Raw genomic sequence first — 72,089 nt, 5'->3', positions numbered from 1 at the left:
CCCCCCCCCCCCCACCCATTGTGGCCCAAACCTATCCCCGGGGTCATGATTTTCACAACTTTGTATCTACACTACCTGAGGATGCTTCCACATAAGTTTCAGCTTTCCTGGCTTATTAGTTTCTGAGAAAAAGATTTTTAAAGATTTTCTCTATATATTCCTATGTAAAAATCAATTCCCCCATTGTGACCCCACCATACCACCTGGGACTATAATTTGAACAAACTTGAATCTACACTACCTGAGGATGCTTCCACTTTAATTTGTGCTTTTCTGGCCTAATAGTTTTTGAGAAGAAGATTTTCAAAGATTTTCTCTATATATTCCTATGTAAAACTTGATTTGATTTTTAACATATTTTATTGTATACATACAAGTTCTGACAACTTACTAGGTCTTTACCATGTAAAAGCTGAAACTATGTAAAACTTGATCCCCTCTTATGGCCCCTCCCTACCCCTGGGGACCATGATTTGAACAAACTTGAATCTACACTACCTGAGGATGCCTCCACACAAGTTAAAGCTTTTCAGGCCGAATAGTTTTTGAGAAGAAGATTTTTGAAAAATACCAACAAATTTTCAATAATTCTCAATTATCTCCCCTTTAAAGAGGGCGTGGCCCTTCATTTGAACAAACTTGAATCCCCGTCACCTAGTGGTGGTGCTTAGTGCAAAATTTGGTTGAAATCTTGAAAAAAAGATGAAAATATGAAAAGTTTACAACAACAACAAATTGTGATCAGAAAAGCTCACTTGAGCCTTTGGCTCAGGTGAGCTAAAAACAAAATAAAAGAAACATAATTGCATACTTTAATTGAAAAACAAATTTTCACAGCTAACAATTGTAAATTACTTTATACAGCCATAATTTTGTTTGTTATAATTTCTTATCAAACACAAACCACAACAAGGCATGATGCTTTCTTAAAGTTGCATTACAGTAACTGTTCATGAATTATCCGATTTAATTTTTACTGGTAAATAGTCTGTAGAACACATTAAGGAATATGCATGTGGGTAGAGATGACAGGTTAACCTCAAGAGCTGAAAAGAATCAACAGGTAAAAACCATGTGGCCACCAATAGCTGAAATTAAAAAAATCAATAAGCTGTGTTAATACTTGTACCGGTACTAATAATAGCTGTGTTTACATTAACATATGCATAGTATTTCTGAAAAAAAATACACTGACCATGCAGTGTTATTAGTATGACATATCTCGATACGTGACATTAGATGGCACAGGACAGTTTTGTTGATACGTTTCATTGTAGCCTGGGGACGTGTGTCTTCGGAACCCTGTAACTAGAATTTCCTCAGTTCCCATTCAGCACAAATACCTTTAAGGTCAGACGACACGTTCCTCGAGAATCTTTTTTGTATCTCCTCGTTATAGAGAGTTCCAATAAAAAATATTGATTTTATAATTATTTTAAAAATGATTAAAATTTAATTAGATGTGGTTATGTGTCTAGATGGCCGAGTGGTCAGAACCGTGGCCGCTCACCGCCAGAAGCGTATATGTTCTAGAGGTCGTGAGTTCAAATCCCCGCTCCGGCAGAGACAGAGTTCCTATAGAGTGAATTTTGCTGTGCTGTTTATGTATTTATTTTTATATCAGCTCTTCAAGTGTATTTTCAAGAAGATTATATAGGAAATTGCATACTCTAGTATTTTGCAGAAATGCCTGGTAAGGTACCCTAATTTTTTGCAAGAAAGCTTGTCAAAATAGTAGTAAACCATCAACAAATTCCTGGAAAAAGTTATATAAAATTGAGGAACGTGTCGTCTGACCTTAATTCACTTTTTATAAGGCCAAACACCAATTTTTGAAGAAAATTACTAGTCAAAACCTGTAAAATTTTCTACATACTGGTTTTTATGAGATTTTGACCCTTCCATATTTTGCTAATTTTTCATGATTTTTCAGCTTTTTAGACCTCCCCCAGCCAATTCCCTGCAAAGGGTTGACCTTACGTACCATGTGCATGTTGCACCATCACATGGCAGAAACTTACCGGTGTATAGTTTATAATGCCCCATCCACTTACTTTTCGTGTTATTTACCCTCCCGTCTGTAACTTGCATTTTCACTGTCTAAAGTCAACACAACAGTCATAGCCGCAGGTTTCACATTTTACTTCTGAATCTCATGTACCTAACATATGGGGCCTACATATTGAATATCAATTTCAACAAGAGACATCCCTGTAAGTAATGATAATCATTAAAAATCATTTCATGAATTTTAGCAACACTCATAAGCCTTTAAGTACAGCAACTCTCAATTTTACAAAAATATTGACGGGTACTTTATCCGAAACTGTCCCTTGCTACCTTTAACTTACACTAACATTCTCTGAAAGGTCATCTTGTCTTAAACTTACAAAGCTTATGCTATTTTGAGAAAAAGTATACCTCATTTTGCCAATTCCATTAAGGATTAAGAAAAATATGGCCATTTAAGTGAACCCAGCATTTCCACTTTCTTCTATTTAACAAAGATTCATTGGGCTCTCCATAAATAAAGCATCTTTACCTCATCTTATAGAGGTCAACTATTTTTAACCTCCCTAAATAAGAAACCTTATTCAAAACTACATACATATACATGATATTATCATGACAAAAGCATCAAATCACTTAGAAATACCCTTACATGTATACCCTCCCCCTATTTTTTGATTTTCCTAAGAAGCATTAGTTTGAACACTTTAACCTTAATATTATGAAACTTGTGGCAATTCCCTTAAGTCATTTCTCACACATATTTAAAAACAACCATCACTGATATTGAAAATTGATTTTTTCTTGGTAAATGGATGAAATGTAACATTCTTATTCACAAAAAGGCATGCTGCCATACATGTGATTTCTTGTTTTCATGAAACAGTAAGCTTATAATCATATTTAGTGAATATCTTATTTATTTTTGTTTCTAGTCTCCTTTTAACTTTGCTAAAATAGTAAGACCTACCAGTGTGATGTCTGCTCTTAATTAAAATGAAATTCAAACACAACCGGGTACCTGGGGACGGATGAGAATTCCATGATAAATGTTCAAATTTTACATGTTTTCCTACATTTTTGATGCATATATACAATAAAAGGGTAAACATTTGTTGTTTCTTGATCATTTCGAGAGTAATTATTATAGCAGATGTTATTTCAAGGTCAAATGTACATTTACATATCCAACATGTAATGGTAATGGAGACAATTGGAAAGAGGGGGGGGGGGGGGGGATGGCTTTTTGAATTCTGTAAATATATCTAAAATATCACTTTTGGATAGGAAGGAGCAAAAACTTGAATTTTTTGACATATTGTATACTTTGATAACTGCATTTGTCTACATGTGAATTTTATTTGAAAGAAAAATATGCTGTTTTAAAAAAATTGAGTTATATAAGTCAGGTTGCTTAATGTTATTTCATGAAATCAGACAGCAAAATTGCTGCAAATTTATAATTTAAATAATTCAATTGATCAAAACTCTTTTACTGTGCAGTATTAATTCTTATCTCGGTAATTAACTTAAGCCTATTAATTGTCATCAGGATAGGAAATACCTACTTTCTAAGCCAATTTACTCTAGTGGTGGTCATTCTACACATTTAAAAGGCATTTACTTCCCGTGTATATTATAGCTAATAAATCATGTAATGACATATACAATGTATAACCAACAAAATCATCCATTTTCCCAAAATAGACTACTTTTGGTACAAAATCCACTCAAAATTACAGTTAAATGAGAAATCTGAAAATACCATGTAGTCTTGAAACTTACACTAACATTCTCTGAAAAGTCATCTTGTCTTAAACTTACAAAGCTTATGCTATTCTGAGAAAAAGTATACCTCATTATGCCAATTCCATTAAGGATTAAGAAAAATATGGCCATTTAAGTGAACCCAGCATTTCCACTTTCTTCTATTTAACACAAATTTATAGGGCTCTCCATAAATAAAGCATCTTTACCTAATCTTTTAGAGGTCAACTGTTGTTCAACCTCCCTAAATAAGAAACCTTATTCAAAACTACATACATATACATGATATTATCATGACAAAAGCATCACATCACTTAGAAATACCCTTACATGTATACCATCCCCCTATTTTTTGATTTTCCTAAGAAGCATTAGTTTGAACACTTTAACCAAATATTATGAAATTTAAATGCTTCTATTCTGATCAATTGAATTTTTAACCAGCGTGAAATTAAAACCATCGCAATTGATACTTTAGTAAAAATCATGAAAATTTAACACGGTGGAATTAAAACGACTTACAGTATTTCATCCGAACAGCCTCAGAGTATAATTTTCTGCTATACCATTTTTTAAAAATGAATTCTACTGGTTTTTTTTTTTTTGCAAATAAATTTAGCGAGGATTTTTTTCTCTTTTCTTATTAATGACAGGTTTTAAATACAATATTATGTTTAGTATGTATAAAATTCCATAAACAATTTTACAAAGCTTTGGATTTTAGTTGTACAATGAAAAAATGAGGGATTGCATGATAATACATGCTCATTTTGAAATTTAAAGCATTGTTGATTTCTTTTCCTAGATAGAGATATGCACAAAATGATGTTGCTCTGTGATGCTTTGCCAAGATTAAAAGCATGAGAGAGAGAGAGAGAGAGAGAGAGAGAGAGAGAGAGAGATCTGAGGCACATGTAGTAAAAATTATTACATACATTTGTCTTACTGTAAAAACTGTTTACAATGTAGATGTGTTCTGCATGTAAAGTTTACCTAAAATGAATCAATAAAATTCAATATACCGGTATATAAAAGATAAACTAATCTCAAAGAATTTACAATGTTCTGTGAAATAATCAAATCTTGAGAAGAATGTTTTATAGATATCAGGGAACATTAACCTAAAATCTGAACTTAAAGTTCTTTTCATCTTGCACTCTGATTTACATGCTCTTTCACAGGCGATAATCATATATAACGGCGAGCCAGACAAAAGTTCTAATTTTAATTAGACTGAATATTTACCATGTCAAATATATTTATTTAATTAAGCACAAGCCTGTCTGAGTTCTTTAATTCATTAATTAAGTGGAGATAATATGGTAAAGATCTGCTATTTTCAAATATTTAGGGTAAAGTTATCATCATGCAAACATGCACTCTAATTACAACATTCTACTCTTGTGTGCCTTTGGACCCCCACCTCTTTTAATTGCACTGTTTTACAGTGTGTGGTGTGTTGTTCAATACAAAATAAGACATACATATACATGTACATAATAATAAATAGAAATTCAAACGAGTAGTGTGCAAAACATACACGTGAAAATACATTGGACAAATAATATCCCGAGATTTCTCTGACTCAAATGCCCGCTTTTATATTGTTACGCACGTCAAAAGCGGAGGTTAGAGTCAGAGGAATGTCGGATTAGATTGAAAAGTGCACAAACACTTTGAAAAGAAAAAGTCAATACGACATATCCTGTATTGAAACATACCTTTATAATCTGTCATGCGTTAGTTGAGCTGAAATTTCCACTATCGCCGTCTTGCAGGCCATTCTTCTGACACACCGCTATCAGCTGTTGTTCGCAGTCAAAACATGGCGAGTTGACATGGTGAATCGTACGATAATTATTTCGATTAAAACTAATCAGACTAATAAAAACTAACAACGTAATTGTAACAGAGACACTTAATGCCTCTGCTGGGGTTTGAACCCGGGTCCTCTGGCACGCCAGTCCAGCACTCTACCGATCGAGCTAAAGGGTTAACCCACTAGCCAGAGCTAGTAGGAATGCCATATACCTTACTCTACCACATTGTCCCCCTCCAAGGAAAGAGGCGTCCCGACTCTCCTTGAGTGCCAATGCCTGTGGGGCAAAGTTCTGGAAACAATCTCTCTCACCCGCCAGAGAATACCCAGGTCCCAACGTGGGCGCCAAATGTAACAGAGACACTTAATGCCTCTGCTGGGGTTTGAACCCGGGTCCTCTGGCACGCCAGTCCAGCACTCTACCGATCGAGCTAAAGGGTTAACCCACTAGCCAGAGCTAGTAGGAATGCCATATACCTTACTCTACCACATTTTAGGGTGAAACGATTAATGCGACGTAACGCTCAGAATATATATAATATAGAACCCTACAATCGTCTTGGTGTTTTGTTTTATTCGTCCAAGAACGGTTACATAAACTTAAACACCCCTATTATAAATAATGGTATAGCCTGTTTAGGTTATTTATTTCAGTGGTTTGGATTATTCCATTTGAAGATAGGTATTTTTATATTTACGGTTTGTGATTGGTCAGTATTGGTCACTACTGATAGAGTTTGGCGGGAGATATTCTTTTGTATTCTGGTTCTGTAATTCTTTAATTGCAACCAAGACTTCAAGCCAGACAGGTGTGTTTCAGACTGAGACAAAGCATACAGACTCAGACCTGTAAGTTATTCTTTTAAAACATAATTCTTTAAATAAATACAATTCTGAACTAGATTAAAATAAATAAATAAAGTTAATATATAAGTATGAGTGTGTAGAGTGAATGTTTTGAATACAGTACAATGTAAATATCAGTGAGCAGTGTATGTCTTATATACTTAATTGTATAGTAGACAAGATCTTATATATTGTATAAATTATAAATAGGTCAAGTCATATAATGAGCCTGATCCGCTGATTGATACTACGTATATGCAGTGTCGTGCACCTAGTTCCATAAATTGGTAACTATTTGTTGAAATTCATTATTGTAAATAGTTTTCATATAATCTATATATTAGAGTGATGTTTCTAAGAGTGGGAAATATTATTTAACATAAAATTCAGATTTATCGTGTATTGCGATTAAATGTAAAGCGATATAATTGACCTATAAGTAAATGTATGTTATACATGTTTGTGATGTCTATAATGTTTGTGTTGTTATAGTGGTGTGCTTATATGTTTTATGTATTGTTTTAGGGTGAAACGATACATAAAACATATAAGCACACCACTATAACAACACAAACATTATAGACATCACAAACATGTATAACATACATTTACTTATAGGTCAATTATATCGCTTTACATTTAATCGCAATACACGATAAATCTGAATTTTATGTTAAATAATATTTCCCACTCTTAGAAACATCACTCTAATATATAGATTATATGAAAACTATTTACAATAATGAATTTCAACAAATAGTTACCAATTTATGGAACTAGGTGCACGACACTGCATATACGTAGTATCAATCAGCGGATCAGGCTCATTATATGACTTGACCTATTTATAATTTATACAATATATAAGATCTTGTCTACTATACAATTAAGTATATAAGACATACACTGCTCACTGATATTTACATTGTACTGTATTCAAAACATTCACTCTACACACTCATACTTATATATTAACTTTATTTATTTATTTTAATCTAGTTCAGAATTGTATTTATTTAAAGAATTATGTTTTAAAAGAATAACTTACAGGTCTGAGTCTGTATGCTTTGTCTCAGTCTGAAACACACCTGTCTGGCTTGAAGTCTTGGTTGCAATTAAAGAATTACAGAACCAGAATACAAAAGAATATCTCCCGCCAAACTCTATCAGTAGTGACCAATACTGACCAATCACAAACCGTAAATATAAAAATACCTATCTTCAAATGGAATAATCCAAACCACTGAAATAAATAACCTAAACAGGCTATACCATTATTTATAATAGGGGTGTTTAAGTTTACACACTTGTTAGTATTAGTGCAGCGCAAAGAGTGAAAGATGGAAAAAATGAATGAATGAATAACTTAATAATTCTAAAAATAAAACTAAGTCAAACTATCACATAATTATCGACCGAATTAACGGAATTGTTTCAATAAACACTCTGATTAACTATATAAAAAAGGAGTTCGGTTTTATGACCTGTACGAAATCTTTTCAGCAGGAGTTACTTTAGGTGTGAATTTTGCACTATTTTTTAAACCAATAACGAGGAATCAACATTTCCGGAAAAATCAATATTTAAACCCCGATATCTCCGCAATGCAGTATCCGATTTTAAAACGAATTGAAGTTTTGTATTTAGCTTTGCAAACTATACAGTATGCTTATAATTTTATGTTTTTTATAAAGTTTTATGATCAGTACGAATTGTTACAGTAGAAGTTACTTTCAGTGTGAATTTTGCACTATTTTTGAAACCAAGAACGCGGCATCAAAATTTCCGGGAAAATCAGTTTTTAAACCCCGATATCTCTGTAATGCATCCTCCAAATTTTAAACGGTTTTCAGCATTAGACTCAGCTTAAAAAGCTCTACAACATACGCATACGTTTTTTGTTTGATCAAAAAATTCATTTTTTCAAAAAATTTGATTCGCTTCCAGTTTCGCCCGCAAGTGACAGATTTTTATTATATAGCTTCATTACAGAGGTAAATTGACCAAATCATAACCATTGAAAATTTCAAGCCTCTATCCTAAAGCGTTTTTGAGAAAAGTCCCGGACAAAATGACTTTTTTAAAATTTTAAAAATGACGTCACGCCAAAACGGAAGTGACGTTGTCTTTAAAACTTTAACATCTTTGGGGGACGATAACTTGCTAAAATCTCTGGAAGTTTTATTGAAATCGGTTGAAAACTTTTTGAGTTATGAAGCAAAAAAGGAGTCAGAAAAAAAAGAAAAAGTATAATAACTAGAGCAAAGCTCGTTGCAAAGCAACGAGTGGGTCTTCCGTTAATGTCGGAAGTAAAGCTAGAAGTTCCTGTAAGAAGCAGAGCTCTAAAACCGATAACAAGAGTAACTAAAATAAAAAGATGAAAAAATCGAATTATTCCTGGTACGACTTAACAAAATACGAATGATTTTAAGTACGACTTAACAAAAACCTTTCCGATTTCAAGAACGACTTAACAGAAAAAATCCGAATGTGTTACTGTACAACTTAACAATTATTTTTGGTACGAGTTAATTTTACTTTGTACATTACGCTATTTTTTAAACCAAGGACGCGGAATCAAAATTTCCGGAAAAATCAATTTTTAAACCCCGATATCTCTGTAATGCATCGTCCGATTTTAATACGGCTTTCAGGTTTAGATTCAGATTAATAAGCTCTACAAAACACATATTCATTTTTAATTTGATCAGAAAATTCATTTTTTCGAAAATTTTGTTTCATTTCCGGTTTCGACCGAAAGTGACAGATTTTTATTTCCGGCCTTATTACAGAGGTAAATCGACCAAATCATAACCATTGAAAATTTCAAGCCTCTATCTTAAAGCGTTTTTGAGAAAAGTCCGGGACAAAATGACTTTTTGAAATTTTTAAAAATGACGTTACGTCAAAACGGAGGTGACGTTCTCTTTAAAACTTAAACATTTTTGAGGGACGCCAACTCGCAAAAATCTCTGAAAATTTCATGAAAATCGGTTTAAAACCTTTTGAGTTATGAAGCAAAAAAGGAGTCAGAAGAAAAGAAAAAGAATAATAATAATAATAACTAGAGCAAAGCTCGTTGCAAAGCAACGAGTGGGTCTTCCGTTAATGTCGGAAGTAAAGCTGGAAGTTCCTGTAAGAAGCAGAGGTATAACACCAATAACAAGAATAACTTAAATGAAAAGATGAAAAAAAATCGAATATTCCTGGTACGACTTAACAAAATACGAATGATTTTAAGTACGACTTAACAAAAACCTTTCCGATTTTAAGAACGACTTAACAAAAAAAATCCGAATGTGTTCAAGTACGACTTAGCAATTATTTTTGGTACGAGTTAATTTTACTTTAAACATTACGCTATTTTTTAAACCAAGGTCGGGGAATCAAAATTTCCGGAAAAATCAATTTTTAAACCCCGATATCTCTGCAATGCATCGTCCGATTTTAAAACGGTTTTCAGTGTTAGATTCGGCTTAATAAGCTCTATAAAACACATATAAATTTTTGATTGGATCAGAAAATTTATTTTTTCGAAAAATTTGTTTTACTTCCAGTTTCGACCGGAAGTGACAGATTTTCATTTCCAGCCTTATTACAGATGGAAATCGACCAAATCATAACCATTTAAAATTTCAAGCCTCTATCTTAAAGCGTTTTTGAGAAAAGTCCGGGACAAAATGACTTTTTGAAATTTTTAAAAATGACGTCACGTCAAAACGGAGGTGACGTTCTCTTTAAAACTTTAACATTATTGAGGGACGCCAACTTGCAAAAATCTCTGAAAATTTCATCAAAATCAGTTAAAAACCTTTTGAGTTATGAGGCAAAAAAGGAGTCAGAAGAAAAGAAAAAGAATAATAATAATAATGAAAAAGAAACCGAAGAATAACAAGAGGGTCTTCCGTTGGAAACGGAAGACCCTAATAAAAAGAAACAATAGAATAACAAGAGGGTCTTCCGTTGGAAACGGAAGACCCTAATAATAAAAAGAAACCGAAGAAAAACAAAAGGGTCTTCCGTTGGAAAACGGAAGACCCTAAAAAGTGAAAAAGAAACAATAGAATAATAGTAGGGTCTTCCGCTGAAGACGGAAGACCCTAAAAAAGACATCTTAATAAAGAGGTGCCTAAAATTACACATGTTAAGAAGGTGTAAAATTTTATGCCATTGCTTTTTTCAATTGATCGATCAATCACTGTTATCAAAAAAATATACATCTAAATGTACATGTACATAAAATCAATAGATTCAATATCAATACAAACAAATTAGCATTTCTGATACAAATATTTAAAATAGACTTATTGTTGTCATATTCCATCACATGGCAACCAAAATGAAGAAGATGTAAAATGTTTCGCAACTTTGTTTTCAGGTTACCATTGAAACAGGCTACCGCCACCATCTACACCATCCCAACTAGACATTGCACGGAGACAATTCAGTAGCACGAGAGAGTGTACAAATTCTGCCTTATCAGCGGTGACTTCCCCGAGCAGTGCTTCTAAAAGTTTCGGTTCCTCTAGTCCGTACATTTGAATAACTTTTTTGGACGGAGTGGCGTTTAATGTGCCATACTTCTCAACCATTTTCTTTACAAACTCTTCATGAACCATTTTGTTATATCCATGATCTTTTAGGATATAGAGCAACTTCTCATGGCGCTTGCGATAAAAAGATTCTTTTTGCAAATTTCTTGTTCCATCGCCTCGCAAGGTTTCCTTTGTTATCAGAGCGCCGATGTTCTGGGAGGTGTAACCATAGACTCGATTTTTGATCAATTCATCATTTGAAGCCGACGCGCGTCGTCGAAACACTGTTTCCAAGATTCTTCTGTCCAGCTGGAATGCGATTTCTCCAATTACCCTTGTGCCCAAAATCTTCAGAGCTGCCGACAACTTTTGATCAAATGCGATCCCAGAATCGCTGTCCATAGCGTCACTGCTCGACTGGCTTCGGTTCGGAACAACTGTCAATATATATACATGTATATATATTAATAATAATAATTTCAACATTCATTAGTATTTAAATTTGAGAATTCAGATTTTATTCAATATAATTTTTTTCTATAACAGAACAATATTTTGACACATAACTTTTGCCTTTTTACATCAATCATCGTTTTATGATTTTAGTTGTGTGTAAAAAATATAAAGCATTGCAGAAAATGTTATAAAGCTTACCTCTCACCTCTGTATATGCTATTGTAAAGACTTAAAACACATTCAACATTTTGAAATAAATAACACAATGTTAATATTTAATCAAACCCAATCTGAACATAAAAATTATAAACCCCTTAAGATCAAAGTTAAATCCAGCACTTTATTATATAAAACAAGACACTGTATGATTCATTTTTTTTTCAAGATCATAATTTCCTCAATGAATTGATGATTATTCTAATACAAATTCAGTCTTACCTTGATTAAGGGCATGCTCTTCGAAAGCTTTAGGTGTTGACGTAGCAATAGGCTCCATTATAAATCTTTTGTTCCTAGGAGTGGAAGTCGCAACCGGGTCTCCAATTACTCCTCGCCCTGAACTGGAAGAATCTGATCCCTGATGAATATCAGCCTCGTCCACCCGTGGTAGATCTTTTCCATCTCCATCATTCTCCAATCCAGCATCTAGGCTTTCAGATTCCATTTCCATTTTGAGAGCATGCAATTCTTGAGCATGGCCACTCTCTTCTTTTGCAATCCCAAAATTCGATTGACTTATGTGCCGATTGGTGTCGCTGTTCCTTTCCGAAAATTCTGGATTTTTGTAGGGCACCTGGTGGAACGTATCCTGAATGACCGGTTGTTCTTCAGTAACCAGCTCATTTCGAAATTGTTCGGGAAGGACTTGATCAGATTGGTCCATCCAAGCTGGTCCAGGCTGTGCGTTACGTTCATCAGGAAACTGTCCATGCACACCATAACAGTCTACCACATCTTGGGGACCATTTTTAGTTGATCTTAGGTACACGAAACCGCTTGGATCAGCATGACTGGTGTCTCTGTCGGTGCGTCCCGGCCCATTTGAGCTACTGGTTGTGGAAGTGTTTCCCCAAAACTTTGGTAAACTTGAAGAAACATCTTCAGACTTGCCTACACTCAGTGACAGCTGGTTACCCTCTCTGACGTACGTGTTGTAATTTGTTGGTGACTGATTTTCTGCTTTGCCAGTATCAATTCCAATCTTCCTGGTTTCAACTGATGGCGACGCATTTTCTTGGTTGACTGGAGATGAGTTCTGTGGTGGTACATCGTCATGCTTGAGTTGATTGTTTTGGACCACTACTTCATGTTCGTCTTGAACGTTATAATTGGTAGGCTCCTGTGCGTGCAATGAGGCTTCATTAACACTTTGAGGGTGCAACTCAAGAGAAGATGCAAATTTTGGACGCTGTTGACTGACTCCTAATTCTTCCACGTTTTCTTGTTTTAATTGTGGAGTTTGTGCGCATCTTCTTTGTTCCCCATTGCAGTTCGGTTCAGTGATGCTTGGATTATCTTCACCTTTGAAACTGTACTCCGGTTTCTGCATTTTACCGGTAGTATGATCGATTTTTGCGCCACTTTGATAACCAGCTTTTTCCTCTTTTAGAAGTTTCTCAAATATATAGTTAACTTCTTTATCCGAGTAATATCTCTCTCTTTGAAGGAGGTTATTGCGAAAAGTCATCGGAAGGGAATAGAAAACTGGTTCACTGTCCTGGTTTGTACCTTTTGGAGAACCAGGTTTGCCTGGGTTGAATTGTCCTTCATGCTTATAGGATCCTTCCATGTTGCATGAAAGACTCCTTTCTCTGTCGAAGTGAAGTTCTCTTTGTACAAGATTTTCAGCGCTGGAAGCATCAGGACAAACATCATTGGTTCTGTTTGGGGGTGTTTCTTGACCTGACGTATCCTTATTCCCCCTACGGGTGGACTCTTCCATGGTTTGTTTTGTGTCAGGTGGCTTATAACGTGCAATTTTCCGAGGCATCTTGGCAAACTTGGTCGTTACAATCTCTTCAGTGTTTTCTTGCTCTCCCCTGACTCTTTCCTTGTTTACAACAGTTTTGGACGAGGGCATGGAAACTGATGGACTGGGGACGTCTTGATTACGGGCACGAATGGGGTTTTGGGCAGGTTTCGGACTGTATTTGTTTATTTCTTCAGCATTCGCATTCGATCGCTCATCTGTTGGTTTGTTTTTCATGGCATCATGTTGAGCACGGCTTTTTTGATACAGAGGTATCTTGGAGCGAAACTCCTTGGTCTTGCCTTCCATTTGTGATTTTTGACCAGCCGTTTGTCCGTAATCGTTTTGAGTTGTGGGGGACAGATTTCCTTGTACGCTTTTTACGGTAATATCCATTCTTACTTCTGTCGACGGTGACAGATTTCTTTGAATAAGCATGGATGAATTTTGCTCGGTTTCATTAAATTCGTCTCCAATTTGCTGATCTTTGGGGGCGATTTCTGGATAATCGTGGTGGATTTCTACATACAATAATTAATATATTTATTACATTATTAGATCAATCAACACACACTCTTTATCATATACTAGTATATAAAGAAAAAGGTTCACTCTAGGCGGAAAAATAACGTTAAAGAATTTTTATACAAAATATTTTTAAAAGCGAGATGGCCTGGTGGTGGTGGCTGTTTTAAGACTGTATTTATCTCTTGTTCTGTATGATCTTGAAAAGTGTGCATATTACAAAGCCAACAGGTATGATTTTTTTTCCTTATATACTGAATGATAGTTTATAGCTAAACAAATCATATCTAAAAATAGATTAAGGTAAATCTGTCCTTCAACAAGAAGTATGGCCAACGCGAATGTCTTGTGTATGTTGTATTTTTGACTATCTTATCACTATCATGTATCGTATTTGTTGTTATTAATATCATGTTATGTTCGTCCATCCGTCCGTCGTCCGTCCGTCCGTCCGTCTGTCCATCCATCTGCACGTTCTCTTAGTTTTACTGTTCTTACATTTTACGAATTAGAATATAATTTGGGGGTGTTAAATTAATTTCGTAATTAGGCTTTAGAAGAAGATGGGGAAATAAGATGGCGCAACTGCCCATTTGGTTAAGTCGTAAAATACAATTTCAAATAGTTTTTTCAATTAGTTTTGGTTATATCGAACCCACAACATAAAAACCCAAGTTCTATACAGTTACCTAATGTCTGGTGCTCTAACCACTGAGCCATTTCATTCACAACAAAATGCGTTGTTTAAATGCTATATTAGACGTTGGCCACGAATTTAAAGACTTGTATGATTTTTTTTTATGTTCAATTCTTGGGCTACAAAATGAAATTTTTAAAGTATAGTGGGTCATCTTTCCACATTTTTGTTGATTAAAATCGGTTTCAATTCCATTAAACCGCATTCGGACTATGACAAAAATATGGAGCTCAGACCCACTATATAAAAGAAAAGGCATCGAAGTTATACAAATGACACTATTTGGAGGTTTTGACACGCAACGCAAGTTTAAATCAACCTTTACTGCAAGTATTCAAAATATTTAATGGTTCCAAACCGATGTTACTTTAAATATACATTGTTTTTAATTATTTTCTTTTTTTAAAAGTATCAGATTTAATGATATTTTAATTTTGCAGTAATCATTCCTCATAAGGGCATTTTACACGCCTTCGCATTATTCTTCTTTTATTTAAATTATGGAGGCCAATTAGTAGTTAAAAAATGACGGGTTTTGTGGGGTTTTGTGGTTGTTTTTTGTTTTTGCTTTTTTCTTCTTTTTTTTTTTTTTTTTTTTTTTTTTTTTTTTTGGAGGGGGGGGGGGGGTTATAACAAAAACCATTCTCCTAAGAACCTCTATTACCATTTACGTCGCATCCAAATCCAAATTGGAATATGATTGGGGTGCATGTCTTGTCGTTTCAAAAATTTAATTTCCATCATTAAATAAATACGGAAAATGACATGGTAATATTTTGATGGGGGCGCAAAAGACGTGGTTTGTATCAAGGGGTCAATTTTCCATGAAGAGAAGGGAGGGGTCCAGATCCCCACCCCCTCTCTAAATCTGTGCACACGATTATGTTGACATGATGTTGATTCAAAACAAAATAGTCAAATTGAACGCACCTGCGACTGTCGCGATCGGGGGCATAATTTAATATAAATTTGTTTAATAATTATCAGGGCCATTCTTTCTATCTTCTTGACCTTGAAATGATATGAGTATTGATAGATCTAAATTTATTGATATGCAAACAGTTTAACAGTTCAACCCCAAATTGACATAACTGGCCGCTCATATGTGTATTAAGGGATCTCATTTTTTAAATAGCAACGTAAATTGCATGCGGCCCTGTCTTTGATCAAAACATTTACAAGGCAGTGTTATTTATAGGCGCAAACACTTGGTGCAAGTATTATACTGTCTTATAACATCGTCTAGTAAAAATCTTGTATCTGGACTCGTACACCGTCAAGATATTTTATATATTTAAAACGTAGTAATTTGTTTGTGTGTGTTGTGGTGTACATTTTGAATTTACTGAGAGGGTGTAAATACTAAAAAAAATTACATGACAACTTACAAGTGGACCATCTATATATATAAAAGTCTTTGACAGACAGTACAAAGGCAGAGTACAAAGTCTTGCTGTATGCGCGGGTACAGAAAATTTTCAGCGGGTGGGGTGGGGGGTGTCAAAGTGCATTATTATATTGTGTTTGCTCTGGAGGAGAGAGGGGTTCGAAGCAATTTTCGGTAATTATACAATGTAAATTTAATAAGTTTAAATTTTCAGAAGGAAAGGAAAGCCTCCCCCCCCCCCCCCCCCGGACCCCTTTCTTGATCCGCCCACGTGACTGGATTGGTTATAAGATGGAAGTGTGTTAATAATTTTCTACCTCAATGAATTGTAAATATTTACCTAAATTAATAATTGACTTACCTGATTCAGAAATCAGTTCAGTCTGAGTATGAGTATGAGTCTGAGCGCGGGGCTTTATCGGACTCAGCAATTTTCGCAGAATTTCAAACTCTGTTTTTATATCCTGCCGAGCATGTTCCGAGACGTGCACGGCGTCTTTTAGCTTCTTATTCTGTTCCACGACTTCCATGAGAATTTTGCGCAAATCTCGTATGTCTTCCTCCCTTTTTTCGATCTGTTGTTTTAATGATATGGAGGAAAAGTGGGTCTGCATTTTTTCCATTTTTTGATTCATCAGGATCAATGAATTCATCAGGGCTCGTTTCTCTTCAGCGAGTCTGTGATTTTCTTCCAGGAGCCTACGATGCTCGTCTGCTATGAGGCAGGAATTTTTTACATCTTCCATCGGAGGAGCTAAATCCCCAGCATAAAGCGTGGGTATATCTTCCTCCGATGACATGGCCATATACTTACATTTACAGTCAACTATTACTATACGAATATTATTATTGAACAATAAAACCAGATAATTTAGTTCAGGTATACAAGAACTAAAGAATGCGAATCTCTCAATAAAAATTGAGGAAGTGATCTACAGAAATCACAAAACTTTACACAGTTCTATGCGAAAATTCCTTCTGAATTAACGAAGAAAACAGTGACGGCTTCCACTATGGCGGGGAATTTGTGGTCTGATTTGTTGTGACGTCACAATCAATATATAGAGAATTGTGACGTCATGGTGAATGGAAGTCACGTGACTACGGGATAAACACTGGGTAAACAAGGAACCAAACACCATATCGAAAATTACTTCTTCAGATAAATTGCTATCTGAAAACACAAAGCTGCAATGCTGCATGGAAAAAAAACCGGCACTGTATTTAAATAAACGGAATGTGCTATCGGTATGATGCAGGCCTATTATAGACACATGTTCTACATGTACGATATGATAAATACCCGTAGTCCGAAATATCTGACCTTTTTTCTGGCTTTTTTAACAACTGATATTTTCCAGGCAAATAAATATCATGATAAATCGCTTAAAAGCCAGGAAAACGTCAGATATTTCGGACTTATACCCTGTGCGTGGATCTAGAGCAGTGGGGGTCTAACCCTTTCGAAAAATCTAAATCTAATTCATTAATTTAACATTGTAAAATAAAACTTCTATTAAGGCAGGTATCCTATCACCACCACTTGCTCCACCCCGAAAATAAAATATCACCTCTCGGACACCTCCTCCTCCCCCCCCCCCCCCCCGGGAAAGTTTTTTTTTCAGAATTTGCACAGGCTGTCTCCCCTTAAAAATGAGAAAATGAAATCAAATTTACAAAGAATGCACTATAGAAATTGACACGTCGCCTCATTTTGCCATTCTTTTATTTTCATTAAATTTTTTTGGTTGTTATAAACAATTACTAGTTTACCACTTTTAATTTGTATTTTATCGAAGTCCCGTTGAATACATTGAATGCATATTTTAATTTGCATGTAGCGCACAGGCCGCATGCTGCAAGGAAACGGTGCTCCGTATAAGTCTAGTGGTTTGTGGTGGTGGTGGTAGGGGGGGGGGGGGGGTAGATAAAAGATATGCATGTGCCGGAATGAAGAAGACATAAAAGTATATATACATGTACATATATATATTCCTTAAAATTTACCCTCGGTCAGCTCTTTAAAAATTGAATGTTTCGCAAACGTTTTATCCTCAACGGCATTATCAAATTCAAAGCAATTCACATTACCAAAAACATGAAAAATCATGTAAAATTCAGCATTTAACAGATTATAATAAATTGACAGGAAAAAAAAACTGGATGACAATGGTTATTGAATTGAAACAATTCATTATTTTTATAATACAAATATTTCAAATCAATTCGTGATTTTTAGGTATAGTGTGCTGACATCATACGCAGAGGGCATTATCTTATCATTAGCTTTCTTATATGTCATGCGGTGTGTGTTTTTTTTTTAAAGAGGGTTCCTAAAATTGTCTTCATCTGTTAATTAAATGTATAAAATAACGTTGCTACGGGTTTTAAAATTAAAAAAGATATTATAATTCATGGTTGTCCTTTAAGTTTATATATTTTAGAGTTATATGCATGGGATTAAAACTCCTAATGGGATGACAGCATGAACACACTTAAAACTACAATTATTCTGGTATACATGTATATCAAGAAGTTTTTTTTGTAACTTTTGGCTTTTCTGGTTCAGTGGTTCTTTTAAAAGAGATTTTTGTGGCACCCATCCTTAAACTATTTTCTCTCTTAAATTATTAGAAACACTAAATATGTGGATATCATTTGAGGAGGGCATGCATGGCTTTTCATTTGTACAAATACTCGAAAGTTTCCACCAAAACTTTAAAAAAAATGATTCTTTGTTTCAAATTAAGATGAATATGTCCAGTGATTCATGAACACAAAATTGAATGTTTAGCTTTTTAAATGTCAACTTTAATTCAAGTAGCTATAATGATTTAATTTTACATTGTTATTTGACGTCTTCTTTATACTATTGCTGCGTAATTTGTGCGGATTATATCTCTTTAGTTAAGTTAATTAATCGAACGTAACTAAGGCTACATCGTGAGCACTTGAACGGAATGACCTCAGACTTCCACGTAGACTATAGTTACCAAGGCAACCTTTACATATTTGGAAAAGAACAATTTACATACTTTTGTTAACATTTATGGATACTGGTAATTGATTAAATGGTTCAAAAGAAGATGTAAATGTAAATATATACAATAAAATGCATTCGTGGGTGCTTCCATTCATTTGGACTATGAATAAAGCTAGCATCGCAGATTTTTTTTTTTTTTTTTTTTTTTTTTTTTTTTTTTTACATAATCCGCTAACTCTTTAAAATTAGTTAAGAAAATAAATGTATGTTAGTGAATCCTTATTTGGAAACCTGAGGATTTATCCCATTGCAAATTTATAAAAAGTAAATAGTAAAAATGTGCCTTATTTTGAGGGTGGGGCAAAATGTTTTAACAATATCTGAAATAAACGAGATATCTACATATTTGAAACCCAAGCAAGAATTGAAAAGAATATGACATTTTAAAGGATTTTTCAATAAAATATTTCCAATTTAGTGTCGATTCTCACCTAGCCGTGCCGATGCGATTTGATTAGATCATTTGCAATGACTTGAAAAAATACTCCCCGTGATAAAAGTATTTTTCGTTGATTCAAACAATTATATACCTTTTCCCAACCATATTTCGTTTAAGCTTTGAGACACCTAGCTTTTAAAACATTGCTGCATGGCATAGCCATTGACGGCTGAGTTGATTATCTACACCTCGATCATCATTGCTTCAACATGAAATTAAACATTCTGAATATTTTTTAATTGAAGTGACTGAAATGTATAGTTTATTCAAGTAGAATAATTTAATCATTATTTATACGAGTATACGAAAAAAAAACCATAAACGAAGTTGGTGAGCCATCGTGAATCATATTTCCCAGGTATGAATGGCTGGACCATCCTTAGCAGGAGGATATTCATGCGGCAGGAGTACTATATACTAGACAGGGCATTTAATATGAATGACAAACTGTTACATTTACAATATACGATTATACATTTCAAACCAACAACTGTCATTAAGACAGATATACGTATTAATTGAAAGGCGTCAAATTTCTTATTGTAAAAAATAAAAAAACAAACAAAGAAAAAAAAACAAAAGAAAAAAAAACAAACAAACAAAGAGAAAAAAAAACACTATTTTTTTTTTACCTCCCCAAGTCAAAAGTTTTTGGTCTGGACCAAAAACGCTTGGCTGGCGAGGATGCTACATGTATTTTTGTGTTATTACATTGATTTATTTCGTAAAATACCTTGTGGATAGTGCTCATCAATATTTCATACGACTCAACATTTTTTTCTCTGTCCGCGCAATCTTATTACAAAATAACCCATGTTTTTTTTAATCGCGTGCATAGCTTCAAAGTTTTAAAGAACGGAAAAATGCAATTTTGATTAGAAAGCTCAACTTGGATAAAACCCGGCTATATTTTGCTTACTAATTTTACCTACGCCGCGATAATGGAATGACTAAAGACCCTAAATGAACCAAAATATGGTTTTGTTAATCCCTTATTGTTTTGATAATATTTATCATATATATCTAATATATGACAACCTTTAATGATATAAAATGTAATTGACGTGAAATGTTTTAGATTTTTATGAATTAGATTTTCAAAAGTGTATTTGAGTTGTTTTTAAAAAATTGAAAAAAATTCTTCAATTAGTAAGATCTTTTGCAGCCGAAGCGACGCAGTGATGGCCCGGCTCTTTCCTTCATCAACTTTTATTATGGTAAGAAAGGTAACTATGTTTTATTTGCATGAAACATTGCAACATAATTAACTAACATTTATCAATTCACTAATGAATTATTCTTCCTCTCACCCCCCCCCCATCCCCACCCCCGACGGGTCGACCCCCGACAAACACACAAATGAAAAATACATTCAAACGCATAGCGATTTATTCAAATTATTGTTGAGCACTAGTCTGACTAAAGCCAGTCCCTGCTAATTTTTTCGCTTATTTGACATATGTACAGTTTATTTATCATTATATCTTTCATAATCAAATGATTTACTGTTATATGAGTTACATTTTCCAGGTGTGTTATTCCACCGCAAGCCCACTCAGCATGCTCAGTATGAAATGTTAATTTTATGCAACAACTTTTGGTTAAGAAGTTTTTCTATATGTGTATATAAAAAAGATAGTTTGTAAGATTGATCACCAAGAAGTTTTGGATATATTGAGGGATCAATCTCCGTAACAGTACGGTTCCAGAAAAAATTGTTAACCAAAAGTTGTTGCATTACACCTATTCTAATGCGGATTTGTATCAAAAATTTCAAAATCAAAAATTTTGATTTTTGGCGCCTAAAATTTATATCCCATTTGGGCTATTATATCCTAAACGGGTTATTATATCCCATTTGGCGAAATGGTCCCAACCTGTATAATACCGATGTTTTGAAGTGAGAACACCCTTGAATACAAAGCATTGAGGCTCAGTGGTAATAGATATGTAACATATGTTAGAAAATCAGTTAAAAATAAAAGTTGAACATATGGGTTTTGAATTTTGGAAAATCATTGAGACATTGGTCATAATTAAAAATTGATTGGGATGGGTACAAGTATAATTGTATTTATAGAAAAGCTATTTTATCTCAACATGCTCAATATATGTGATTATATAGAATATTATTATATGGAAAAATCAATTTAAGCAGCTGCAATGGATATTTTCAGCAAGAGTTAAATTAAGAAACTTTGATAGCATTGTCAGTTTGTTTTATATGACTTCAATCTACAAAAAAAAGAAGTCTCGATGGAACAAGATTTAAGTTTTTCTTATAAAATATTTTTAGATAGCTAGGTTTATATTTTGAATTCAAATTCCTCAATTTTTTTTCAACAAAAGAAATCAAATGACAAGTTTGCATGCAAAATTGTATGCCCTTCTTGGCATCAGGGGAATTTGAAACTATGTGGCACATGACGTAACGGGGAGTAAAGTAGGACTTTTAAATGATACGATATAATTGCGTTCTAGTTTCCATAGGGAGTAAAGTAAGACTTTTAAACGATATAACTGCGTTCTTCCATGACTATATGACAAAATGACATTTATTTAACAGAATTTCAATTTGAATTTGATTGATGAAGCAGAAAAGTTATAATTTTTAGAACTTTACTTAGCTACATTAAGCTTAAAAAGTATATTGAAAAAAAAAAAGGAAAATGAGGTAGTTTGTAAATAACGCTCCTTAAATCATGGTTTAGCTTGAAACGTACAATTTAGTTAAAAGTATTAACATTTACATGTATATATATATGTACACCTTATGTACTTTTTTTTTAAAGGGACTGGGAAAAAAATCCCAAGTTAAAATATTGAATCAAAGTCTTACTGTACAGGTAAATTAAATCTTGACCCCAATTAAAGCGATAAAGGAAAAATGCTCTCTCTCACTCTCTCTCTCTCTCTCTCTCTCTCTCTCTCTCTCTCTCTCTCTCTCTCTCTCTCTCTCTCTCTTCTCTCTCCTCTCTCTCTCTCTCTCTCTCTCTCCTCTCTCTCTCTCTCCTTCTCTCTCTCTCTCTCTCTCTCTCTCTCTCCTCTCTCTCTCTCTCTCTCTCTCTCTCTCTCTCTCTCTCTCTCTCTCTCTCTCTCTCTCTCTCTCTCTCTCTCTCTCTCTCTCTCTCTCTCTCTCTCTCTCTCTCTCTCTCTCTCTCTCTCTCTCTCTCTCCTCTCTCTCTCTCTCTCTCTCTCTCTCGTATATATTCATATTTCACCAACTTGAATGAATATTTTTACAGACCGTCAGGATTAAACTAAATCTCAACCTGTGTTCCATTTCCTGACCTTTTTAAACTCAGCCGGTACACGTTGTTTTACATGCGACACTACTGAAGCTAAATTTATAAAAAGAATTTAATTATAAAAAGAAAATTGAAAAAAGTCATGCATGGTTTGTTCTGGCCTGGTTCATGCCATGCAGGTATTGACCTAGATTAAGACCTCCATTGTGGTCACCCATGGACGAATGAACTTTTGCTCTTCCAGCCTGTTACTTAATGAGACTAAGTACATAGCTAGTATAGATATTCTTGATGTAAACAAGGAAAGCGTGTGACTGACGGATGTGTAACTCGTTCAGCATTTACTACGACTCCGCTTTTACTCTGACAACAGTGTGTTTCTTTACTTATATGTGGTGAGTTTCTATACTGTCAATAGGTAATTTTGAATCATAACATTTATTTTTTTTTTTACACCTGTGTATGTCCATTAAGTACTTATAACTAGGTCGTCTGTATATTGTTTGATCAAATGCCGGTCGCTTTCTTTTTAAAGACTTGTACGGGTTAAAGTTATGAAACTGAAGTTTATTCATCACTCAGGGGTGTTGGAGCATCTACTCGCATGCGTACATCATATGATTTGCAAGATTTCTAATAATTTTCAAAGATCACTGAGGTTTTTATAATTTATCATATATAAGTCTAAAAAAAAATCATGTGTCTTAATAAGTGGGCCCTGATTAATAAAAATGTGTTTACTTATGAATATAATGTAACACTTGGTGTTAACCCAATTGTAAATTGGAAATAATAGAATCATTTTAACAGGAGCTTAGACTTTGGGTAGTTGTGTCAAACAGTAATGTGGCATGTCTATTTCATTGCTGGCCACCAAGCTTTGGCTCTTTAAAATCAACGAGATTTGTCTGGCTTTTGAGCTAGTGTCATTTTTAACTTGTTTTGACTCAAGAAAACGATAGTAACATCCTGCTGAAAGTCCAAGGTCTTGTTTATAAAATGGTTCTAATATTTGTATGAACGTCTCTCGAATGTATGTCTATATATAAATGTAGCAATATATTTAATTACTGATGCATTTGTTTATGTTGTGTTAACTTTCCAGGAAATTGACGTATTAAATGAGAGGATATTGGATCACTCTGAACATCAATTAACGATAATGAACCCAAATAATTAAGAATGGGACTGCAGTAATTATCGTGTCTTGTCTGAGGTTAGTGACAGCAATGCCTATATACACACAAAGTATTTATTTGTCAGTTTCTAAACCAGTTTAACTGCTGGTTGTAACAAACAATTTTTTATATGTAAACAGTTGTGAATTTTACATGGACAACTTTTGATTCGATCAACTTATCTGAAGACTTTAGTGATCTTTTAATGGAAATTAGAAGACTGTTTTGGGTTAATTGGCCCAATTTTTGTAAAGAACTGAATAGCCCTAGGCCTTTTATGGTTATAATTAGTATTTCAAACTAGTACTCAAAAGTATTTGTTGCTCCAAATGGGAGTATACAAGCCTCTAAATTAGTGTAACATGCTTCTTTATTTATGATTATGTACTATCATAATTATGGTAGTTATAAATAGAGGTAAAACAGGACATGACTAGTCTGTCATTGTTTGTGTATATTAGTGTCCCGACTCGCTACACATTACTGTAAAACACTGTTATAGCAAACACGCTTTCAATGAATTAATGCTTACATTGCAAAGTGTGCTTTTCATTCCCCGTGTCTTTAATTACATGTTGTAAATTTTGACGGGTTACCGGTATAATGAATTATGCTTTTAACGAAACAAAATCAGCCGTCCCTGGCAATTCGTTAAGTATATTAAGCGTGTTTTGCCTGTATATACGTCGTTTACATTCATGTTGCAATTTAACATACATGTGTGTACATGCATGTATTAAAATATTTTTTAAAAATTTGTATAATATTGTCTCCCAACTTACTGAAAAACGTAGCATTTTCTCGTAATTCTACAATTGCTAACCAATTTTCTTTTCAATTATTTTTTAAAAATGGCTCAATCAATCAAAGCTTAGCTTTGACCCTATTTTAAATTTATTTCTAGAAGTTGAAAAGTTGACCTATTGTAAAACTCAGTGGTTGGGTGAAATCTAATACCAGCCACTGTATGAGATTAAGAGATTTATAAGCAACCGTGATAAAGGTACAATGATATGCAAGACTGATGTATTTTTAAACAGTGGCTTTCAAGGGGCTGAGGGTCATACCACCAATAAATATCAATGAATTCAAGTACCGGTATTGTTAATGATGTCCATTTCACTTTTGATTAATCATGTACATGTAGCTTTAACCATATATTTTCGAATTTTAGCATTCTATGTAAATAATGAGAGAGAGAGAGAGAGAGAGAGAGAGAGAGAGAGAGAGAGAGAGAGAGAGAGAGAGAGAGAGAGAGAGAGAGAGAGAGCTTGCTTATAAAACACTTTTGTAATGTCTTTAGTCAAGGTGACTTGTGTTGTAAGAAAATATTCCAGTAAAATTCAAATCTTAATAAGTTTTAAATGATTTTGAAATATGTCGTGCTGGTTGGTGGTAACAGTATGACTGCTATTATTTGATTAAGACCCCTTCTGAATCAATTTTTTTTTATTTTCCCAAACCACCACCTCCTCTTGTTTGCACCTGATTCAAAATCTAGAAAATAGATGTGTGTATTGGGGGTGGTATTTTATTAAAACTATTAATAGTAATAATGGTGTTTATTCTAAAATTACGTGTAAAATAGAAAGTGGAATTCAAGTGATTTAGAACCATTTTAACAAGAGCTTGGACTTTTGGTAGTTGTCTCAAACAGCAATGTGACGTAGGCCTGTCTATTTCATTGCTGGCCACTCAGCCATGGTTCTTTGAAATGAACAAGATTTGTCAAGTTTTTGAGCTAAGACTACGCAACCAGTGCATATTTCGCTTGAAACCGCATTATTTTAATTTGTTTTGACGCAAGAAATAGATAGCTAAGCCCTACTGAAAGTCCAAGGTCTTGTTAAAATAGTATTTACGGATCACTTTCAGTGGTATCAATTATGATAATATTTGTACATATAAAGACCTGAAAACACAGGAAATTCAATTGAGACATTACAATAGGGTCACAGGAAATCTTCAGGATTTTCTTTTGCTGACCTGAAAAAAAATAATAAATGTTTCTTGCATTAAGAAACCTCCTTCATTTAAATTCTGAACTAACAGCCCATATGCTATAGTCGATCAGATTTATTAATGTTTTAACAAAGTCCTTTTCATAAATTATCCATGCAGATCTTAAAAAAATAATATAGCCACTCTGTGCTTGTGTGTCTAATTCAGCTATTATAATAAAGTTCTATATTTTGACTCTGTGTTAGGACATGAATGCGGTAAGTTATTTACGTTAACAGCGGATTTCTTATAGCTTAGGACTGTGTCTTGATATACAGTGTATTTTACAACCATGCAGTGTTAATGTTCTTTTTTGCGTCTTATTGGGGTCAGGCGTTCTATATTTTGACACTGTGTAGTTATTTAATTCGTAAATCACCCTGCGTCAGCTGCGTGAATGTGGGTTGACACATTGCATTCATTCTACTTTCTCACCTCTTAAGCCAGCTGACGTGAGGCTTTGTGTCAAAATAAAGAAAAACCCCAGCTATTCTTGCTTCATTATTTTATTTTTTATACTGAGTACCCTTCAATGAATTAACTCTTTATAGATAAACCAGGTATGATCACTGGTGTTCAATTTAGTTTAACGGTACATATTTACTGTACAAAAAAAATGTGGGAAAAAAAGGCATCAAAAAAGGTATAAAATGCGATACCAGCTAGTATATGTATTTAAGCTAAGTACAAAGTCCAACTGAAAAGGTTTATACAAACAGTGAAAATTTTTTTTTTATTTTGACTTATTATAAATCAATAGAACTAACAAATCTTATGTCAGAGAGATAAAACAAGTTTCGCTTATCTGAGACTGTTACGCAATTAAAAGGCCATGCATCCTTAAAAAAATCTTTGTTGCAATTGCCGCCAGGGGGTTTCTAAACCCAGAAGGGAGGTAGAGAATTTTTTTAATTTTTCAAACTGGAAGTTCAGCTGATTAAAAATTGGTAAGAAATAAAAATCTGAGTGAACTTCTAACTTTATATGTAAACATTGTACAATGAAAAAAAGCAAAAAAAAATTAAATATTCTTGATTTTTCGCTTATAAAATGTTATCGGGGTGGGGGGTATTTCAATGAGGCGGGAGGCAATTCCAGACCAACAATAATTTTATTTTGGCCTTATTCATATATATATTAAATGAAATATTGAGCAAGCTACAATTAGTGAGTGTAGCTAAATTTTATTCTCCTAGGGTGAGAGATGGAGAGATGGAAAGATTCTGTGTCTTTATTAATATCAAAGAAAAAAACCATGCATTTAGCTTGATGATCAAATTATTTTTCAATATATTTTTTTTCTATAACATGTCAGTAAAAAAAACCAATTTGTATACATATAGCTCTGATGTGAAAATTTTCAAATCAAATTGAGATACAAATACATTCATGTACAGCACTGTATGTGCTAAGAAACAAAGTAAAATTATCCTGCCTTAAATAACTAAGTACCGGTACGCTGTCTACAAGTTTCAGTTTGTATGATTCTGATCGAGTCTGCATGTGCCAGACCACTCATGCTTTGAAGTTGACTCACAATAGTATTCGCAATGTGAAAAGGGTTTGTAAAAGGAAATAATTTTATCTGGGTCAATTAACTTTGACAAACCAATTTTAAGTTTCTATAATTACGTACATCAAATTTATATGTTAAACTTCCCTTTGATTGCTAAGAACTTGTATACTAAAATGGGTACACATGCACTATTTCATGTATTTTGTATTTATCCTCTTTTTCTGGCATTCTCATTTTTTTTATCTGTGGCTATGTAAATGAATTTTACATTCGTAATTCGAGAAATTACAAATACATGTAAATGACATAATTGTAATAGATTTTAATAGTTGATATTTGGGAGCTAGATGGGTGTCTGAAATATTCATTTACTGCATGGTTTGGGTATTTTTTAAAAAAAATGTTAAATTTCTCTTCCCTCACTCCCTAAAAAAAAGTGAGCAAAATAGATTTGCTTTTTTTTTTTTTTTTTGGTAGATTATTACGCCGCATTTTGTTTCCATTCCAGTTTCTCACCTCTGTTCTCCATGTAAAGGCCTAGGCAGGCGGTTATGATAAAATTGATGTGCATTCATGCATAAATCATGGATATATAAACATGCTTTAGCACATTAATATCGTAAATTTTCAAGAGCTGGTTTAAAATCATACTATACATATATACATGTATTAGTGACATTGTGTGAATAATAATAACTTTGTGGAAAAAATGCTGGGAAAACCGATTATTGTGAACTTTTAAAGATAAATACATGTATATGCAGCAGTGAGGAATCAAACTACCGCATGGTAATGATACAATTTATTTAATACTCTTATTAAGCTTTTTGATATAATGGGGTTTCATCGATAGTCATTCATTTAATGAAAATCAGAGTTTGGCCTACACTTTCTAGGATACATTAATTCGTGGACTATTATGAAACCATTAAATGGAGAAATATTAATGTGTTATAATAGAAATTGCACTTTGATGAACAGTGAATTCTGTGAATCAACTCATCAAGGAAAATCCACAAATAATTGGTATTTAACAAATATTGAAATCAATTACAACAGAATCTTAACTTTTTTTTAATGTAAAATCAGATATAAATTTAAAGAAATTTAAAAGAGATAGGATGAATGGGAGAATTTACCGCAAATTGGATTAAGCTTTTATATTGACAGAATAAACGGATAAATGTTAACTGATTTATTACATAGAATTGAAAAAGGGTAGAGTAGTGATGTCTCTATATATAAGAAGCCAGACCTCACATTCCTTAAGAGACCTAATACTTACTCATAAATCAAACCTTATAGATACTAAAGACCTACACGTAAGAAGATAGTCTCCCTTGTATGTTGTATGACATTTAGTTTTTTCATAAAACATTTGTAGGAATTTTAATTAAGGTAGGTTAGCCCTTTAAATAAGCTCATGCAATCTGAACGGTCGTCACTGAGTTTGAGCCTCATGAGTTGTGGCCATTCCTCCTCTTCTTTTACAAGTGCTAATATTTATAGATTCCTTTATCTATATTTTTTTTTTCACTAGACCTATATAAGGATCAGGATGATGTAATTTCTTGTTGTTTTTTTTATTTGCAGGGAAATTTTCCTAAGCACCATGAAGAGTTGGAATTTAGAACATAGTGATTCTGAATCATCAGTCTAATAGGTGGAAATTCAGCCGCAAAGTTTAAGATAATATTGAAATTAGTGTTTGTGTGCGCAATTTGCCAGCTAGTGTTAACTAAGCTATATTTTCATTATTATAGCACTTCTGACGATTAGATTAGAATTGTTACGGCAAGTTCTACATAAACACTATATGTAATTATATATACATTATTATATACAAGTGTCAAATCTGGGAGATTTTTAATTGATATTTAAAAAAAACAAAAAACAATGGAGCAACAAAATACGACACTAACAGCTAAAGACATCCAGATGGATGAGAAGATTCCGATTCAAAACGGAGAGCACGTCCACCAAAACGGAGAAAGCGGGAAACAAAATGGAGTCTCGGAAAACGGAGTGCCTGCGGAACCCAAGAAAGGCCAGGCCACGGTTACGATAAACCCGGAGGTCAAAGTGAGGACGGTGAATAAAGAGAAACAGAAGGAGAAAGTTCAACAAATCGGGTTCTTTACTCTGGTCAGTACTTGACTTTTATGATAGTAGATTTATTATCGAGTTTATTATCTAGATGCATCACTCTTATTAAGTACTAGCAGTTATATGGCATTGTTAACGTTATTTTTAACTCCTATCTGAATGTACATATTACATAGTTATATCCACGGTTATATATAAGTTTTTACACCAAGACTCATGTATTATATACATTCAAAGTTAGTTGCTCCCCATGTGAGTTTAGTTTCATATGAATTTTAGGTATCGGGCACTATTGCCTATGTATATATAGACACATGAATGCAGCAATCATTGAACTATCTAAAAAAATTGATGAAATTTACAAAAAATTTCATACGTATGTGTTTTAAATTACTATCAGTCTGTAATGTAGAATAAGTGATTAACAGATCTATAATGAAATGTCCAAAGCACATCCAAGAGAGATAACTCTGGAAAAACTGAGTAGAATGTATATTATGTATAAGCAGAAAATTTCCTGAATTTTCAAAGAGCTGTTGAATATAAATCTAAACATAAAATCTAGTAAAACAACTTAATTGGTTACAGCGAAGAACATGCAAGCTTATAACAAATTCACACTTACAACTTCAATCTTGTAAACGTATTACGATCTTATCAGATAAAACAAATTGCATTGATAACAAATCAAAATTTCCTATCCATGGTGCTTTGTTATGACCATGTTTCGTAGTACTGATGCAGATGGACAGAATATATTAAAGGGGAATAAGAGAAAAGAGACCAGCTAGGGCTCAATTTTTACAAAATAAGCCTTAAATCTTTCCGATGTCATGAATTTTATAGATATATTAATGGCCTACTATCGTGTTGTCAGAGAAAATGAAATGTCTAAAGCGCATTCAAGAGAGATAACTCTGGAAAAGTATTCCATCAGAATTTATACATTTACAAGTTTTAGGTAGCCATTGTCAAGCATTTGTAAGTTATTTGATGCAGGTCATAGCTCTTTTGTAAAATGCAGCCATGGACATAATAATTTAAGATAATGATGATCTTGGGTATTTTTCAGTTCCGATATGGGAGTCTGTTTGATAAGATTATTTTGGCCGTGGGGATATTGTGCGCCATGGGGACGGGGTGTGCCACGCCCATCAACTTCTTTGTGTACGGAGATCTGGCCAATTACTTCATTCTGTACGACATCGCCAAGGGAACGAACTTCAGGTAGGGTCAATTTATCACTGTTACAATTTACACTTATTGCTAAACTATGGTTGTTTTATAATTCAATATGGATAAAAGTACATTTGATTCAAAATCAAAATATAATAACCCTCTTTTTTTTTTAAATTTTAAAAATTTTAATATCATGAATATGGCTGTGTTGTTAATTACTGTGGGTACAGTTAAGCTGATGTGACATATATATACTGCTATTGGAGAAAAAAAGAAACTTATTTTTAAATGGCATGCATTTTCCTACAGGACTGATTTTAAAAATTCCATCATGATCATGTTAGTTGTGGCAGTTCCTTACAAACAAAAAATTAATTTTTTGGTCTTATATTTTTACTTAATGTTTTGCAGTGACACCAACTTGACCACGCTAGTGAACCGTGAAGAGCTACTGAAGAGTCTTGATATCTTAGACATTGCAAAGGAGCATGCCCTGTACTTCTGTCTGATCGCGATTGGAGCCTTCACCCTCGGTTTCACCAGCATCTTCTGTTTCACTGTGTCCGCAGAAAGACAGATCCGGGTCATCCGGAAGCTTTTCTTTCGCTCCATCATGCGCCAGGACATGGAGTGGTTTGATACACACGAAAGCAGCGAATTAAGCACACGGTTTTCAGAGTAAGAATGCATGCAGAGTTTTGTAAAAAGAAAATTTGCATTTAAACAGTAAAACAAATGTATTTAACTAAAAGACAAATATTTACTTGTAAAATATGACCAAGGGCTCTTGAAAAAATTGGAAGTGTGATAGTCAGACCACTTTCATTGCATGTGTTGAGTGTCTGATAGCTCAGTTGATATACAGGGTTGTCTCTAAAAAATTGAAGTTTAAGAAAGAAATAAAATGGTAGAGGGGGGTCTAGGACCTGTGTACAAATCCTGGTCTAGCCCATCATTATTTCTACCATCCCATCACATAAGCAACTCTTTTAACATTTTTCATGTTAATTTCTGGGTGTTTTTTTTCCAGAGATATGCATTTGATATATGACGGCATGGGAGACAAGATAGCCACATTTTTCCAGTGGACGACCACATTTGTGGTCTCTTTCGTCATCGCGTTCATCTCTGGGTGGAAGCTGGCCCTAGCTACCGTTGCATTCTGTCCCCTCATCATTTTAATCGGTGGGACATTGACCAGGGTAAGGGATGTGTACTATTCTGGTTTTTTATCATTTTAAGTTGAACGCCCATATATCAGGGTTTTTGTTGTTAAAAAGTGAGAATGTTTGACAAAGTACTTTATAAACAATAGAACAATTTGTATTGGTTGTACAATTTTCAAAAATTTGTTTATCCTTGAAACTTTGTATTACAAAATCAACAAATTTGGTGCCAACAGATATTATTTAAACTTTAGTGTAGATACATTAAAGTAAAGATAAAGCCAGTGCTTATATTATGAATTCATAATTGTTTATGCAAGTTTTATTCTCACAAGTCACAACAAAGTATTATAACTCTTTTGTTAACATTTCATCTTTCATCGCCTGTATTCTGTTGATTACAGTGGGTGCGTAATTTGTCGGGAGAGGAGTCGCAGGCCTACGCCAGTGCGGGGTCGGTAGCGGAGGAAGTGTTCTCAGCCATCAGAACGGTAACTGCCTTCAACGGGCAGGAGAAGGAGTGTAAACGGTAATTATGATTGTAAAGGAGTGTAAACAGTGATTGTAAAGAAGTGTAAATGGTAATTGTGATTGTAAAGGAGTGCAAATGGTAATTATGATTGTAAAGGAGTGTAAACGGTGATTGTAAAGAAGTGTAAATGGTAATTGTGATTGTAAAGGAGTGTAAATGGTAATTATGATTGTAAAGGAGTGTAAACGGTAATAGTGATTGCAAAGGAGTGTAAAGGGTGGTGGTTGTAAAGGAGTGTAAATGGTACTTCCTGTCTCAGAGGAGTGTAAATGGTGCAGACCTTGAAGCATTCTTCTACTCAAAATCAAAACAGTACATTAATTGTATGATAATTGAAAATAAAGTCAGTCATGTAAATGATAATTCTTGAGAATAAAAGAAAATTATATTCAGAATCTGAAAATCTAAAGTCCATTTTTTGGGAGTTGATTTTAATCAATTTTCCTATGAAGTTACTCAGGCAAACCAAAAGTGAAACAGTGTTTTGACCTAAGCACAAATAATCGCCGCTGACAAGACTTAGTTCTTGAAAATAATAGAAAAATTCGATGTAACGTATGCTGAAGCATTGTTTTCAAGGGAACTTATCTATAAACACTTTGAAAATAGTCAGATTTTAAATAATACGAACAATTTAGATATTTTTAGTAGTCTCATGTGTTCCTACGCCAGAGTGTAATAAAGTCTTGTTCAACCAGACGCTCGGCTGTCTCCGTAAATTTCCGACAAGCAGAGAGGCTCTCTTGCTTGTCAGAGATTAATGGAGAGAGCCGAGCGTCTGGTTGAACGGGGCTAGAGTTCAATATCAATAGTGCTTGTATCCATACGATTTTTAGAATTGTTTTGATTACTACTACATAGTATGAAATCTATCTTTAAATATTACACAACATGATTCATATGGGGTTTCTCGAAATTCTTGTCGGAAAAGTAAAAAATTTCATATAATAAAAAAGTGCGTAATTCAAATACAGACAAGAAACTAATTGCCATGCAAGATAATTTGATTTTTTATTCTGTTTGACATGTGCATAGTGAATTTTCACATTTTGTTTTGCTTGCTGTATAAATGATAGAGAGTAACAAAGAAAACAACTAGAAAACACAGAGAAATATACCTATAAATTGAAATCAATCATCTTTAGTCCGTCAATGTTTTGATTCTGTTCCACAGGTATAATGCCAACCTGATGCACGCCAAAAATAATGCAGCCAAAAAGGGCGTGGTGCTGGGTCTGACGGTCAGTGCCTTTTGGTTCTTGATCTTTTCTGCACTCAGTGTGGCATTTTACTACGGAGTCAAACTCATGCAAGACCCTGATGAGGATTTCGACCCAGGGGACACCCTCACTGTAAGTTTAATGTCTTGTCAGGGTTACGGGTTAACATCTTGTGATATCTACAGGTTAACATCTTTTGATGTCTACAGTTTAACATCTTTTGATATTTACAGTTTAGCATCTTGTGACATCTACAGTACAATATCTTGTGATATCTATAGTTTAGTATTTGATATATACAGGTTAACATCTTGTGATACAGTTTAGTATCTTGTGATATCTATAGTTTAACATTGTTTGATGTTGAAAGTTTAACATCTTTTGATTTCTACATTCTTCACAGCTGCTCCTAAGAGTGACAAGAAAAAACTCACTCCATTGCTGGCTTTTCTTTTACAGGTGTTCTTGGGGGTGATGATTGGTTCCATGTCTCTGGGTCACGCCTTCCCCACCCTGGAAATCATCGCTAATGCTCGCGGGGCGGCCACCAAAGTATTCTCTATCATCGAACAGAAATCCAAGATAAATTATGAGCAGGAAGGGGGCAGGAAGCTAGAGAAGATGGAGGGGAACATCAAGTTCCGAGGTGTCCATTTCCGTTATCCCGCTCGACCCAACATCCCTGTAAGTTGAAATGCCAGTTATACACCAAATTAATTTCGAAAGTGTATAAGATAATTTTGCAAGGTTTGCAATAGCCATTTGAGAGAAGAATAATCTGTGTAAAATAGTTCTTGAATGCTTTAACTGTTTGTTTAAGATTCTTTTCATGCGTCTTTCTGAAGAAATTGAATTATTACTGACAAGTTGATCAGTATTGAAAAAGAAAAATTTAAATCACAAAACATCAGATATGTATTATATTGATTTATGATCTCTTATCACAGGTTTGATTCAAATATAACATTCTTTTATTTTTCAAATTAAGTTTACTTAGAATAAGTTGTTTGGCCTGCCTTGTTTTGCCATGTTGCAGAGGATGTTTGATGCTTATTTGATGTGTTTTGCAGAAATTTAATCACTGCTGACAAGTTGATCAGTACTGAAAAAGAAAAATTTAAATCACAAAACATCAGATATAAAACTGATTTAGGTTCTCTTATCACAGGTTTAATCAAACATAGTGTTTATTTATTTTTCAAATTAAGTTTACTTAGATTATAGTTGTTTGGCCTGCCTTGTTTTGCCATGTCGCAGAGGATGTTTGAAGCTTATTTGATGTGTTTTGCCTGTTCACAGATTCTACAAGGCATCGATTTAGATGTACAGAAGGGACAAACTGTGGCATTAGTTGGATCTTCGGGCTGTGGCAAAAGTACCATTATCCAACTGTTACAGAGATTCTACGATCCAGAGGAAGGGCAGGTAACTCTAGAATGATTTGCTATTCATGACATAAATAACTGCATTGCGTTATGTTCATTTGAAATCCTTCCGTTTGTAAATTGAAATTAAGTAACTGTCTTGTAAAGTGTTATGTTCAATTTTCCAACATATTTTTCAATTATGAATAGTTAACTACTTGTTAATTTTATTGCAAATCATTAGGTCCATGATGCAAAACTTTGTACATTTTTAAGTTACATAGAATGGTTAAGTATTGATATTAGTCTACATTTTTTCATTGAACTGACAGTCATTTATGAGTTCAGCCAATCAAAAAACAGAATTTATTTCAATGTTTTATTAATAAAAAGAAAAGATATTAATGTTTTACTTTATTTTTCTTTACCAAAATTGCCTCTCATGATGTTGCACCTGCATCAACTACAGCAGTATTGCACAACTGCTTATGCGTATTGCATAATGGAAAAAATTCTTACTTGTATGTCATTTGAATAAACTATACTTTTTACCTGACAGTTGAGTGTGGACGACGTTGACGTCAAGGAGATGAACTTGACCTGGCTGCGCCAGCAGATTGGTGTGGTCAGCCAGGAACCGGTTCTGTTCGGTACCACCATCGCCGAGAACATCCGCTACGGACGAATTGATGTAACGCAGGGGGAGATAGAACAGGCCGCTAAGGAGGCCAATGCCCACACATTTATAAAGGAACTCCCACAGGTCTGAAATTATTGACATTGACCACTAAGGGTGAATGTTTGGTCACATTTTATGGTTTATTTAAAGAATCAAGAATGAATGTTGGGTCACAATTAGAATATGAATGTTTCATTGGAATTTATTTAAAATTAACCACTTAATGAATTTTTGCTTGCTTCCAAAGAGTGAATATTTTGGTCGCAATTTACCGGTATTTAAATCAACCAAAGAGTTAATGTGTTGTCACAATGATCTAAAATAAAGATGAAAGTCAGAGTGAATTTTTGCCTTTTTTGAATGTTGAAGTATGGTCATTATTTAAAATAAAGGCTAACTGAAATAGTATTGGATTGCAAATTAGATAACTGGTAAGCTATGGAATTCCTTTACAGGGCTATGAGACTTTGGTGGGGGACAGGGGAGCCCAGCTGAGTGGGGGACAGAAGCAGAGAATCGCCATCGCGCGGGCCCTGGTCAGAAACCCCAAGATCTTACTGCTGGATGAGGCAACCTCAGCACTGGATAATGAAAGCGAGGCGGTGGTGCAGAAAGCCTTGGAAAGGGTATGTCAAAAAGTTGCTCTAAAAAATGATTGATATCATATAGGCAGAAAAGTTTCTTTTGTAGGAAATTAATTAAGATTCTTCATGATATCCCAATTCAGTTTCTTTTGATTTTGCTCCTTTCAGGCAGAAGTTGGGAGGACCACCATTGTGGTGGCCCATAGACTGACAACGGTTAGAAACGCGGACGTGATATTCAGCATGGCGGACGGTCGGGTCCATGAGAGGGGCAGTCACAAAGAACTAATGGACAGGAAGGGACTCTACTACACCCTGGTCAACTTACAGGTAAGGTGTCAACTCACAGGTAAAATTAGATCAATCTACAGGTAAATTGTCAACTCAAAGATATAATCAGGTCTATATACGGGTATAACGGTGTCAACTCACAGGGAAAATCAGGTTAATCTACAGGTAAGATGTCAATTCACAGGTAAAATCAGTTTAATCAACAGGAAAGTTGTCAACTCACAGGTAAAATATGGTCTTTATGTTAAGTCACAGGTAAAATAGGGTCAGTCTACAGGTAAGATGATAACTGACAGACCAAATTGTTTGTTAAACATGTACAGTAACTGTAGATCTGAATCATTATTTTTCATTGTGGCTCAATAATGTGGGGGTTTTTTGGATACTCTTAATCCATGAATTATCATTCTTAACAAATAGTGAAATTTTTTTTCTCTTTATTATTCATAGAAATGAGAGTTATTTTTTCATTGTTATCTTTCACTGTTGTTTGATTTCATGTGTAAATAAATCAAGATATTATATTTTTTTTCTAATACTGAAGCACAAACATAAATTTCATACATCAAATGTAAGCTTTGTTTTCTGGTTATTGTAATTTTTTTTTCAATAATTGTGACACTTTTTTGTTGTAGTCCCAAACTAATGAAGAAACAGAGGAAGGTATGTACATTGTACATTTACACATTGCTGTCAATTAATTTCCACCAAACAGTCGATCGACATTTATACATATTGAATTCACTGGCTGCATCCATTGCGTAACCCCCTCTATGACATTTCTTGGAAAGGCATCTCTCAAAAATAAAACCCTCTCCCAATAGGAGAGTGCTCTAGTGGGAGTTTGTTAAATATTTTTGTAGAATTTTCATAAATTTTACATACTTTTTTTTCCCATTTCTTTATTAACTGAATTGCACATATGAATTGGTCTTGTGTCATGAAATTTGGAATATTTGTATATAAAAAAAATGATTTTTTTGTTTAAACAAGTACATTTCTTATTCACAATTTTTTTTTTTTTTGCAAGCACTACATTGTATCATGTACATGTACCTATATATATCTCATGATTATGAAATTCATATTGAGATTTTTCTCATTCATATTCATTACTATTTCATTGTACTTAGATTTAAAATAGAAAGAACAGATACCGGTAATTACCATATATTGCATTCAGAATTGTCCGTAAGACCAATGTTTTCAACATCTGTTTGAATTTTCTGATCAGCTTCATTTTCATTGGATAAAACCCCCTCACCTCAAGTCAAAGACTCGTTCTTGGCCTGGGTGAGCTCAACTCAGGGTAAGTGTGAGTATTAATGAGTCGTTACGTCTGTATTGTTGTAGCATGAGGCGATGGCATGAACTCGGGTATGAGACTAGTACAGTTGTAAAACTCAATGGTATAGGATTCCAACATGTCACAGGAAAACTGTCAGAAAAATATTCCTCTCTCATTTGAAATTTAAAAATTTTTATGATTCATGATAAATGTTCAGAGGGGGGAGGGGTGTAGATAAAATTCATTTTATCTGACTGTTTTCCCCCCGCAAAGAAAAGCACACCAAAACCTGCTTCTGTCTTTAAGCCATTATTTGAATGTAATTTAGTTATCTTGACGTTTGTTATATGCATGTTGACAATTATTGTCTGTATATTGTTTTGTTGAGATCCTTCAGCAACTGCACTGCTGGACCTCGCAAATTGTATAATTGTCTTGCATGTGAGATTGTTAAGTTGAGAAGCAGACTGAAGGATAAGAAGATTTCATGGGATGTTGAGAAGCACTGATGTAGAAAAATATTGAATGGGTCATTGCATGTGTTGTATAACAAATTTTGGTGTTGTACGTGTCACTGTTACTTGTTATAATGTCTGAGGCGTCGCAATGTTTTATGGCTTGGTACATGTAATTATCAATATACTGTTGCTTCATACTTATTGTCCGAGTAGTTGAATGTTAATGCATGGGTACATGTTGAGTGTAAAGAGCTAAAATTGCTGTTGGTATCAGCCATGGGCTCTGTAAACACTTGTTATTGAATCGAAAAGCACTCCTAGTCCCTTTTCACTGTTAAGTGTTAAACTATGTTAGAATTATAGTACACTGCAAATTACCCTTATCATTTAGAATCTGTAACCTGTAATTAATTTAATGCACATCTTTAGCTATATACCAATATTGAAATACAGTACAGTTGCATTTACATTTTACATGTAATATTTTGATATTTTGCATAATGTATTGAACCCAGGGGTTCAAAAAAATTTTGCATAATAAATCAAACCTAGGTTTAAAATGTATATTGCATAATATTATGAACTTGTGTTGGATTTTAACATTTTTGTTATGTTTAAATTAGATTTCCCTTTTCTGGTAATGCTGTAATAGTTTATTTTATTTCATTTTACTTTTTACTGACCTGATTTTGGTTATATACATGCTTGTCTGTCTGTCAGTAGAGTCAGTCAATTATCAAATTAAATGATCGTTGCATGAACTTAAACTTTGACTGATGCATTACCATGCATAATGCAAACATATTTACTTTCATATTTTTGATGATCTAGCTGACTTTCTCAAACATAAATAGAAGAAATCATTTTCTAAAAGTTAATATACATGTATATATAAGAATTCATGAGGTAATGAACTACAGTTCTTCACATCAGCATGAAATATCCTGGTATGAAGCATTGTAATTCATAGCCCCATGAATCTGCAATAAATGAAATTCATTTCTTAATTGACACATAAAAGTGTTTAAATATTTATTAACTTTTATTCACTTCAAAGTTTGTTAAAATATGTGTGTACAATGGAATGAACCTGTTACTGTACCATTAATAGTGGCTGAAGAGTTGGAACATGAACTGTTTGAGGATGAAGAGGCGGATGAAAATGCTGCCCTCATGCATAAGGTCAAAGGTCATCATGCCACGCCCATTGCTAGGCAGATGTCTGCCATGAGCAGCCATAGTAATGATGTCATTGACGGCAAAGCAGAAACTGACGAAGTAAGTCAGATTAGGTCATTGAAATTCAGATTCTTTCTCTCTCTCTCCCTCCCTCCTTCCCTCTATATCTCCTCTTTCTTTCTCTACCTCTATCTTCCTCTCTCTTTTACCACTCTCTCTCTCTCTTTGTTGACCATGTACCCTTTTAGACATATCTTTTTTCACCCCAGGAAGAGGCGGAGGCTGACATTCCCCTGGCCCCCCTCAGTAAGATCATGAAGATGAACTCACCCGAGTGGCTGTACATAACAGTGGGCAGTATCTGTTCCGTGATCGTCGGCGCAATACAACCCGCCTTTGCCTTCCTGATGGCTGAATTCTTGAAGGTATGGCACTGCCTGCATCAAGCAAAGCAATGACTGATAAAGTTTTAACTGAAGAAATTTTGGTTTTGGTTTAAATAAAGATGATTTGCTTTCATAAGTTTAACGAATCAGTTGTATGCATTGAAAGAAAGCTATAAATTTACTGGTTATATGATTTGATATTTGCATGAAAAAATGTCATGATAAAAAGGGCAGTGAGATATCATTCTCAAGTGAAATACTTGAGTTCATAGAAAAATGCAGGTGAAGTAAATTTTTCATCTTTTAAAAATTAATGAAATTCTTTTGAGGTGAATGTCGGGTGAATTTCATGCAAATTTTGTGAAATTGAAATAAAGCACAATTAACTGAGTAGTAATCTGTAGTACCATGTACATGTAAATATAAAAGAATGATGATTAATATTACAGGTGTTTTCCATGACCAAAGAGGAGCAGGACCGAGTGTCCCTAATCTTAGTGGGCATCATCATGGGAATCGCTGTCTTCAATGCATTACTTCGACTCGTGCTGGTACTTGTATAGACATATTTGTTTTCAAAGCTTTATCCTATTCATGAAGCCTTATTCACCCCCATTCTTGAATTCCTACTTGAATCTTTTTAAGGCCAGAAAAAAATTAAAGTATTGCTTCAGGCCAAAATGTACAGGATCATGTTAAAAAAGAAAATAAATCCTTTTCATTTTATATTGTTCAAGAAATTAAAGATTTTTGAAGTGAAATTTAGCATATATTTCATTGAAAAAAAAATTGCTGCTAAATTGTGGAAAATATGAATCTCTCATAAATAGATAAGTACGTGATTATTTTGCAATTTTTCACTTTCTTTCTAGGGTATTTGCTTTGTAAAGGCTGGTTCAGATTTAACATTGAGGATGAGGAAATTAGCTTTCAAGTCAATCGTCTGGCAGGTAAATAACCGTCAAAAATTAAAAAACCTTTTAATGAATTCTAAAATTAGCCATTTATGCTTTTTTAAAAATTCTTTGTTACATCACATTTACTGCATTGTGATGTCACGTTACTTACCTCTGGCTCAAGTCGGTGTACGGAAATTTACACCCAGCTTATTAGCCAATCAAATCTAGTGTTAAAAGCTACATACTAGGAAATAACAGCTGGTGTACAGTATTAATCAAAATCTGACACGTATTGTTTCTGTGTTTAGGATATAGGCTCATTTGTCACAGTGTCATTTTGATTTCCATGTTAAGGTATCTCACTCCTCACATTTTGATTTCATTGCACAGATGATCAGTATATTTTAAATGAATATGATTTTATTTGTTTCATCATCACAGATATTATTTCATAATTACACAACATTCAGAAAGAAAACAAGTTTTCGGGGGAACAAATTTTTGGTGTGGAAGGTTTTTTTTTTTAGACGAAAATGACAGTAATATGCAATTTTATGGATTTTCAATATACTTTTCTTTTTATTCTACTTTATTAAATATTTACATTTTTAACATTTGATAAGTTTGTAACATATTCTTTAGGTTCTGTGTGACATGTACAAGATTAAATCTTGAAAGAGAGATAGATGTTTACCATATATAGAAAATGTCTGAATTTTTAAAGCCAAATTTTGCGAGAATTTTACCTTTGAAGCCATATATCTTAAATTTGACATCACTGACCCCCATGTTTTATTATGTCAAAATGATACTGAATACACATCAAGGCAAACTGGATTTAACTTACAAAATTCTTGATATTCAAAAAGTTTTTATTTCAATTGTAACTGTTATAGAAATTGTCTATTTTAAGTGCAAAAAGGTCACACAAAAATTAATGCAGCTTCGTACTTTTCTCTTCGTAATCCCTCTATTCAATGTGACCATTGTGCATAATAAAAAACAATATTTGAAGAAATAAGTTTGCTTAATCAAAAATACTGATAACAAATCCTAATCAGACTAAAATTGCATTTTAGGTGCAAAAAGGTCAAATTAAATGGGTCATAACTCAAAGGGATGAAAACTGACCCCCATTATCTTAGACTTTGCAATTTTTAAGTACTACCGTATGTTTTGTCTACAGGTTTCAATGATATACTTCACAAGAAATTCTTGATACAAGAACATTGAGGAGTGGGATACCTTAAGGAAATAAGTTTCTCTGATAAAAGTTATTTCTGTGTTCAGAATTATATTTTTTCTTTGACATGTGTTGTTTCCGTATTTAGGATATTAGTTTCTTTGACAACCACGAGAATCGAGTGGGGGCTCTGACAACAAGACTGGCCAGTGATGCGGCTCTTGTACAAGGGGTAGGTCTTGAATCAGTCCTCTGTCTTTTTTCTGTGCTGTTCTTGTCAAATTTCTGTTTCCATATACAGTGGAGCCTCAGTTATCCGGATGCTCTCGTTCCCAAGGACAATCGTCCGAATATAATATGCCTGCTATAAGAAGGCAGAGAATACTGTATACAGGGAGTATTTGCCCCCATTTTATTTTCACCCTGGTTGTCAGCGGCTGAATCTAAGGCTGGGCAAATTCCAATTTCTCATAATTATTATCTCTCTTTAACACAACTGTGTCTGGGCGAATTCAAGATGTGGCGAAATTTTTTTGTGTAGAAGGTTGAAAATTACCGTGTATACAGGATATCCTTATCTTGGCTATTTCAAGTCTGGAAATATGACTATTTGCACCTGTGCTCATTGAATGAATGATCATTTCAGGCCACAGGTACAAAGATAGGACAGGTGCTCGAGTCCCTGGCGGTGCTGACCACTGCCCTCATTGTGGCGTTCATCTACAGCTGGAACCTGACCCTCGTCATACTCGCATTTATGCCCCTCATGATTGGTGTGGGTGTCGTCCAGTCTAGACTGGTGGCAGGGTTTGCCAAGGGGGACAAGAAAGCAATGGAAGAGGCGGGAAAGGTGAGTTTCTGAAACTGTTACAGTTGCTTAAAAATCACGACGAGGTTCTCTAAGATGGAAAAAGGCATGTGGGTTGATGGAAAAGTAAGAGAGCGATGCTTAATTAAAATTTCTGACACTAGTACAGTTACCTGAAATAGTAAAGTTAAGGAAAGGGAGAAAGGGGCCATAGAAAAGGTAGAAATGGTGAGAAAGCTATGCTTTATACCGTCTCAGACTCTATTGGTTAAAACAGTGATAGAGTATGCCAAAAAATGAAAGAGGCAGGAAAGAGGATGATGAAGGTTTCTGGGGGGGGGGGGGGAAGGGGACACAAATGGATATAAATCCATGGAAGAGGCAGAAAAGAATATGTAACAAAGTTAAGCTTATTACTGAAATAGAAATTGCTTAAAAACCGTAGAAGGTAACAGTTGGGTTTACCAAGAGGAAAAATGATAATACATGCATTTTGAACCCTGCGATATATTGACACCCCCCCCCCCCCCCCCCCCCCATGAAATATTGAAATATTGAACCCCAGGTTTAACATATTTTGGCCACGATGCATTGAACACTCCTCTGCATTGCTAATGGAGAGGGGGTTCAAAATATTATGGCTGCAATAAATTGAACGCCCTCCCAAATTCCAATTTCGATTGGCAAGGATAATGGCAGCAATATATTGAACCTCCCTCCTTTTTCCAATTCTCTTTGGAGAGGGGGTTCAAAATATTTTGGCCGCAATATATTGAAATCCCCTCTAGTTTTCATTGCTATTGGAGAGGGGGTTCAAAATATTATGGCCACAATATATTGAACCCCCCTCTTTATTCCAATTTCAGTTGGCAAGGGGTTTCAAAATATTATATGACACCGGTACTATGATTACAATTGAGGCACGGAAGATGAGAGAAGAGAGATAACCATGATAATTTTTGCTTTCCCATTCTCTTTCAATTTTTTTTTCATAAGAATTAGATGAGGCAATACAGGTACTTGTACTATAATTATTGATTTCTCTCTTTTTTTCCCCCAGATCTGCACAGAGGCTATAGATAACGTCAGGACTGTGGTATCCCTAACCAGGGAGAAGACTTTTGTTGACGAGTATTCCAACCATGTTGACAGTATTTACAGGTGTGTAGGCCCCCCCAAAATTAATGTTCAGCAATGCATTGTGGGAAATTTTGCTCCATTGATGAGTTTGATCGTTGCACAGTTATTAAAAGGGAATTACTTTTCCTGTTTTTATTTGCCCTCATTTTATTTTCACCCCTTTCGCCGTCGTTGTCAGTGGGTGAATTTCTGACTGGGCAAATTCCAATGGCCCCGATTTTCTCTGTTTTAACACAACTTTATTTGGACGAATTTAAGATGGGGCAAAGTGTTTGCAAGTGTGGAAGGGGGAAAATATCACAGAGCAAAAATACCCCTGTGTATCAGTTGTGGGATTATTTTACAGGTCTGGGATCAAGAGAGCTGCCCTGTATGGTGTTGTATTTGCTGTGTCTCAGTGCTTCATGTATTTCGCCTACGCTGCCTCGTTTACTTATGGTGCCTACTTAGTTACTCAGGGACTTGGATTCCAGGATGTGTTCAGGTATACACTTTGATATTATTATATTGTATTTATAAATAGAATTACTGATAACAAGCATAGATTAATCCTCAAAAACAGTCAGTGCAATATCTTGAGCATTAATAATGGTAGGTGAAATATTTTTCCCCAACTGTAGTTGTAAAGAGTACACTAAATTCATTAATTTATACGAGTACTTAATTCCACAATCATGCTGTTTTGCATCAGATTGCCAGAATATAAAATTGTGAACACTTAACTTTCTTCCTTATTTCTTATAGTTTTATACTCTAAAAAAATAATGGCGAGATTTTAAAATCTGCGAAGGATGTTTCTCATGATTTTACGCTGATATTATTTCCTTGCGTTTAATCAAGAATTTACAGTAATATAATAAGTGTAGTAATGCGCTTGATTATCTGGTTCAAGGATTATTTCTTTAATGTATATTTATATATTTTTTTTACCAATATACAAAATCTACAGAATTGCATGCACATTTATGTATTCATTTGATACAATCATATTAAATCATGCTCAAGTTTATTGTAGGAAATCTGCATAAAAAATATCTAATTGTAGTAATAAAACAACCAACCTCTGTTACTGTTGTAGAGTGTTTGGTGCAATTATATTTGGTGGAATGCATGTTGGACGCACAGGGTCCAATGCGCCAGACTTCACAAAAGGAAGACGAGCAGCTAGTAGACTGTTCTCTCTCATCGAGAGGAAACCAGCCATTGATGCCAAGACAGAGGACGGTCAGAAACTGGTATGGGAATTAGCAGCACTGAATCAGACCTGGCCCCGGGGCCATAAATAAAAATTAGACGAGCTCACTTTTGATCTAAGTCTAACTCTTCCACTATATATTCTCTTTGTTAAATTAAGACCGAGATCAAAAGTGAGCTCGTCTTAACTTTTATAGCCCCGAAGCCTGGCCCTGGAGCTGTTAAACTCTAATGAGTCAGCTCACTTTTGATTTTGATCTTTTTTTTAAAATGAACTCCAAGTGTTAAAAAGAGACTTAGAGCAAAAATGAGGTTGCCTAAGTATTATGATTTCGATGCATCTCATGATCAGGCCTAGTGACTGTTAAAATAAGATATGCTCACATCTGATTTCAGTCGAACTGCCCGCAATATATATATATGCCTTTGGTAAAAATGAGACCATTAGATCAAAAGTGAGCTTCTCTGAGTTTTATTGCCTCATGCACACCTGGCCCTGCATTTTCAGGAAATAATTTTGACTGAAGTTGTAAATCTTGTCGGTCACACAAAGTATTCATTCTTGTTCAAATTGTATACAAAATGTAAACTACAAACAATTTTATCAATTTTAGAAGTCCTCAATGAACTTGTATATTGTTGTGCACTATTTTTAGAAGTCCTTCACAGGAGCGGTAGAGTTCAAGGACGTTCGCTTCTCCTACCCATCCCGACCGGACGTTGAGGTCCTAGGGGGCCTCAGCCTCTCTGTGAGCCCGGGGGAAACACTGGCCCTGGTGGGAACCAGTGGTTGTGGTAAAAGTACCACTGTTCAGATGATAGAGCGGTTCTACGACCCAAGTGGAGGCTTGGTGGTAAGTAGGATTACTGAAGTGGAATGCCATGGAATCATTAGAATTTGTGGTGACTCAATTTTTGTGGTATTCGAGGGAAGCCTTTCCCCATGAAATTACATCCTTGACGAAAACACATTAAAAGAGTTAGTTTTCTTACTGAAACTGAAAACCGACGCATCCTTGAAATTACATTTCCACAAATAAACAAAAAACCCACAATCCACCAAATTTGGGCCCCACCAATTTAAATGATTTTCCAGTAATAAGAGGAATAGATTTTTCAATAGAATTTGCAAGAATTATTTCTCCTTGTCTGCGTAAATGGAGGTTTGAACTTGCCATTAGGTTCATTCATTATTCAACCAATTTTAAGGTATCATTCTGGGCATTTAGATGAAATCTAGGTAATCCTACCAAACCCTAATTGAAATTGGTTGCACAAAGAGGAAAATTTTCTACTTTGTCCTCCAAAATGGCAGCCACAAGGAATAACTTTGTTGGAAATTGTGTCATAATAAATCCAAAAATCAATGTAGTCACTGTATGTCCTCATATTACATGTTTTTAATTTTTAGAGGAGGGATAATGGGTAAAATCAAAATAGTTGCTTATTTTTAATGGGACAAGGGCCTTTCAAAGGATCTTTTTTTTAAATTGAGAGCCTGGAGTGTTGGGTTTTTTTTTTTTAATTTCCGATTTTAGATTCAATTTTAATGAGAACAAATGGGGGAAAATAATACACATATATATTTATTTATATATATGATATATATTATGATATTATTGTCAATATTGTAAGGCACTAAATCTTGTATATATGACCCTGACCTTGTATGTTGGAGAGGATTTATATAGGCAATGCCTGCTATCCCATCTGTTAATGTGATATATTGCATAATAAAATACTGTTTATTATAAATAAATTGGGCGGAAAAAAAAAAATGAATGTGAAAATGTTTGTTGCTAAAGATATTCCCTGAAATTTAGCCATATTCTGCTCGGATGAGAAGAATGTCATTCGATTTATTTTATTCGTATCTTCACGCATGATTTCAGATTGCTGATGGTGTTGACCTAAAATCTCTCAACCTGACCTGGTTAAGATCTCACATTGGCATTGTGTCTCAGGAACCCACCCTGTTTGACACCAGTATAGCCGAGAACATAGCATACGGGGATAACTCCCGAGAGGTTCTGATGGACGAAATAATCAGTGCAGCACGGAACGCTAACATTCATAACTTCATTGAGAGTTTACCTCATGTGAGTTTAGATTTTTAATGATTTTTTCTTTATTATTTACATGTTTATGAGGCTTGGTTTGTTGATAGGAGGTCGAACTAAAACTAATCAATTTGACAGTTCGATTCAGTAAAATGCACTTGCTGTTATGAAATTTCTTTCCACCTCATGTTTACCATATACTTGTTAAAAATAAGTAGAATTTAGTTGGTTCGATATATGAGATGGAAAAATATTTTTTGAAACTACTTGACATTGTAGTCTTATTAAATGAATCAGATTTATTTAGAGTTCTTCGCACTGAGGATTTTTGAAAAATTTACAATTAAAAGAAAAGATCTTAATCAGAAATTTGCTACTGATATGACATGGCCATCATTTTCCACCTAAATATAAAATATGATAGTTATGTTAAAAATTTCAAGGGAAACCTAATCATTAAGTCGGAATATACCATTATCTCTTTTGTTGAGATTTGACACTAATGTCAAAGAAAAAGGCATGCAACTCTCTGACTATGTTATTTTCCATTGAAATAAGATATTTTAACAGGTTCATGAGACACTTGATCATTATATTGGAATGTACGTTTGATGATCTGTTTTGTTTTAAGGGATATGAGACAAATGTCGGAGAAAAGGGCACACAACTCTCTGGAGGACAGAAGCAGAGGATAGCGATCGCGCGAGCACTGGTCCGGAATCCCAGAGTTTTGCTGCTGGACGAAGCCACGTCAGCCTTAGATACAGAAAGTGAAAGGGTAAATACTGTTACAAAGACCATTTATCAGAACATTAAACATATGGGTGAAAAAGGAGGAGGGGTGGGGTTTGATGATTATTTTTTGCCTCCTATTAAAATCCTCTGGTGTTTAAGTTTTTCAGAGGGAAGAAAGTCTTATGTCTATTTCATATATTAAGTTCACAAGTTTACTTTCTATGTAAATTCAATAACTTTGAAAATTTTAGAAAAGGGGGGGGGGGGGTTCAGTCAATCAGATTTATCTGTTACAACTTCAGTGAACTGAATGGTTTCTTTGTATGTTACACAGATTGTTCAGGATGCTTTGGACAACGCCCGACAGGGTCGTACGTGTGTGGTGATAGCTCACCGACTGTCCACCATTCAGAATGCGGATAGAATAGCCATCATACACAAGGGCCACGTAGTAGAACTAGGGACTCACTCGGAACTGTTGGCAAAGAAAGGCGTCTACTGGAAGTTATCTCAGCATAACGTCAAAAAGAGCTGAAAATCAACAGTGTCTTAAAATATGTATCAGTTTGCATAATCTTTCAGCACCCATTCTCTTTATTATGTGTTGACTCCAAAATTGTCATTATCTTACTATGTGTCAGAAAGAGCTGAATATCAACAGAGTCTGACAATATGTATTAGTTAATTTGCATAATCTCTCAGCACCCATTCTCAAAAATGTGTGATGTTGACTTCAAAATTGTCAGAATCAGACTATTTCTATGTAAGTTTGTATAATTATTATCTTTCTCATCATCCATCCATTAATTATAATGTTCGATGACTCCAGCACTCCAAAGCATCACACATTTGATGACTGTTCAGACTTTTTATTTTATTAAGATAACTTTGAAAATTAATGTATTTGAAGAAGTCCAGGTTGTATCATTTGATTTATTTGTGCAAATGTTAACAGAACAAGATATTGACACAGATATAAATGTTAGTTGATATCTTCTTCAATTCAATGTCCATTCCTCTTCTCATTCAGCTGTTACACCATCTACTTTCCCATCATGCAAATCAATTTTATTTCCCTGATTGGTTTGTTACTTTGTGAGTGGAAGCCACAGGGACAAAATTTCACTCCTTTTTAAAAAAAAAACATTATTTGTTATCTACCACAGACATTTGAAATTAGGGAACTGACAACCTCATGTAAATCTTTTACACGTGACGGACCAGTATTTTTTATTAGATTGTATTACATGTATTTTGTTTTTGATTATACTACAGTTAGGACCATATTTACGTTTTTGAATTGGAAGCATGTACTCTTTTTATACATTTGTTAAGTCATATTACTGGAAACAAATTTTCTATGTTATGTCTATTTTGTGTACATTTAATATGTATAAACTGACATATCATGTTTTAATAACTGTTCATCACTGGGTTATTTCTCCACATCATATCATTTTCCACTTCTCCACTATCCACTTTATTCATAAGTTACTCGGGGTCTCTAGAATTTACTCAAAGAATTTGGTTTCTACAGAATTGTCATTTTTGATGTATTCACAATTTGAAAAAAAAATGAAAATTCCATACAAGTAAGGAAATTTTGATTTTAAATTTTAAATTTCAAATTTTGATTTTGAGGTAATGCTCTCACACTTTTCATTCAAAATTGGCAGGAAAATAATTAGAATTGCCGAAAAAAAATTTGACTTGTAGTTAAGAATCTTTCATGATTGTTTCTGACCAAGAAATTGGTATTTATATGTTAGCAGCTCAGGGATTCTGTTCTGTTTTTGTTATAGGCATACATAGACTTGTGCAAGACCTCTATGTCCAAACAATCTAACATGTAGCAATATCCGCTGTGCCTTTATGTTCATTCTTTGCAATAGTTACTGTTGTACATCTGTTTGTTGTTCCTTGTTTTAGGATCATGATTAATATTGAAGTTGATAGAAATGTTGTAAGTGAATATAGCTGTTAGTAAAAGTAAAATGACAGTTGTGAGTTTTGAGTCTGATATGCTGAGTTTTGAGTCTGTAATGCTGAGTTTTGAGTCTGATGTGCTGAGTCTGATGTGCTGAGTTTTGAGTCTGATATGCTGAGTTTTGAGTCTGATATGCTGAGTTTTGAGTCTGTAATGCTGAGTTTTGAGTCTGATGTGCTGAGTCTGATATGCTGAGTTTTGAGTCTGATATGCTGAGTTTTGAGTCTGATATGCTGAGTTTTGAGTCTGATGTGCTGAGTTTTGAGTCTGATACGCTGAGTTTTGAGTCTGTAATGCTGAGTTTTGAGTCTGATGTGCTGAGTCTGATGTGCTGAGTTTTGAGTCTGATATGCTAAGTTTTGAGTCTGTAATGCTGAGTTTAGAGTCTGATGTGCTGAGTCTGATGTGCTGAGTTTTGAGTCTGATGTGCTGAGTTTTGAGTCTGATATGCTAAGTTTTGAGTCTGTAATGCTGAGTTTAGAGTCTGATGTGCTGAGTCTGATGTGCTGAGCTTTAAGTCTGATATGCTGAGGTTTGAGTCTGATCTGTAATGCTGAATTTTTTGGAATCTGGGTCTGCAAGTCTTAGTGTTTTTGGGCATTATTTAACAATTTAATACTTTAGGATTGTGCAAGTCTTTAGATGCAGTGCAACCTGCAGATTGTGCTGGTGACTTATTTTTTAAAGATTGTAACAGTTACTGTAAAATTCTGCCTAATTTGACCTTCAGTATTTACAAGTTTTAAAGAATATGTATTTAAATATATAAGTTTCAGAATTTTTTCTGTATAGTATCTTGAATGATTGTTTTTTAAATGGTGTTTATAACTTTAGAGTGTGTTTGCTATATTATGAATGGTGTCCAACTTGCATGCAAGTAACGTACTTTTGATCAGAATACAAGTTTTCTTCAGAAACAGCATTGAACAGATTCGATGGTCAGGGATTTGTTGTTGTTAGTCTTAGTTTGTTTTGATGTTGATATTAAGTTCTGCATTCCTATCTATGTTTCTGAACATTCTGCCTTTTTTTTTTCTCCATTGTTTTTTATTGACATTTTTTAAGCTGATAATTAGCAAAAAAACTTGCCATCATTCACTGAATCATTCTTGACTTCTTGTATGGATGGTTTTCTGGTACACATTTATATATATACCATTGGTGTGACTGGTTCAATCTCTTTTTTGTTTCATTGAATGACTCCATGAGTCTTCTGTATTGTGCATTACAGCCACCTAATATTCAGACGGCTTTCCGCTAAAAAACAGCTAAATGTATCATATTTACAGTATTCTTTTTATCGTTCTTACTTAGTTGAAAATAAGCAAGTTTTATGCTGAATTATATGCAGTTTTTAATATCTTGGATCCTCAAATACTGTAAACTGACTTTTATTCGGGAGCAAAAAAAAACCGATGAGAGATTTATACAATGTTTAATGAATTCATTGTAGATTTATTAAATTGCAAATGTTTTTTGTTTTATTATTGGCTCTATTAAAATGCCTCTTGTCTCAACTGCTATGCAGTATGATAGCAAACCTTCAAATTTTTCTAGAAACATTTCAATGTTAACTTAATATTCCTGCCAGGTTTTATATTACTGGTATATATTTGTTTTTTTTTCTTTTATCTATATATTTCTTCAGGGGTTATACAACACAACTTGCCATTTCAAATTATTTACTGTTTATAACCTTACATATTTTCTGTGATATATCTCTATATTGGAGTCTCTTATCAGTAAATATATTGGATAAATACTGGTCCCTCCCAAGGGAATAAATGGCTTGCTCTATATATATACATGTACAGTGAAACACGCTTATAACAAAGTGCCAGGGATGGACAATTTTGCTTCGAATTCGTTGTAAGCATAATTTGTTATATCAGTCAAGTTTACAACAAGTAATAAAGTCATGGAACCCCCACCCTTTTAAATGAAAATTACTTCGGTGTAAGCATCAGTTCATTATAAGCGTGTTCACTATAACCTTGTTTTACTGTACCAGTACTAAATGTATTTTGTATGTGTTTTGTTAGTGCGTGTATTACCTCTTGGTTAATAAGCAAAAGATGTGTTAAGACTAGCAAGATGTCAAGAAAAACAAAACTAGATCTCTGTAGGGGCCTACATGCCTGGCCACATAGTTTTATTTTTCATTACTGAACATCACAGATTAAATTTCTTATATGTAAATTTATTTGTTTGGACTGCATGATTTTGGTGGTTTTGTTCTAAGTGTCTCGATGAGATGAGTGTTTGACTGACCCTGATCCCTGCAAATTCAAATGTTGTATTTGATAGTTTGCCAATATTTTTTGACAATCATGTCTTGTTGTCCTAAATTGCAGAAAAAGATTGTCTATCTCAAATGTTTATAAGTATACACGATCATAAATTTTAAAGATTTGAATTGTAATTTAATGGATATCTTTTTTAATGATTTCAATCACCTCTATGTACATTCATTTCTCTAACTTACTTGTGACCTTTGTAAAAGTACCAACCTTCAGAATTCACAAAACACTCTTAAATGTAAATGTACTAATTAATTTAAGTTATATGTATACTGTATGAATTTTAATTTCTATGTAGTCTCCACGTATTTTGTATCTATGTGTAACAAATTGAGTTTGTTTTCTAGTATTTTTCAGTTGTTTCTGTGAGCCAAGTCTTATTTTGTTCATGGTTGTTAACTATTTATTTGATTGATTATACAAAGAATAAAGAAATACTTCAATCGGAGAGGGATTTCATCATTTTTTAACTCACCTGGGATGAAAACTACTCAGGTGAGCTTTTCTAATCACTTTTTGTCCTGTGTGAGGCTGCGGTCAACTTTTCACATTTTTAACCGGGTTTTCCAACGGAAAAAATCCGGTTATTAAAATAGTGAAAATGGCGGGCGGGTAGGCGGGCGACTGCCAAAAGGGTACCCTCATTGTACGGATAACTCCTCCTACAGTTTTCAAAATAGGAAGTTGTTCTTTTGCAGATCAATTGTACATATATCAGAGGTGTGCATATTGCTAGGATTGTGATTTCTGATAATTTATGGAAAAAAATACCAGCTTTTGAACTTAGTCATTTATTGGCAAAATATTGCATATAGGGGGTACCCTCATTGTACGGATAACTCCTCCTACAGTTTTCAATATAGGAAGTTGTTCTTTTTCAGATCAATTGTACATATATCGGAGGTGTTCATATTGCTAGGATTTTGATTTCTGATAATTTATGAAAAAATAGAAGGTTTTGAACTTAGTCATTTTTTGGCAAAATATTGCATATGGGTACTCCATATCACTGGATACGGTAGGTAGTGTTTATCAAATCAGGGTTAACATGGATTATGGATACAGTTCACATAAAAGAATATCCGGTTTGCTCTCACATTGAGAGCTTTTCACTTGTTGACCTCTTTTGCCAGGACCACTGGGTCAAATTAAACCAAACTTCGTACAAAGCATTGGGAAGGGAATTTTTAATTATTAAAATAAAAAACGAAACCCTTTTTAAAAGGGAGATATTCACAAAACAGTAAAAATATATGGGATGAGTATCTTTAAAAAACTTACCAAGAACCACTGCACCAGAAATGCCAAAATTTACACCAAAGCTTGTATATATTAAAAATTCAAAATTGTTTAAATCGTGACCCACGGACCAGATCGATTTTTCTCGAAAATCACTTTTGAAAATCAAGGTTCATTTGATATATTCTACGGTATATACTTTTAAATATTTTCGAATTTTTTTAAGAACCTAGCATATTGCGCTTGTGATTCTTAAATTAACCTTCAAAGATGGCTAACACATCATTTTTGCAGCAAAACGGTTATTTCTGCATGAATTTTGGCCTAGAAATCTATCAGTTCAGCCCAGCCCCTAAAAATATACTTATTTTGATAGCTTTTGATCAAAGGAATAAATTACGGTACGATTTTTTTAGGGACACCCATACCCTGAGGTCGAAATTTGCAAGAAAATCAAAACTTGTTTTTATTATAGTGGCTTATATATAAGTGTTACACCTGTAGGGTTTGAATAGTTCAATTGGTTTCCCCTCATATATAAAGGTTTGAATAGCTCACCGAGACGAAATCAAGGAATGCTTGTGCTATACTCTCGGGTCGGCGTCCGGACCTGGTTAAACATTTTGTTACAGGTCCTGTATCCAAGTTATTACTTGTCCTGTTTTCACCAAACTTGCATGGATGATGCATCTGGACCTACTCAGGGACTTGAAAGACTTTGATGCTGAATCTGGGCAATGGATTTCAGATACTGGAGGAGGTTAATGTTTTTGGAGCAGGTGCCCTTTGATAGTCATTTCTAAGTTACTACTGGTCCGAACTTCACCAAACTTGCATGGATTGTGTGTCTTATGACATTGATGCATCTGATAGGCTTGAATGCTGAATCTGAGCCATAGGTTTCAGATGCTGGAGGAGGTTTATTTTTTTTTAAGGAACAGGTCACATGTTTAAAGCTGAACACCGCTCGTAAATAGGCACCGTCACACAGATACCTGGTATATAAACCCTTCGATTTCGTTACACCCGATTGCACACCTGAACCTCGTGGCCGACATGTAGTATTCCTTTCGTGGTCTTTAGATTTTATGCATTTTTTTCTTATCTTATGTTCATTTTCTGTTCGTAAATAATGCATTGATCAATTTATTTGATATAAGTATTCTCCTGGCTTCAAAAAGTGCGTAAAATTTGATAATTTCATCGCGACCGGGTAACACGGCGAGGCAAAATGTACGTCCACACAGGTGAGACCTCTACAGCGAAGTACTTTGAACTGTTTAGAGGTCTGTCCCTTATATAAGGGTTGTAGGGACAGCAGTGATTAAAGAGAAATATGGCGGACAGTGCCTATTTACGAGCGGTGTTCAGCTTTAATAGATAATACAGTAAACCACGCTTATAACGAAGTCCCAGGAACGGGCAATTTTACTTTGTTATAAGCGTAATTTGTAATATTTACATTCTACTGTGTTTTTCCATTAAATTCCGTGATGTTTAAATGCCTCTAAATGCAATACCTATTCACTGCGTATGAATTTACATGTAATTTACATAAGTAGATCTCAAAAAGTGATTTCTATGATATCGGTTAAAAAATGTATTTCATAAATGTTGTCAAAACACCATGTTTTATAATTATTCAACAAAACAGTTGACTTTATTGTTAAAAGCAACATTTCAATAGTTATTTTTCATGGATTATATTTTCATGCTCGTCGATCTCATCTCAACGGTCTCTGTGAAAACCAGTTTAAACCGGTTTTACAAATCGGCTGTTCTTGCTGTTACTAATTTACTCCCTCCGTGATCTGCACTTTATATCGATTTATTTCAGTAAACAATTGATTTCTTCAGTAAGGGAATGTAAATATAAGCATTAAATGATTTATTTTTGACGTCGTCGTGTCAATAACTGCCGTCAGGTGAGCAGACAAATTATCATAACGCGCTAACGCGCGTTATTCAATTTGTCTGCTCACCTGACGGCAGTTATTGACACGACGACGTCAAAAATAAATCATTCAATGCTATAATATACGTCCAGTTTACAACATGTAATAAAGTTATGATGCAGATGCAGAGCCTGATTTCCATTATCAAGGATGTTAAAAAAAACTCCTACCTCTTTCAAACTTGCTTGATAGATGTGTTTGTTGTTAAATGATATAATATGAGTCAGTTGCTATAGCATTGTATGATATGATACACTTTTGTATTATAAAATATAACGTAAAAAAATATAATACGATATGATTTTGTATAATATCTTTTATTATTATGAAGTTATATTGTATCATATGATATTGTTATATATAATATTGTATCATATGATACGGTATTGTATCATGTATGATATGTGTTTTACAATTTTGTATCGCATGATAAATAGAATAGTATCACATGATGATTAAAATTGTATCACATGATGATTAAAATTGTATCCTTTGATATGTAATTGTATAATGTAAAATAAATTGTATCATGTGATACTGTAATATATAATATTGTAACATAGATATTGTATAATATGATATTTGTATAATAGTATACAATTCTTGCTGCTGTTTTTTTTTTTGGGGTCAATACGATGATTTACCGATATTCACCGAGCCGAAGGCGAGGTGAATATTGTACTTTTTGGGTAGCTAAATCATCGTATTGAAAAAAACCCAGAAATAATTATTTTATTATATGATTTAGCGAAGAATTGATAAAGACATGTCTAGTATCAAATTGAGTGCTATCTAGCAAAGATTTTAGTTTGAAGCCATAGCCGAGCATATTGCGAAACGCAATGTTTCATTGGACGATCTATTTTTAGTCCAATGTAGAGAAAATCAAATGTTATATTGACATCTTAGGTCACGTGGAGGTGAATATAACGTTCGTTTTGGATATCAGCCAATCAGAGAGCTAGGAATTAATCAACCATATAATAACATTTCTTACTGAGATTGCATCATATAATATTATACAATCTTGTATCAAATTGTATTGTATCATATGATACAATATATATATTACAATATCATATGATACAATATTTCATAAATGGAAAAAATCCGTAGACAATTAGGTGATTAATTATGGTCTAACAATAAGTATAGAAAAGGTTAGTCTGCATGCACATGGAAGATTGTATTTGCTGACAAGGTCGTTGTATCGACCATAGAACTTACGAAAAGATGACTTCAATAGAGGCTGGTGATAAAGCTGTTTGAGAGGAAATACAAGATTTATTCAGAAACAGCACTGAATGGATTCAATGGATATTGTTGTTGATTTTGTTGTTGTTGTTTTTGTTGTTGTGTTTTATGATGATGTTATTTTAACTGCATTCCAAAGTTTCATGGAAGAAAATTCCTTTCGGTGTTATCTGCCAATTTTTTTCAGTATTTTGTTTTTTGTTTTTGTTTTTCAGCTGATAATTAACATAGAAACTTGCCATTATTTACTTAATCATTCTTGAATTCTTGTAAGAGAGCTTTTCTGGTAAACCTTTTTATATATGCCATTGTAGTGACTGGTCCAATTCCTTCTATGTTCCATAATGAATGACTCCACCAGTGTTCTGTATTGTGTGTTGAAACCACCTATAAGTGGTCTGAAATGATCTATATAACTGCACAGTTGAACTTCCTTTACTGAAACATTGATAATATAATATTGATCACCACAAATGAACGCACATATTTCTAAGTCAGATGGAAGTCCAAACCAATGTGTTTTTTACATACACTGTAAAAATATATTTTTCACGCACAATATACTATACATATATACAGGGTTATATTTTTCACGCACAATATACTATACATGTATACAGGGTTATTTTCGCCTCGTGTAATTTTCGCCCTTCTACACTTGCAAATAGTTTCGCCTCATCTTAAATTTTCTGAGACACAGCTGTGTTAATAAAGGGATAATTTAAGACTGGAATTTTCCCAGTCTTAAATTCGCCCACTGACAACAAGGGCGAAGGGGGGGGGGGGGGGGGGGGCAAAACAAAGCAGGGGCAAATATTTCCACATATTCAGTAATTGGCGAAAATGATTTTTTGAACAAGTCAGCTTAGATTTTAACAACCCGTATTTCTGAATGTGCATATTCTTATTATATACTTATTATATACACTTATTGATTTTAATGGCATTTTAAGCAATGTACTTGATTAAGCGGAGGCAGCTTTCACCAAAAAACAGCCAAATGTAGTATATTACATTCAACAAAACTTCTACGTGTTCACCCTGATAAATAGAATAATTTGAAAATTATGAAATAATGTGAAATTTTCGACATTTCGTAACTGATTTGTCTTTTCATCAAAAACACAGATAAAATAAGACAAAATCAATTGAAATCAGTAACCCATGGCGAAATGTCAGAACATTAAATTGGTATTTCTCCTCGCATGCTTAATATGATTGCTATTTTTTTGTGATTGATAGAGTTCTTTTGCGAAAGTTTTAAAAGAAAAAAAACACTTTAATGGCCAAAACTCTCAATGAGAAAACAGCCAGAACCTTTTAAATATTGATGTCTCCATTGCTTCTACGACACTTTGAATTGGCTATTTATTTGTTCCTCGACATTGATTTAAATATTGAGCTATCCGAAGGAAACGTTATTTTGATATAATTTTTCACTTCCATAAGCACAAGTGTAACGCCTTTTCCATTAGCAACTTAAAACAATCTAAAAGCTCTGAGAGCGAAATTCAACCAAACCGGAAGTGTTTGTGATATTTAGCAAAGGTCAAGGTCTGGGTTCACAACCAGAGGTTAAGGTCAATGCATCGTTCTTACATATTTGAAAGCAAAGAGGAAATCAGTCGCCTTGACGACAAGACAAATAAATGTACTTATTTCATATCATAGTAAAAAAAACATTATACTGGGTGAACACTGAGAAGTTTTGTTGAATACATTTGTATATAAATTACAGTACATTGTATTTTATCTTCAGTATCTGTAATCCTGAACAATCTTTTTTTTTTAAACTGAGTTGATTATAACCAGGTTTAATGCAAACTCGAATGCAATTTTTATTATCTCGGGAAAAATATCTTGGATCCTCGAATATCTTGACTTTTTTCATTCTTATTGAGTTGAAGATAACCAAGTTTGACTGCAGAATGAAATAAGATATAAATGCAATCTTGAAGTTCAATATCTGAAATCTTCAAATATCTTAAATTCTTTAAATATCATTTTATTTTAGTTGGAGGTAACAAAGTTTGATAAAACCGTTGTAGATATATAAAATGGGAGAATTTGTGTTTTTTATAATTAACTCTATTAAAATTTCTTGTGTCTCAACTGCTATGGAGTATGGTAGCACCTTTAAATTCTTTTAGAAACATTTTCATGTAAACTTTATTTTCTTGCCAGGTTTTATATAACTATGTATATGTTTTTATTATCTATTTCTTCAATAGTTATAATGCAACTTGCCATCGCAAATTGGTTTGTATTTGTTACTTTAAATATTTCTGTACATGTATATTATTCTTTTGGGAGCGACCAGTGTTTATTCAATATATTTCTATTAACAAGAGACTCCAATATATCTTTATCTTTCCTTTTACATTGAATTTTGTACATGAAAATTTAAAAATCAAACACTTTCATTTTATTTGGGTACATTTTTATTATACAATAATAAATAACATTTGTAATTGATTAAAATTAAATATGAATAAAACTAAAATACCTTGTATTTAATTTTTAACTTTAGATAATTTATATTAAACACCACACATTTTTTTATTAGAAATATTCACTGTATATACGATTAAAAATAGTTTTACTTGCTGTGAATTCGCTATCTGAAAGTCTGTGTGGCAATTGCGCATACAGACAATTGCAGTTCCTTAGTATGGGCTTCCGGTGGGAAAGAACAATGGAAATGCAAATATTTTAATATATCTCTATTAATAAGAGATTCCAATAGATATATCTATTCTGGAATCTATATATCAGTTGGATTAAAGAAGCTGGGGGGTCAGCAAATTATTCATCAAATCTACCTTAATTACTTTGAATTTTTAGATATGATTTATGAGGCGGTAAACTATCATTCAGCAAGGAAAAAACTCCATAAATTTTACCTTTTGAATTTATAACAATTTTCCTATATCTTTTTCCAGAGCTCTTCTTCTAAAGAAGATTGATACAGTCTTGAAAGTGCCCAAAACTATCCAGCCCTCTTAAAACTGGTTAAATGTGAATAAATACATAGCATACAAGTACTTCGAACGTATATTATGTACTGTGGTTTCATCAATATTCGTCGAATACCAATTTTCGTTGATTAAGTTGTTAAGTTTATCCTTGAAATTAAATATTCATTGAACTGCAATTTCTACTCATATTTTGTATTGATGAGGTCATTGGCCACAAATTTACGTATCCTGTGATTTTCACTTTATCCACGAAAATTGATATCTTTGAATATTAATGAAACCACAGTATGTGATCTGTCAGTGCACGAATTGGTTTGCCTCTTTGCTAAATAGCAAAAGATGTGTATATTAAAGGCTATCAAATAGAACTAGCTCTCTTAAATAAGGTGCCTATTTGCCCCGTGATTATAAATACCCCGAGGTGCAAACGATGTTGATTCAAAATTATGAATATTTTCCAAGATTTCTATATAGATCTCCTTCGAAACTCCCCCTTTAGCTGACCAGGTTTCAATACACGGCCAAAAAATAAAGGAGTCTACGGGGGTTTTGCATCGTATAGTACCCGGATTATAACGTTGAAAAAGTGTGTACGGTATCGCGAGTCTCAGTGACTTCCAAAAGGAGAAAAGATGTCGACATTTCCCATTATGAATCTCGGTAAGAAATTTATTTTCGTTCCTATGATTTTTTTTTTCTGTGTGAAAAATGATAATGATTCAATGAAGATATCTTGGATATTTTCCCTTTCATTGATTTCAGTACTTCTTTCACTTTCGCGAATCTCGTGAAATTTCCTCTCCCACGAATACTACTAGTTTGCTGTTACTAGTATTTATTGGTACATGTATATAACGAGTCTCAAAGATACATTTGCATATTATGGTAAATGTAGTTTAATACAACACAAGTACATAAACAATGTCTTCCTGCACACTTACAAAACACACCACGTGAGTGACAGACTTAAGTGACCTACACTTAGCTGTCATAGTTAATGGTGTAGAACAGTCTTCCTCTTGTTTTTGGAATACCTTATAATTAGATATTACATATTGTTATATTCAGTAGTATATTCTCACTATATAACCCTATATAGACGAATAGTCAATAATTGTAATATTAGCTCGTCCGAAAAATATTGACCGGTCAATATTTTTTTGATATTGACCGGGTAGGAATAATATATAGAGAACATTCCCTCTATTTCAAATAATCGCCTCTGATTAGTTGATTCGTAAACGATGACGTAAATAACTCTTCGCGACTCCAAAACAAGGTGACGTCATAATAGACAGTCAAGGCAAGTTAACAACGGACGCGCAATGCGACGGTTCGCTATCATAACGGATATAAGGATTTGCAAATTACTGTGAAGTAAAATAAGGTAGAACATCTGTATATTAATTCTTTCGGTCGGCGGAAAATCACCAGTGACCGTTTGATGCTGAGGATATTTTGGAGATGAACTTTGCACAAAATTGAATTCGTGAATTCTTTGTTGAGCCGAGAAAATTATGGCGATCTGTTTTCAATTACTTTCTTAATTTTGCTTTGTTTCTTCATATAACAAAACAAATGTTGACTGTGTTTTCGTGCAACATTGATTATATTAGCCCCCTTTGGACGAAAATATTGCCCTCCGCTTCGCGTCGGGCAATATTTCGTCCCTCGGGGGCTAATATAATCAATGTTGCCCTCAATCCCAGTCAATATTTGTATAATATCGGTCAGACACTTGCTTCTGTGACGTAATATGCTGTTACAGTTGTGCGAGTTGTTTTCATTCATACTTTTTCGATGTCAGGTTGTTTTGAATAACAATACTCGCGTGCCAACGCCATTCATTATATTTCTGTCGATAAATATACTTTTAACGAATGTTTCATCATATTTTATAATTACAGTGATGTATATACATGTATATCAACATGAAAAAATATATATACAGTGACTCTATTCTTCGAGGAGCCGTTAATAATCACTTGGCGGATAAGCCCCCCCCCGCCCCCCCCCCCCCCCCAAAAAAAAACAAAACAAAAAACCACCACGGTTTTCAGTGAACGTTAATCAAGCTATGAACTGCATTAATTTTGCTGGCGTACTACACGATGCGTTAGCATTTCATAATGCAATGCATATGATAACTGGAAAATGGGTTTTTTTTCTATTTGTTAAGCATTGTTTTCATTTTTGAAATTGAACCAATTGCGTAAATGGATTCATGAACTAAAATGTGGTTGTAAGGAATATTATGCAAGACTCCCATGGGCATAATGCAAGCATGTCATTGTGTATACTAGATATTTATTGTACCCTTTTCTGTGAGTTTATTGTCCAAATCTTACCCACGTGTTGAAATAAACAGGAATATTAGATAACTGTAGCAATAAAAATGACTGTATACCGAAACGTTAAACCAATTTTAATCTTAAACCCTCAAAAATTAAATCTCTGGATGCAGTTCGAACATCCCTGTTGTAGCTAAGAAGGTTCATATTGCAGACGATAAACGCCAATATGCCTGCGCGGGAACTTCGACAACACACCATATCCGATTTCTGTCAACATCCCGGAGCATTTCAATCTAATCGCATTAAAAGCGTGATATTTGAACCAGCAATATTTTGTAAGCCATTAAAATTGTTAAAAAGCTTAAGTTCTGATAGCCGTAGCCAAGCAGTAATATTAATATAAGAGGTGTTCGCATGCCAAATGATTCAAGTGCATGATAATCATGATATCAGTGTAAAGCATCTTGCAGAGAAAAGGAGATTACTGCTCCTGATTTTTTTTTTATGTTTAGAACAATCAGTTAATGCCTCTGGGCTGCTCTTACGTCCGGGTCTTACATGTAGGCACGTGCTCTTTCTCTACGGACCATAACAACTTGCATGGTATATATTTCAGAGCGGAATATTCACTATCGGAATAGACGTGAGATTTTTTATCCAGCGGAGGTAGGGCAAAAGATGTATACTCTTTATTCATGCATGGGTGTTTTCTCCCCCTTTTTAGTGATATTTGTTTGGGGGGAGGGGGAATGGATGATTGGGAAACGCATTGAATATGTGTTTCGAAAAACGTAAGATTTTTCTATCAAGGTATGATAGGGGTAGGAGGTTTGCCTTTTCTTACCTGTAATAAAAAAAACCCAGGAATTTAAATTTCAAAGACGTGTTTTTGCCATAATATCTTTAAAAAGTCCTCTCGTATGTTTGCTGTTGGTTATAATAGATGTAGTGTCATATGTATTATGCGTTCCCATTTCTTGATGGTTAGCAAGAGACAACTGTTAACCAACCTTTATTTGCGACGATTTTATTTTTCAAGATTTACTGAAGAACAACTGGTTCGCGGCGACAAATTTTCGCGATCTAGCCATATCTACATTTGTGTTGTTCTAAAAGCCAAACGGCAATGAGGCTCTCACGAAGACTGCATTTTTTCGCTCGCGAATACAAGTTGGCTTACAGTAATAAGAAATAATGCTTAATTCATACTTTCTGGTGGTGAACTAATTATTAATCAGATGCTCAAAGATTTTTGAGACAATTTTTTTCAAGCCGTAATGAGTTATTAAAAAGGTTAAAAAACACTGTCCTCTAGCATTTTATTTAAATCAACTTTTTTTTTATTGTTTGCGATTTTGTAGTTATAGACTGTAATATATTGGTGAGCCATCCTATAGAAAATTTTAAACCAAATATGAATGAATGAAACTGGAAAAGCTGATTCGCGGCAAGAGGTGTTCGCAGCGAGTATTTAAAAGGTTGAAATTTATTAAAAGGCTTGGTACTCAACAATTTTAGAAATATTTTTTTGGGCCAAAAACTATCTATAAGTAAAGAATTAAAAAAAAACCACCACTTTAACTTTAGAATTCAAACAATTTCAACCATCTATGAACAGAGCTCTTCATCTTAAGAAGATAAATAAAGTCCGAAAATGGCGACAACCATGCATTCTTTTTTGATAGCAAAGAGCTGTATACATGTACATGAACCGTATTCGCTTTCCTATCAAGGAAATGACCCTGTGTTAAAATCTTGGTTAAAGGTCACACCTAGTGGTAGGTCACATGTAATAGGTCAAGGTGATACTCTGTAACCATGATTTTGTCATTTTATGATTTAAAGAAAAAACCCTACACATGCAGTGGTTTAAAGAAGAAAAATCTATATACTGTTTCAACCAAACATTTAAATTCAGAGTAGCTGTTAAATGGGGGGGGGGGGGGGGGGTGGGGGGGGGGGAATAATAATACAACCAAAATGTACATTTTTTTTTATTAACTCACTTCTTTTTTTTTAAGGGAAAAAATTATCATTGTTAACAATTGACGAATTTTGACCTTGAACCGTATATTATGGATGTGAAGGTTACTGCATGTGATTTAAGCTTTCACTACACACCTCGGTCAGTCTCTTAATTAATAATTAATTCATCTGAATAAAATAACGTGTCATGTCCCAGAAACATGTCTCTTCGAGCGTTGTCCTAGGAAAGTCGTGCGTGGATGCTTGTACGTACGTCTGCATGCTGCATGTTCATTTATAGCGATTTCATTATGAATTGTGTATTGTCAGGCAAAAAAAGTGAGACACAGTTTGTAACGTCGCCGTTCTTCAGAAGGCTCAAATCTTTATAGACAAAGTGGCATTGATGTGATCAAAATTGATTGTCTCTGAAGATGTCTATCATTATATCTAGGGTCGACTCGAATCATGGCCAATATGTGTACTTGTCATTTCGTCTGAAAAGAGATATCCGGACTCCGGACCGTGGTTTGAGACGATGACAAAGATAAGGACACTGGTTTATTCATTTGATAAACAATATATTTTTTTGATATAAAGAATATTTTGGGACGATAAAACGATAAAAAAAAATCCTTGGGTGTTCTTAGAAATCTTTTGTAAATTCAGGCAAGCAGCATTGTTTTTTGAAAGTTGGGGTGCGGGGTGGGGGGGGGGCGGCCTCATAAAAAAAAAAAATAAAGTTCTCAAAATCATGAAAATCCTAATTCACAGAGAGAGAGAGAGAGAGGGGGGTGGGGTTCCGAGATCTTTTTTATACATTTGGTTCGTGGATTCTGCTGTCAGAATATAAAATAAAGACCATGTTTATAAGTCATTGTAATGTTAATTCGTTTCTGCAATAGACACCGATGGAATCAACGACTGCAAATTCTATAATGAATGATTCCTCATCAATAATCTGTGGATACAAAACAAATTTTTTAGCACCAAGAATTATACAACCGTAAACATCGATTTCTGGCACAAGATGAGGTGCGAAATGCAATCAATTATTAATTTTTTTTTAATTATCTGCCTAGTTTAAATTTATGCATGGTCAATTCAATAAAAATTAATGATAATTTGAAATTCATTATTCCCACTCACAGGGATTAATGGTACTTTCATATAATTGTTTAATATATAATTCAATACAACGTGGGGCGTTCATAGTACCATAATTGCAATCGCTCTTATTTTAAGTCTTTTCATTTAAAAAACCCATATATCTTCACTTTCATGGCATAAAGCGTGACATTATATTAATGAAAACTGCTTTGTTATCAAGTGTTGTGTTTCCAATAATAATTATGAACGCCCTGTGTAAATTAAAAATTGCTTTTTATTTGCGCCTTTCATTTAATTCAAATACCCTGTTTGTAAATGAGTAACACAACTTGAATATAAACGTTTTAATGGCGGCTCTAATAGCGAGATCCCCAACGGTTTAAACTAATAAATATATATAAGACATCAATACATAATTCAATTTTAATCATCTTCTTGAAAGTCTGAACGGCTACTAAAAATCAATCAATTTTGTTCCTGCATTTTGTAATACCATTGAAATATATCTTTGTTGCTTAGACTTGTATACATTTTTTTTTCTAAAATGTTGAACATTGAACAGTTTTAGTGTCTGCTATTCAAATAATAAAAATCACCATGCGAAATTGAACAGCTCAAGTGTCTTTTTTACTCCTGATAAATTGACTATCTTGATTGCTCGCAACCATGCAGATATGCCAGTGCATGCTTTGCCGACTTTGCGCCATATTGAAATCCAACGGAAAAAGTTATGCATAATATGTGAATACTAATTGAAAGTAATCAAAAAATATCATGAAAGAACCCTATTAAATAAATGGATTTATACATGTTTGGTCCTGGCAAAAAGAGACCCGTCAATATCAAATTCTACGTAAATCAGATAAACTTGGTCTCCATTTCATTTCACTGATTGTTATGAAAATGATATTATGAATCATGACGTCCGTTTTCCTCATATGAATTGTTTAATTATATTTTATAACAGACATCTACGCAAGAATATCCTTGCTTTTGAAAAAAAAAAAAAAGCTTGGTGTATTAACTTGTTGCAATCGTTCGAAACTCGTCTGACATTTTCGACAAGATCAGAAAAACAACACAGCTCGGATCATTGAATGTATTACATGTGTGTAGGCGTCTATGACATGTGCACCGGCCATCTTTATTAAGGAGGATGGATAGTGAAGAAATTAACCATCAGATTTACCTTACATTTTTTGAAAATAATTTCTTTTGGTATAAACTGTCATTTATTTAGTATAAAAAGAAACAATCTACATATTTTAGCTTTTAAATTTGAATGTTTTGCTCTCTCTCTCTCTCTCTCTCTCTCTCTCTCTCTCTCTCTCTCTCTCTCTCTCTCTCTCTCTCTCTCTCTCTCTCTCTCTTTATACAGTGCTCTTCTTTTTAAGGAGATACTTAGAGTATAAAAAACGGCCGCAACCATCCAGCCCTCTTAACCATTATTACATAAATACAATGAAAATTATTATAATAAAAGGACTTGACCTTCCTATCTGTTTAATGAATTTGGAATTAGATTTTTGTGAAAATATTATCACTTGAGAGGCAAATGCCAAATATGTCTATAGGAATTTTAAGGACACGAAGAAGTTTCTGTTTAGTTTTGTTTTATTTGCTCATACGTTCGAGGGGAAACCCCCTGCACTTTCCAAGTAAAAAGGATGTTCATGTATGTAATAAATAAACGCAACTGTTCACACGCGCGTAGTATGGACTTTGTAAATATAAAAGTCATGTCCAAGCAATTTACTTATATTAAGCTCAATTATCCCAGTGAGAGGGCGAGGCACACTAGAAGGATCGGAGAAAAACTAATTCATGTTTATTAAACTACGTGTATGGGAAGTTATAATGTTGTCAGATATACATGTATACGTTATATTATGCAGGCACATAGAAATGCCTTAAGAGCCCTCTTCCCTTTCCTACAGTACCCGCAACGTTATTTTTTTACAATCCTATCCTATCGTATCGTGTATCAATCCTATCGTATCGTGCGTGTATACTGTTCTATCGTGCGTTAATTCTATCCTATCGTGCGTGTATACTGTTCTATCGTGCGTTAATCCTATCCTATCGTGCGTTAATCCTATCAGGTTTATCGTTTAATTTCAACAATTCTTCCGTTTATCATATCGTGTTAATCGTTTCGTGCCTTTTCATAAGCAAGTAAATTTATTACTAAGTTGCAACTCGTTCGGTGCGCCGTATACGAATATTTATCGAACAAGAATTGTAAAATCCTATCGAACATTCCGTCAGGATACTAATTTTTGATTTTTTTTTTTTAGATCAAAATTAACTAATATCATATGTAAATCATATCTGTTAACATTGAAAATGAAAAACGAAGTTCTTAGGAACAAGGTAACATATTTACCTGTATATCAAATATATTAAATCGTACGCAGTGTGTATACTTGCGTAAACATTAACTTTTATGCTATATAATTTTGATGCATCATATCTTACAGAAACAAAACTATTTATGATATAATTTATATTTAATTAAAACCCGAGTTGTATTTTGAACCCGTTATTTTCCGTGTGATATTTGATTTCAGGCTGAAATGTTCTCGGCAATCAGCTAAGGTGTGTGGTGATGAAAACAATGTTAACAGATCGTACGCAGAATGTGTATCTGCGTAAATATTTATTTAACTTGACTGTAATAATTCGTTTTTAATGCATCATTTTCTTATACAGAAAGAAATGAACTTATGATAGATTTTATATTTACTTTATACAAGAGTTGGATTTATAAATTAAACCCGCTATTTTCCGAGTGATTTAATCTCGGGCTGAAATATTCGCGGCGATCGGCAAGGATGTTCGGTAGTGAAAACAATTTTAACAATACAGAAAATTTATTGATCATTAAAGCTCATAATTTTAGTTGAAAAAAAATTAACTGGTCATTTTTATACATTCTATAGATGATGCAGCGATGATTAACAACTCGGCAATTGTTACTAAAAAGAAATTCCACGTCAATCTTTATTTGTACGTGTTCTCTCTCAAATTCTGCCGATCAGTTTGTTCGTAAATATCGTTTAAAGCGATCATACGTTTATCATGAACATCGTTTATCCTTTCCTATCGTGTATTAATCCTATCATATCGTGCGTGTATACTGTTCTATCGTGCGGTAATCCTATCCTTTCGTGCGTGTATACTGTTCTATCGTGCGTTAATGCTATCCTATCGTGCGTGAATCCTTTCCTATCGTTTATCTTGTAAAAAATAACGTTGCGGGTACTGTAACTCAAGCGGCCCATGGGCACATCGCTCTTACTTGAAAAGCGTCTTTTACTTGAAAAAGTTTGACCCTAAAGATTTATTTTAACAATTTAGAATTCCGACGGACGGACAAACGGGCAGACAAACGGAGAGACAGAAAAGAGGGGATCAAAAAATCTCAAATGAACATTCATTTTTTCACTTTTCCACTCCTGCAACGGGGATAAAAAGAACACTAATACATGAAGTAAACGATCCAACATGATAAATACACATGGCATTGATTTGTCCTTCATTTGCATCAGATATACATAAGTACTTTACTCATGAATATGATTTTTAACGATATCTAAAACCAATATTTCAAAAGATTTAAAACCTTATCGATATTAAAAAATGATTGCTAATTTCTACCTGCAACTAGAATACGCTGTTTACGTTGGCAAACACTTTACATTCGTAAAATGTTTCTAAGGTAAAAACAACGTATCTGTATTCCAAAAAAAACCCAACAGCGACTGTTTTCTATCAAAATATGTGGTTTGTGTGTTTTGCAAGTGTTCCTTAAACAATCTCGAGCTAATGAGAACGTCTCGCTTAGACGTTGCTGTCTGTAATTAAACGAATTTCTAATTTGACAAATGGAGATCTGCTAACTATTATTGACACGTACATCGAAAATGTCGGAATGCAAGGACTAACCACAGCTGTCTTAATTGTTCCGTCTAATTTACTTTCCAATCGTTAAGAGAGAGAGAGAGAGAGAGAGAGAGAGAGAGAGAGAGAGAGAGAGAGAGAGAGAGAGAGAGAGAGAGAGAGTCTTGGCATATTTGTGAAAGTTAGATTTATTAATGGGCTCAATAGTGAGGGAGGGGATGGGGTAAATGAGATATTTGTGAAGGTGCGATTTATCATTATTTGGTTATAAAATCGGGTGTACTAATGGAACCCTTCCTTTAGAGAGGGAGTGGGGGGGGGGGGGGGGGGGAGAGAGAGAGAGAAGAGAGAAAAAGAGATTTTGCATAAAAATGTACATTGCGTGCAAATAACTCAATTGTATATCATCACAAACAATGACCACCCCTTCATTCGTTTTCAAAGAGATTTTTTAATTAAAATTTTGATTGTTTTTTCTAAATAAAACTAAATGCAGTTGCTGCAAACGGGGAAGGGGGAATGGAGATTACAGAAGAGTTACTTTTGACACCGAACCACTGGTTTGTGTTTTAAGACAAGTTAATTTGATTATTTACACCGACTCCATTACCGAGCAGACGATTAAGAGTGATATCAGTAAATTGCGCGAAAGTGGCGGGAATAATTGACACATTACGTCTGCATTTCGCATTTGTTTTCCAGTTAAACTTGTGAATGCAGCAAACAATTGTCCCATTTCAAACCTTTCCGTGTGAAACTTTTTGTATTTTCGTCGATAATCAGGTATGATGGATGGAAGGAAGTGTAGCAGCAGCCATTTTTTCTCTTTTACCGGAAACGCGACAGCAATTGGGTAATCTTCGGTAATCTTTCATTATAAACCTATTTTGTTTTTGGTGTTTGTGAATAATCATTTGGGAGTTCATTCGAAAATAGATTCACACCGAAAAAACACTTTTCAATCTATCTTTTATCCCCAAAGGTACCAGTGTGATAGAGTTCAGATGGACATTACAGAGACAATTTGTTTAGACACAGTATATTTATGTCCTCTGAGAATTTTTTTGTTTAAATCTTGAGCAAATTGCATGTACAAGAGTAAGAACAAAAAGAAAAAAAACTCGAATGGAAACTGGTTTGATCTCTGTGTGAAATAAAACAGGTGCAAATTACTTGCGTAGGAAAAAACGGATCGAATTACCAAATTTTCGTGTTTTTATTTGATTTTTGTGGAACCCGTTTTACAAGATATATTTTCTAGTCTAATGAGACTGGTAGGTCAACAACTCATCACTTCTGCCTTGAATAAAAGATACGATATTTTTGTATTATTGTTACTGTTATTTTGTGAAGAAAGAGAATTTCTATAAAATGAACATTTTCCTATAATTCTATACGGAGCTCTCTTCTGGAGGAGGTAGATATAGCCTAAAATGGCCACGATTATTCAGCCCTCTTAACGAATAGGTTTGAATTTGTTCTGTCGTATGAGGCATTCCTAACCTGCATTGACATAAGATTGAAAAAAACACCTGAATGCAATGTCTTGATTGTTCCGTCCAATTTACTTTCTGATTGTTGAGAGAGAGAGAGAGAGAGAGAGAGAGAGAGAGAGAGAGAGATAGATAGAGAGAGAGTCAGTCAGGCAGACAGACAGAGAGAATGAGAGATACAGAGATACAGAGAGTGAAAGGCTTACATAGGCATTGCCTGCTGCCTAATCCTTTTATGTAAATGTATATTTGCATACTAAAATATGTTCAAATCAAATGCAGATGAGAGAGAGAGAGAGAGAGAGAGAGAGGCTTTCTCTATCTGTAATTCAATTATTCTTTGATGTGAATTAGCTCCTGCATAATCTACATCATTTGTCGGGGGAAAAAAACGCCATTTATCTGTCTAATCCAGCAAAATGTCAAATCCACGCAGGGTGTTATCTCTGAAGGCGTTTTAGACAACATCAAAGTCATTACGTCGTGACGTTGAGCAGGTCCCTTAATTTCAGCTGTGTCATGTTATTGATAACTTTTTTGTATCAATTTCACCGGAAAAAAAAACGAAAAGCAATTACATGTAATAACAACGCTCATTTTTCCTTTACGGGCAAGCATATTTCGAGATGCTCCTAACTGAGAAGATTGCATCCTCCCCTTTCCTCATGATCACCTGTAAATGATAGGTCCAATTATTATATCATCAGGTTGTTATTTTAACCATTTATTCTATCACCAAGATGTTATTTCAGTAAATTGAAAAAAAGTCTTTTTGATGAAAAAGTTTGTGTTCTTTTTTTTTTTTTTTGGTAAACATTGAAAACACCTGTCTCCGGTTACAACATATACCTGTAGACTATATACCACCTCCCGCTAACATCTGCTTCGCCTATATTTTCAGAAAAGCTAGATGTATTCGATTGCACCGTGGCCTTTGGAAAGAGATAGCGAGTCTGTTTACTATGATAAATCTGTTGCTTTCGTTGTTTTAATGTTTTGTTTGTTTCAATATGCCCCATACTCTGTCGGTAAGTTTATTTCATTTTATTAGTCCTTGCCGTGTACGGTTCGTGGAAATATTCATAGGTTTAATACTGTTTGGCTAAGCTAGATAAATGAGATTTTGTGTACACATACTTAAAACCTTATAGCTCACCAAAATAAGAATAGAAATTAATGTACTCTCGTTTCTCTCTCTCTCTCTCTCTCTCTCTCTCTCTCTCTCTCTCTCTCTCTCTCTCTCTCTCTCTCTCTCTCTCTCTCTCGGTGCATTTATTTCAATATTCTTATGAAAAGTTACCTACCATTTAAACGCAAAAATATGCAAAATAAAGTACTACATCGCTTCATGCTTTTTTTTCCAGTGTTGCTCAGGTGAGCAATGTGGTCCGCTGGATTTTAAGTTTCACTGCACATTTTTGTTGATATCACGAAACAAGATTTTTTTTTCTCGATATAAAATGCTTTATTCCTTTAATAATTTTTATTCTCCGAGCTTGGTGATACATTTCTTTCAAAACACATTCATCAGTATCAAACGAAATAAAGTTATTAAGTGTTCTGGAGAAAAATCCCATGGGTTTCTGGCGAAAAGTTTGATCATATATTTTCAAATCTCTCTGAATGTAATCGATATGCTTATGCTTAGAACATCGTATATAATCAGCTGACTCTCCCTTTTAATTAAAAGGATTTTTTCTTTGCAGGAAAATGACGGTGGATAT

At 34.0% G+C, this 72,089-nt stretch overlaps 2 protein-coding genes across 5 annotated transcripts; one reads left to right on the top strand and one right to left on the bottom strand.

The window, feature by feature from the left end:
- Nucleotides 1-10,696: 10,696 nt before the first annotated feature.
- LOC128163828 (uncharacterized) lies at nt 10,697-17,024 on the bottom strand. Its single transcript, XM_052827497.1, has 3 exons — nt 16,373-17,024; nt 11,872-13,923; nt 10,697-11,414 (listed from the first exon to the last, which is right to left on the bottom strand). The coding sequence occupies exons 1-3, from the start codon at nt 16,815-16,817 to the stop codon at nt 10,822-10,824; spliced, it is 3,090 nt and encodes a 1,029-aa protein (XP_052683457.1). The 5' UTR covers nt 16,818-17,024; the 3' UTR covers nt 10,697-10,821.
- A 3,639-nt stretch (nt 17,025-20,663) lies between these two features.
- Nucleotides 20,664-50,742, top strand: LOC128163825 (ATP-dependent translocase ABCB1-like). Of its 4 annotated transcripts, none has more exons than XM_052827492.1 (28): nt 20,664-20,710; nt 23,847-23,957; nt 29,030-29,581; nt 30,615-30,769; nt 31,133-31,399; nt 31,752-31,923; nt 32,292-32,416; nt 33,594-33,771; nt 34,099-34,323; nt 34,939-35,064; nt 35,563-35,766; nt 36,138-36,308; nt 36,435-36,596; nt 37,193-37,220; nt 37,792-37,872; nt 39,415-39,581; nt 39,752-39,907; nt 40,318-40,419; nt 40,741-40,818; nt 42,099-42,182; nt 42,597-42,800; nt 43,819-43,919; nt 44,245-44,382; nt 44,977-45,133; nt 45,749-45,946; nt 46,985-47,191; nt 47,784-47,930; nt 48,222-50,742. In XM_052827492.1, exons 3-28 carry the CDS (start codon nt 29,333-29,335, stop codon nt 48,420-48,422), a joined length of 4,083 nt encoding a protein of 1,360 aa, XP_052683452.1. In that variant the 5' UTR covers nt 20,664-20,710; nt 23,847-23,957; nt 29,030-29,332; the 3' UTR covers nt 48,423-50,742. The 4 variants fall into 4 exon arrangements, with proteins under 4 accessions (XP_052683452.1, XP_052683453.1, XP_052683451.1 ...); XM_052827493.1 differs by lacking the exon at nt 20,664-20,710 and adding an exon at nt 22,896-23,136 and having other exon boundaries at nt 37,792-37,866; XM_052827491.1 differs by lacking the exon at nt 20,664-20,710 and adding an exon at nt 22,896-23,136.
- The last annotated feature ends 21,347 nt before the right edge of the window (nt 50,743-72,089 follow it).

The sequence above is a fragment of the Crassostrea angulata genome, chromosome 9, assembly GCF_025612915.1.
Source record: "Crassostrea angulata isolate pt1a10 chromosome 9, ASM2561291v2, whole genome shotgun sequence".
In the NCBI taxonomy this organism is placed as follows: Eukaryota; Metazoa; Mollusca; class Bivalvia; order Ostreida; family Ostreidae; genus Magallana; species Magallana angulata.
Note: the sequence above shows the minus strand (reverse complement) of the source record. Positions and strands in the feature narration are given on the sequence as shown.

What these genes read in the sequence shown, in the direction of transcription:
- LOC128163828 (XM_052827497.1), bottom strand. Translation starts at nt 16,817, where the DNA reads ATGGCCATGTCATCGGAGGAAGATATACCCACGCTTTATGCTGGGGAT. An exon ending in TGAACTGATTTCTGAATCAG is followed by an intron (nt 13,924 to 16,372) that starts GTAAGTCAATTA and finishes TATTGTATGTAG; the next exon opens with AAATCCACCACGATTATCCA. An exon ending in AGAGCATGCCCTTAATCAAG is followed by an intron (nt 11,415 to 11,871) that starts GTAAGACTGAAT and finishes ATATATTGACAG; the next exon opens with TTGTTCCGAACCGAAGCCAG.
- LOC128163825 (XM_052827492.1), top strand. Translation starts at nt 29,333, where the DNA reads ATGGAGCAACAAAATACGACACTAACAGCTAAAGACATCCAGATGGAT. An exon ending in GCCAAGGGAACGAACTTCAG is followed by an intron (nt 30,770 to 31,132) that starts GTAGGGTCAATT and finishes AATGTTTTGCAG; the next exon opens with TGACACCAACTTGACCACGC. An exon ending in TGCAGAAAGCCTTGGAAAGG is followed by an intron (nt 36,309 to 36,434) that starts GTATGTCAAAAA and finishes TGCTCCTTTCAG; the next exon opens with GCAGAAGTTGGGAGGACCAC.